At 43.6% G+C, this 72,089-nt stretch overlaps 3 protein-coding genes and 1 long non-coding RNA gene across 4 annotated transcripts; 2 read left to right on the top strand and 2 right to left on the bottom strand.

Annotated features, from left to right (window-relative positions):
- Positions 1-14,567: 14,567 nt before the first annotated feature.
- Positions 14,568-18,883, bottom strand: LOC138667523 (keratin, type I cytoskeletal 19-like). Its single transcript, XM_069755692.1, has 8 exons — positions 18,309-18,883; positions 17,906-17,988; positions 17,618-17,774; positions 17,344-17,505; positions 16,790-16,915; positions 16,062-16,282; positions 15,497-15,531; positions 14,568-14,767 (listed from the first exon to the last, which is right to left on the bottom strand). Exons 1-8 carry the CDS (start codon positions 18,873-18,875, stop codon positions 14,706-14,708), a joined length of 1,413 nt encoding a protein of 470 aa, XP_069611793.1. The 5' UTR covers positions 18,876-18,883; the 3' UTR covers positions 14,568-14,705.
- Positions 18,884-20,360: 1,477 nt separating this feature from the next.
- LOC138667524 (keratin, type I cytoskeletal 19-like) lies at positions 20,361-25,106 on the bottom strand. The gene is made up of 8 exons (XM_069755693.1): positions 24,560-25,106; positions 24,248-24,330; positions 24,005-24,161; positions 23,176-23,337; positions 22,965-23,090; positions 22,329-22,549; positions 21,997-22,037; positions 20,361-21,232 (listed from the first exon to the last, which is right to left on the bottom strand). The coding sequence occupies exons 1-8, from the start codon at positions 25,067-25,069 to the stop codon at positions 21,138-21,140; spliced, it is 1,395 nt and encodes a 464-aa protein (XP_069611794.1). The 5' UTR covers positions 25,070-25,106; the 3' UTR covers positions 20,361-21,137.
- An 11,191-nt stretch (positions 25,107-36,297) lies between these two features.
- Positions 36,298-38,554, top strand: LOC138667525 (keratin, type I cytoskeletal 14-like). The gene is made up of 6 exons (XM_069755694.1): positions 36,298-36,619; positions 36,710-36,792; positions 36,870-37,026; positions 37,460-37,621; positions 37,941-38,066; positions 38,330-38,554. The coding sequence occupies exons 1-6, from the start codon at positions 36,449-36,451 to the stop codon at positions 38,552-38,554; spliced, it is 924 nt and encodes a 307-aa protein (XP_069611795.1). The 5' UTR covers positions 36,298-36,448.
- Positions 38,555-38,699: 145 nt separating this feature from the next.
- Positions 38,700-41,566, top strand: LOC138667526 (uncharacterized). The gene is made up of 2 exons (XR_011318804.1): positions 38,700-38,734; positions 40,339-41,566. It is a non-coding gene; the product is annotated as an uncharacterized lncRNA (long non-coding RNA).
- The last annotated feature ends 30,523 nt before the right edge of the window (positions 41,567-72,089 follow it).

Genomic DNA, 72,089 nt, shown 5'->3' on the forward strand with positions numbered 1-72,089 from the left:
TGAATTCTGGAACATTTAGCTTACAAAACTTTCTGTTACATTTCTTTACACCACATCTCAAACATCATTACAAATGAAAGTCCTCTAACCAGTTATGATCAAGGGTTATTTATATTTATCAATATATTACTCCAACATTGGCCTCAGCAGAGAAAATGTAGCATAGCATGGGAGTCTTTTTAATGAATTGGCATCCAAGAAGGCAAAAATATCGCAGGCCTATGCCATAAGGACTGTGCGTCGTAGCCTGGCAGATCTTAAAGGAGCTTCCCTTTAATGGTGTGAAGCTACTTCAATTCCATGAGATCCAAAACAGGACCAGAAACATCATGCAAAAGGATTGTCAAAATATAAGCCAGGGTCGATAACAGGAAAAACACTAGAAAAACTGGAACTAACATAAAATATGTGAACCAGGTCAAGCAAAGCTTACGATTTGCAATTAATTGTAAAAAGCTTGGGAATTTAATTGTGTGAGCCCCAGTCAGGGCTCACAGAAGGGTGTAAATAACATCACAATTATCAGTTTACCCCAAAACTCCCTGTCTGAATAGCACTATTAGTCCCAAAATAAAAACGCAATCTGCTGCACTATTGCCCAGCAATGCCTTTAAACAAGGAACGGCCTTCCGACAGGAGCAGAAACAGATAGAAAAGGCAAATAAATGGATGCAACCGCCTTTTCAGAGTGAGACCACACTTTTAAATCATTCTGGTAATATAATAATTGAAAATATTGAATACATGAAATACATTATTGCTAAACACGTAAAAATATAAGGTGAGTGCATATTGATCGCATGTGTGAACTCATCTGCCTGCAACAAGGTGACCACTTTTCAGATTTGGCCCCATACAAAACAGACTCGCCACTCGAACGTGAACCTATAAATTCAGTTGCCACTATTGTAGGTACTCGGCACTTTAGGTTTGCAAAGATATTCACTACCAATAATTAATATTTTCATTAAAGACAAGTTACATGCAGTTAAGTCCTGGGATGCAGCTTCGTTGATCTATATCAAACTCAAATAGGAAAAGCTACAGTATGGTCCTTTACACTTCTGCAATGTGTTCTCAAAAATATAAAAATGAATTAATAAATAAATAACTTTACATAAGAAATTGATTCACAACTACCTATATTTAACAACAGATCTTTATTATAGCTTGGGGGTGCTAATCACTGAAGGTATAAAAATTACCACTCTTCTGGTCTCCTAGAAAAGCCACCATCCCAAAATGCTAAACTGTAAATAGCATGGATTGTGTCCCACCCGACCCAGAATGGGGATGTGATGAAGAGGTGCAGGGCAATACTGGACATGAAATCTTTCAGGCTGACAAGCAGCAAATCTGAGCACTAGTGTTGGGATCATAGATCCTGACAGGTTTTTGCACCAGTGGTCATTACCTTCAAAATCCTAATAGGCGTCTGAAGCATAATGCTCCGGTTCAGGGCCAGCATGAATACCTGGCACTCCCGGGCAAATTCCAGGACCCTGGATAAATGGGGGGCCCACTCGTCGTCGGGGACACCGGTATGCTATGAGGCTTATAAGTTGGAGGGACCGGGTGACAGCCCTCAAACCGCTTACATTGTACTTTTATCTGTTTCAAATCCTCACCTCTCCCCGTTCCCCCGCTGATCTGGTCACCTCAGCGTCTTCTGACTCTCTGTGACGTCTCAGCACAGAAAACCATGAAATATCAGGTGCACCACTATGATGAGAGTCTCTAAGATATATTGATCAATCACTCAGGGTGCTACAAAGATGCATAGAATTGGCACAACAAAAAGAAGAAAGGGGGAAAGCCTATGCACAGAAATGTGGACACCTGTTATATGCCAAAAATGCAAACTTTATTGTAGCAAAGACACACCAACCAATTTAAAATCAATTAAAAACATGATATACACACCCTTCCCCATGTAACGACATACGACCAAAATAAGGTCCAGTACAATGCTAATAGTTCACAGAAAAATTATACCACCTAGATGATTGACATGCAGATGACATTAACAAACAACTATGGCATGCAGATATACATAAACACAATATAAATTCTCATAATAATAGAGGCAAAAATTGGGCGTCCCCAAAACTGTCTTAAATGATTAAACCAAAAGAAAATGTGAAGCTCCAAGAAATAGAAAGAGAAAATATATATATAAATATATGTATACCAGCCCCTATTGAAGAGTAGAAATTGCAGTCCGAAGCTGCACCATAGTAACAAAAGTAAGGTTAAACCAGCAGAGGAAAGAAAGAGGGAGTCCAATATATACCATATCAAAAACCAATAATAGACCCCAGGAACCCTAAATCTGTCTCATGGATTAGCCTGGTCAAATCTGAGTAGACCAGGAGCAGGTAAAGCCTCAAAGCATGCCCTGATAAGGGTCAAAGTGCCAAAAGCCTCCAGGGTGTCAGGAAGCCAAGATTCCAGGGGAAGGGGGTAGGGAAGGTCCCACACGTATCGCTGCCGCTGTGCAGCTTCGTCAGGGAAGATCTCAGCACAGAAGGCGCAATGACATCACTACAGCATGCTTCGATTATACCGAACAGCGGAGACAAGGGGAGAGGTGAGTATTTGTTGATTTATTTTTGTAAGCATGAAGCATTAAATGTGCCCATTATACTGTATGGAGCATTAGATGGGGCTCATTATACTGTATGGAACATTATATGGGGTCCATTATTCTATATGGAGCAATATATAGGGCCTATAATAATATATAGAGCAATACATGGGGCCCATTATACTGTATGGAGCACAACATCATGCCCATAATGCAGTATGGGGCAATATGTGGTGTCCATAATACTGTATGGAGGACTATGTGGTGCCCATAATATTATATGGAGGACTATGTGGTGCCCATAATACTATATGGAGGACTATGTAGTGCCCATAATACTGTATGAAGGAATTTAGCCCGTAAAAAATATTTTTTAAAGAGAGGACCAGCAGTAGCCAATCAAAATCCTAATGATGTACCCAAATTTGTACATACTTCCCTAACTAACCCATCAGCGTTCAACCCAATTCAAGAATATTCAAATGCATTTTGCATGTTTGACTCACTGGTTGTACGGGATATTAGGAAACTAGACCAGAAGAATAAGTACAAGTATACGCCACACAATCTAACTCCGCAAGAGCAAAAAGCTATTAAGGATCTACAATTCAATAATAGTATCGTTGTGCGACCCGCAGATAAAGGCGGGGGTATTGTAGTTCTCAGCCATACCATGTATCACCAGGAATCTATGCGACTGCTGAGGGACCGTGTAACTTATAGGGCACTAAGTCACGACCCCACCAACCGCTTTATTACCAAACTAAACATCTTGGCCCAAAAAGGTAAAGCTAGAGGAATTTTAGATAAAAAAGAATATTCATACATTATGAACAAGAATCCAAGTAGAGCAATTTTCTATCATATACCCAAATTACACAAAAACACAACTAATCCCCCAGGTCGTCCGATCATATCTGGCATTAACAGTTTGACAGCCAATTTATCCAGATATGTCGACATGCACTTGCAAAAGTGCATGAAATTAATACCGGCGTATTTGAAAGACATGGGACACACACTGGAATGTTTGGGAAAAATCGAGTGGAAACAGAATTATATAATGGGTACACTAGACATCAAGTCATTATACACAGTTATTAATCATGAGAAGGGCTGCCAAGCGGCAGAGTATTGTCTTCGGGGTTTGGGGATATACATGAACACACAAATTCAATTTACATTAGAATGTGTCCAATTTATTCTGAATCACAACTACTTTCTATACGAGGGGCAATACTACATCCAAACGTGGGGTACCGCAATGGGTACGAGATTCGCGCCAAGTTACGCAAATACCTATGTTGGCAAGTGGGAATCCTTGCATATTTATAAGGATGGGCTATTACATCCAGGCCTGGTGGTCTGGCGTCGCTTTATAGACGACGTATTTTTTATATGGGAGGGGTCCTACGTAGACCTTAATATATTCATTTTGGGGCTAAACAATAATCAGTATGGTCTAGAATTTACCGCCAATACCAGTACTTATGATGTTAACTTTATGGACTTGAATATTTACGTTGAAAAAGACCAACTGTATACCAAATGCTATCACAAAAAGGTTGATTCAAACAGTTTTATTAATATTAGCAGCTGCCATTTGCCAGTATGGCTGACGAATATTCCAAAAAGTCAGTTTACAAGAATCCGCCGCAATTGCTCCAACCTGGCTGATTTTAACGAGGAAGCCGAGTACCTAACAGAACAATTCCTGGAAAAAGGGTATTCCGAACCACTGTTGAGGAAAGCCAGAGATGAAATAACAGTAACATCTAGAGAATCTATGTTACAAAACAATAAGCAACTTGTTGAGACAGGGGTAGGCTCCATAGAAGAACAAATCCAGAATCTGGCGTTTATCACACAATTTCATACTGGGCATCAAAGATTTGTTAACATCATACGTAAACACTGGTCAGTCCTACAAAGCGACAAGGTGGTGGGCGAATTACTCCCTAGCAATCCCAGATTCATTTATAGGAAAGCCCAGTCTTTGGGTCATTTAATAGCCCCTACAACAAAAATGACCCTTACAGATGGAGCAATAGGGAATTCCACTACAAACACATCTAAAGGGGGTTTTTCACTATGTGGTGGGTGCTATGGATGCATGCAGACTACTTTTAAGAAGACTAGAAAACTAACATTCCAAGATGTGGATGGAATGAAAGGATTTTCCATCAAGGATAATATATCCTGCCATACAGCTGGGGTGATATATGTAGTACAATGCCCATGTAATAAGCTGTATGTGGGACGAACCAAAAGGCAGTTAAAGATACGAATTAAAGAACACTTTAAGAATATTAAAAATGGATTCCTGGAACACCCTTTATCACGTCACTTCAAAGACAAACATGGACAATCAGTCAAAGGGACTGCCTTTTACGGTATCCAGGTTGTACGCCCTAACAAAAGGGGAGGTGACTTTATCAAACAAATGTCAAGAATTGAATCGCAGTGGATCTTCACCCTCGATAGTTTAAAACCAAAGGGCCTCAATTGCGAACTGGAACTATACGCTTTTTAATCCTAACTACACTACACAGTATGTAGGTAGTGGGGGTTTATAGATATCATCTAATTCTGTTTTTGGTACCGTATAAGGAATGGGCCAGTTCACAAATATAGGAGCAGATATATGCTCCCAGCGAAGTGCAAACATTGCTAAGTTCGTACCTGCTGCCCATTTCCAGCATACGCACCTCAGTTACTATAGTGGTGGAATAAGATGTTTTATAAGTATGCATAAAGACATATTCTTACTAATTTTAATTTTTATTGAGTCCCTCGCCCCACATTTTCAGGTTCAGCATATAGGCACCTTAGCTGATAGATGGGACGAGTAGGCCATTTTACAAATACGTGGATATATACAGTTAGGGCCAGAAATATTTGGACAGTGACACAATTTTCGCGATTTGGGCTCTGCATGCCACCACATTGGATTTGAAATGAAACCTCTACAACAGAATTCAAGTGCAGATTGTAACGTTTAATTTGAAGGGTTGAACAAAAATATCTGATAGAAAATGTAGGAATTGTACACATTTATTTACAAACACTCCACATTTTAGGAGGTCAAAAGTAATTGGACAAATAAACATAACCCTAACAAAAAATATTTATTTTCAATATTTTGTTGCAAATCCTTTGGAGGCAATCACTGCCTTAAGTCTGGAACCCATGGACATCACCAAACGCTGGGTTTCCTCCTTCTTAATGCTTTGCCAGGCCTTTACAGCCGCAGCCTTCAGGTCTTGCTTGCTTGTGGGTCTTTCCGTCTTAAGTCTGGATTTGAGCAAGTGAAATGCATGCTCAATTGGGTTTAGATCTGGAGATTGACTTGGCCATTGCAGAATGTTCCACTTTTTGGCACTCATGAACTCCTGGGTAGCTTTGGCTGTATGCTTGGGGTCATTGTCCATCTGTACTATGAAGCGCCGTCCAATCAACTTTGCAGCATTTGGCTGAATCTGGGCTGAAAGTATATCCCGGTACACTTCAGAATTCATCCGGCTACTCTTGTCTGCTCTTATGTCATCAATAAACACAAGTGACCCAGTGCCATTGAAAGCCATGCATGCCCATGCCATCACGTTGCCTCCACCATGTTTTACAGAGGATGTGGTGTGCCTTGGATCATGTGCCGTTCCCTTTCTTCTCCAAACTTTTTTCTTCCCATCATTCTGGTACAGGTTGATCTTTGTCTCATCTGTCCATAGAATACTTTTCCAGAACTGAGCTGGCTTCTTGAGGTGTTTTTCTGCAAATTTAACTCTGGCCTGTCTATTTTTGGTATTGATGAATGGTTTGCATCTAGATGTGAACCCTTTGTATTTACTGTCATGGAGTCTTCTCTTTACTGTTGACTTAGAGACAGATACACCTACTTCACTGAGAGTGTTCTGGACTTCAGTTGATGTTGTGAACGGGTTCTTCTTCACCAAATTAAGTATGCGGCGATCATCCACCACTGTTGTCATCCGTGGACGCCCAGGCCTTTTTGAGTTCCCAAGCTCACCAGTCAATTCCTTTTTTCTCAGAATGTACCCAACTGTTGATTTTGCTACTCCAAGCATGTCTGCTATCTCTCTGATGGATTTTTTCTTTTTTTTCAGCCTCAGGATGTTCTGCTTCACCTCAATTGAGAGTTCCTTTGACCGCATGTTGTCTGCTCACAGCAACAGCTTCCAAATGCAAAACCACACACCTGTAATCCACCCCTGACCTTTTAACTACCGTACTTCATTGATTACAGGTTAACGAGGGAGACGCCTTCAGAGTTAATTGCAGCCCTTAGAGTCCATTGTCCAATTACTTTTGGTCCCTTGAAAAAGAGGACGCTATGCATTACAGAGCTATGATTCCTAAACCCTTTCTCCGATTTGGATGTGGAAACTATCATATTGCAGCTGGGAGTGTGCACTTTCAGCCCATATTATATATATAATTGTATTTCTGAACATGTTTTTGTAAACAGCTAAAATAACAAAACTTGTGTCACTGTCCAAATATTTCTGGCCCTAACTGTATATATATTTTTATTAATTTCATTATTTTTATCTAGCCCTTTTGCCATATATATTCATGTCCACCAAATATTTATAGATTTTTTATATATTTATATTCTTAATAAAAGTGAAGTTTTAACACGTAATATGTTAGGTTTTTTTTCCCTTTTTTTCCCTTTTTTAAATGTTTCGCACTATCCATTTGTAGTTACTAATTAAGCACATGGCCAGATGGTTTCCTAATTTTAAACATGCAGCATACATGTAAATAAGTTAAATCTATTATACAGAAGGAGATAAGTAATAATAATATGCCATATACATACAGTATATCACACACAGCGGGTGAGCGTATTCCTGCCCTCACTCAATGAGTGGGTAAATAACAATGTAAGGTCGTGATTAGGGGATGGGGGAGTATGAATGGACAGAAGTATGCAGTCTCATGTTAACATTGGTGCACAGCGGGGTGCGGGCAGGGCGCGTATATATATGGGGCTGAAGTCAGTGGGCGGTAACCCTGATGAAGGAGTGCGTGTCACTTTGAAACGCGTAGGTTAGGTTTGACCCCATTGAGGCTCCATAGGCCAGTGACGTCACTCACTGCTTCGCAGTGTCGGCCATTTCTGCACGTGTATCCAGGGACGCCTCCGGCCGGGACGTCTCTGGTGCTACACGTAGCTACCACAGTCCTCACCTGCAGTACCCAAAGCCGCCGATAACGATCGAGGCAGGCACCCGCATACCTATCTTCCAAGTAGACGGAATCAGCCCTCCGACAGAGCGGACCTCTAGATGCACTGACCAGCCAGCTGAATCCGACGCAAGTAGCCGAGCAGCGCCGGGATCCCCATACGGCGGCACATAGTAGGTAACGGCAATATTACTAGTTACCATCTACTAATGCGGTGTACCAGTATAGTATTTCAAGCTTAGCAGGAAAGCCACAATTAGTTACACTACGCACACAGAAGGTCAGCGCACCTCTCTCTTCCAAGTATATGCAAATTGACATATTGGTCAGTTAGTAATTGTTGCCATTTGCGGTCATAGGGAGTTTTGAGTCGTTACGCTGGAACCACTGACGGCATCCAGCCCTAGAAACCACTTGTAGCGTGGTACTCTTTATTTGTTTACTGGTCTTTTATCCCTGTTTGTCAGATTGGGCACATCATCTGACAGGAGTACCAGCGACACTTGTGTAGCCCACATCTACAGTTATAGCGCCAGTGTATATTCTTTTATTTACTGTATGAAGGTCTATATTGTCTGATCTAAAATCATAAGTCTGCAGTCACTGTTAGGCGTCGGGATTCTCCCCCTGTATGGGATAGATCCCAAACCTTATCTGCCTCTGCAGTCTCTCATTCGGACTAGGCTGCTGTGGGTGCTGCTTAGCATAGATGTCGGTCCCCGTGTCTTCCTCAGGCTCACAGTGTTCGTTTGGTTACTGCTCGATCTCCAGCTATATCTATGGCAATCAGTGATAGGCAGCTGAATTTTGATGCTCTGAAGTCTAAGTCCAGAAATTGCCTTACTGATAATGTCCGTGATGTGGCGTATTCCTATTGGTGGTCGGACATCTCCTGCTCTGGTGATGTGGCAGCTCCAGATTGGCCCACGGGCGATGTCTCAGCCGACTGGGCATGAGTGTTTGGGGTGGAGCCTTTTGTATAAAAGACTCCCAATTGTGCCCGTGGGCGCGCTAGTATCATTTTAGTATTGCTTTGTGAGTGGAGACTCTACCACTGTCTGCATGTGTTGCGTGTCCGTCTAGTTTCGGGACTCTACACATAAACAGGCAGCTAGCGTCAGTGGGGCAATTAGCCGTTGGCTTAGCATGTGGTTCCTGCATGTGTGCGATTAGCACAGTAGAGTCTCAGAGCAAGTCCAACCCTAGTCAGGGTATTATACGCAGCATCTGTTTCGTTCCCATGTGCAATTGTTGCAGTGCTAGTTCTATCCATATACTTTAGTCCTATGATGTTTAAAAGGGCACTGCACTTAGTAATCTTCTGTTCAGTACCACTCTGTTAATTAACTGAGCAGGGTACTCTGCATTCCGTTCACACTGTGTGGCCTTAACTCTGTGTGCACGAGGAATCGCTCGCTGTTGAGCTTCCGCCATTGTTCACTAGCAGCAGTTTTCCATCTCTGCACAGTGGACCCGGTGTAACAGGCCAGATTAACCCCCCCGCCCAGAATATACCCCAGGTTAAAGTGGCCTAGGCCAGTTTATACCCCTCTGGGCCAGAATATGCCCCAGCTGCTGTAGGTCAGATTTTCCACACATTTGAGAACCATTGAGTGATATACTTAATAACGGGGCCCCAGTCAGTGCACAGGGGCCCCAGGCAGCACACAGCGCCCAAGACAGCGCACAGGGGGGCAGAGACAGCACATGGCACAGGGGTCCCAGACATCGCACAGGGGCCCCAGACATCACACAGGATTGAGTGATATACTCAAGAATGGGGCCCCAGGCAGCATACAGGGGCCCCAGACATTACACAGTGGCCCCAGACATCACACAGGGCCCCAGACATTGCACAGGGGCCTAAGACATCACACAGGGGCTCCAGACATCAGGATTCAGTGATATATTCAAGAACAGGGCCCCAGACATTACACAGATGGTCCCAAACAGTGCACAGGGGGTCACAGACAGCCCACAGGGGGGCAGAGACAGCACAAGGGGCACTGCATGCTGCCTCTTCCCCCCCTTGCGTGCTGTCTCTTCTCCCCCTTGGGTGCTGTCTGGGACCCCCTGTGCAATGTCTGGGGCCTGTTCTTGAGTATATCACTCAATCCTGTGTGATGTCTGGAGCCCCTGTGAGATGTCTGGGGCCCTTGTTCAATATGCAGTATCTTGGGCCCCTGTGTGATGTCTGGGGCCTCTGTGCGATGTGCGCTTTCTCTGCCCCTGTGTGCTTCCAGGGGCTCCTGTATGCCTGGGGCCCCCATGTGCATTCTCAAAAGCCTGAAAAATCTGATATACAGCAACTGGGGTATATACTGGCCTAGGCCACTTTAACCTCGGTTATATTCTGGGCGGGGGGTAAATCTGGCCTTTTACACCGGGTTGCAATTGCACTGTATTACTTACCGTATATACTCGAGTATCAGCGGACCCGAGTATAAGCTGACCTCCCTAATTTTGCCTCAAAAAACTGGGAAAACTTAATGACTCGAGTATAAGCCTAGGGTGGAAAATGCAGCAGCTACCGGTAAATTTCAAAAATAAAAATAGGTACCAATAAAAGTAAAATTAATTGAGATATCAGTAGGTTAAGTGTTTTTGAATATCCATATTGAATCAGGAACACCATATAATGCTCCATACTGTGAAAAGCTAAACCAGAAAGAACACAACCCTAAAAATTTCTTTATTTATAAATATTTTAAAAGACCAAAAGATCAACACTAAGCAAATACATAAATTACCATCACCAAACTGAAGCTGGTTATTGGTACAGGGGTACTGATCTGAAAAATATCAGATAAAAAAAATGGTACATAAACCTAGTATGGCCCTATTGGAGTCCTATAAAAGCTGTACCTTCCTGACAGTGGAGGTTGGCACCCTAAATTCGACACAGCGCTCCCACTCCGCGACGACTGTCAAATCTTTCCCTGAAGGCCCTGTCAGCTACCCACACCCAACACCCACCACCATGCACTCAAATAGGTAATTCCTTTGGCTGTAGAAATGAGAACATAGGGGACTACAGATTGCCCTCATATTTTAAACTCATTCTGTAGCTGTCATTGGCATGACTGAGGGAAAATCCCCCCCCCCCCAAAAAAAAGCAATATATATTGTCATTAGGTTTCAGTCTTGCATTCAGTATCCAGATCTACTCTTTAGTCAATTAGAAGCCAAAAAGGAATATAATAGTTTCATAGCAAGCTCTGGTGAAGCCCAATAAATATATACATTCACCGAATTCTCCTGATTAATATGCCATGTACGACCATGCCGCACATAATATCAAATGTACTGCCATAGATGTGGCCAGCAGGCTATCAAAACTAAAACAAGTTACTTATCTGAGTCACGTAAATTGTTTCATAGTCCACATCCCATAATAATAATAATAATTTTTATTTATATAGCGCCAACATATTCAGCAGCACTTTACAATTAAGCGGGACATGTACAGACAATAAATTCAATACAAGTTAAGACAATTTAAACAGTGAAATTAGGGGTGAGGTCCCTGCTCGCAAGCTTACAATCTACAAGGAAATGGGGGGGGACACAATAGGTGAAAAGTGCTTGTTATTTCAGGTCTGGCAATTATAATAAATAGGGATTTTCATATAAAGCTGCATGATCCGGTCATCAGCCCGTGTGTTTAAGTGCAATAGTCAAGTATCAAGTGCAGTTATCATGTGTATGGAGGGTGTGGAGACAGATGAATAGGAGGGTGCAGATTCAGAGTAATATTTGGAAGGAGGGAACAGGGCAAAGTTAGTTTACTGAGTAGTTGATGTGGTAGGCTTGTTTGAAGAGAAGGGTTTTTAAAGTGCTCTTGAATAGGTCGGGGCTAGGTATCAGTCTGATCGTCTGGGGAAGTGCATTCCAGAGAGCTGGCGCAGCATGAGAGAAGTCTTGGAGACGGAGGTGCGAGGTTCGGATTATGAGGGATGTTAGTTTTAGGTCATTTGTAGAACGGAGGGCACGCGTAGGGCGAAAGACAGAGATGAGAGAGGAGATATAAGGCGGTGCAGAACTGTGGAGAGCTTTGTGGGTGAGAGATGAGTTTATACTGGACCCTGTAGCGAATGGGTAGCCAGTGTAATGACTGGCACAAGATGGAGGCATCGGTGAAGCGGCTGGACAGAAATATGACCCTGGCTCAAGATGGATTGGAGAGGAGAAAGTTTGGTAAGAGGGAGACTGATCAGAAGAGAGTTGCAGTAGTCCAGACGAGAATGAACACAAGCGACAGTAAGAGTCTTAGCAGTTTCAAAGGTGAGAAAAGATCAGATACTGGAGATGTTTTTAATGCCCCATAATGCTCCATACAGTTCATGATGGGCCCCATAAGATAATCCATACAAAATACGGCCCATATAATGCTCCATACAGTTTATGATGGGCCCCATAAGATGCTCCATACAGTTCATGATGGGCCCCATAAGATGCTCCATATTAAAATATGCCCCATATAATGCTGCACAAAGGTTAATAATGGCCCCATAAGATGTTCCATAGACACATTTTCCCCATACAGTACTGCATTAAGGGTAATAAGGGCCCCATAAGATGCTCAATAGACACATTTGCCTTGTATAATTCTCCACAAATGCTGATTATGGCCCCATAAGATGCTCCATAGAGATATTTGCCCCATATAATGCTGCACATGGCCCCATAGAATGCTGCACATGGCCCCATAAGATGCTCCATACAGATATTTGCCCCATATAATGATGCACATGGCCTCATACAGATATTTGCCCCATATAATGCTGCACATGGCCCCATACAGATATTTGCCCCATATAATGCTGCACATGGCCCCATACAGATATTTGCCCCATATAATGCTGTACATGGCCCCATACAGATATTTGCCCCATATAATGCTGGACATGGCCCCATACAAATTTTTGCCCCATATAATGCTGCAAAAGGGCCCCATACAGATATTTGCCCCATATAATGCTGCACAAGCACATCCCCATATGATGCTCCATACAGATATTTGCCCCCATATAATGCTGCACATGGCCCCATAAGATGCTCCATCCAGACATTTGCTCCATATGTTGTTGCTCCAATTTAAAAAAAATCACATACTCCCCTCTCGTCGCTCAGGCCCCCGGCACTTGCTATTTTCACCGGTCTGCATTCCACTGACGGCCGCCGCTATGTCTTTCCCATCCTCCACACTGACGTTCAGGCAGAGGGAGGCGCGCACACTAATTGCATCACCGCGCCCTCTGACCTGAGCGTCAATGCAGAGGACGGGGAAGACACATCGGCGGCCGTCGGTGAATATCGCTCACTGCGTTATACTCATCTGCTCCTGGCGCGGTGCAGTCCCTGGTTCTTCGGCGCCAGCAGCTTCTTCCTGTATTGAGCGGTCATATGGTACCGCTCATTAGAGTAATGAATATTCGGCTCCACTCCTATGGGAGTCTATATTCATTACTGTAATGAGCAGTACCATGTGACCGCTCACTACAGGAAGAAGCTGTCAGCGCCCGGAGAACCAGGGACATGCAGGGACCGCGCCAGGAGCAGGTGAGTATTATTAGACAGCTGCTGCTCCCCCTCCCCTGCCGACCCCTGGGTATGACTCGAGTATAAGCTGAGAGGGGCAATTTCAGCCTAAAAAAAATGGGCTGAAATTCTCGGCTTATACTCGAGTATATGCGGTATATTTATTTAGTGCAATCCGCCAACCCTAACACACTCTGTGTGATTCGCTAGTTTCTGAGCTATTATAGAATTTATAATAGATATAACTCATGTGATGTAAGAAGTAAGTGAAATCTTTGGCATTGTACTATACCTTTATTTCTCTGCCGTATCTGTGCATCATGAATTGTGGTATGTGTTAAAGGTGACCACCGAGACTCTTTAGTGGCTGTCACTATTGCTTTACAGCTCTAGGGGTCTATTAGACCCTATGTATCAATTTTGTCTAGATTTAGGTTTTGCTCAAACTCAAAAATCAGTCCCAGTCTCATCCAAGATTTTGATCTCACTTGTCATCCATGTCCTGTCCATGTGCAATATGAGTTTTTACTCAGCAGCTGTTAGTCATTTACAGGACCTTTTATCGTTTGCTATATTACAGAACTGCAATGTATCCATAAAAATCAGACGCCATATTGATGCTCCGTTTGGCATGCAATTTTTTTCTCAAACTTAACCGATTGCAGCTGAGAAAAAATACCCAGATCTGCACTGCAGATTTTTTATTGACTTGCACTCGTCAAATTTCTATTCCAGTGAGAGTAAACCCTTAAGGTGTTTTAAAAACCAATAGTAGTTCCAAAGCCACAAGTCTTGATTGGAGAGTTGGAGAGTTTCTACTGTGAAAACTCAGCAAAACATCTTGCACCATTTATCCTCTTTTAGGCCTCATTCAGATATCGGTGATTTTTTATCTACGCAGAAAATGGTCAATGTGTTCTCATCTGATTTTCACCAGTGTTTGGTCAGGGGGTCTGTTTTTATCATCCCTGATTTTCACAAATGAAAATATGAATAAATAAATTGCCAATCTTATCCTATTCATTACGATGTAGACAATGACACTGTCCTTGTGCAATCCATAATTCATCATTTTCATGGACCCATAGACTAGTATAAACAGCTCCATATAGTATAATGTGTACGTGTAAAACATATATGAAGATACTCATTTTTTCCTGCATATACAGTAAATGTGTGATAATGCCATTTTAATAACTGACAACAGCATTTAATTTTGCACAAGAAAGATCTTTATTAAAGAACCCAAAACAATGCTTAGAAGAAAAAGCAAAGAATTCCGCAATCAGTATATCAATGTCACACCACCCGTTTTTGCTATGTAGGAAATCTACGTCATAATGATGGCTTTCTGACAATAGAGCTGCTAACATTTGGTGTGGTGGACATGCTCAGGAGTGTGGACGATCTTCACAGAATGGTGAGACACTGTGGAAGAAGGAAACAAGAAGACAGAAATTAACTCTTCATTATTATATATGTTAAGACACGTCTGTTGCACCTCTGCCACATAAGTAGACCCTATTTTTATATTTGGGGACACAGGAGCTTCATGTTACACCTCTGGCCCAGGGTTAAGCTGCATCTTCATACCCTAAGCAACCAGTAAGATTTCAGTTCTCACTTTTTCTAGCCCTTTAAATGCATACAATCTTCCACCTGATTGGCTACTATGAGCAAATTCTTTATTCTTAACTGGCACATTGTTTTGTTAAATTTCCCAAAGGGCTGCTAGTCACTCTAAGTATTATTATTGGGTGGGAATAGAACTACAGAGAAATAGTTTGGGTGTCCCAGTATTTTTGCCAATATTTCTGAAAGAGTCCAACACAGTTTTCACAGTGAACACCATTAATTTTAGACCTTTGCCCGCATACTTAATGGCCAGTAACTACTGGTTTGTGTGCCTCAGACAAAGTCATGTCATTCTCTCTAGAAACATTACAATGCCACCTTGGAGAAGAGGTGGACGGGCCTTACAGTGGGAGGGGATGAAGAACGAATGATATCAGTTAACATTAGTATTTATGGGAAATATATAGTTACATTTAGGTTCGGGGGCAAAAGTTGCTTCAAATTAAAAAATGCCTTTAAGAGGAAAATATCCAATCTTTGTCCTCAGATGGCACCATATAATTCAGTTCTTTTTAAACTTACCGTCTTTGGTGCTTGAATGGTGGTGCCCAGTAACACTGGAAAGGGTAAAATAGAAATTAGTCAAAATCTTATACAAGAAGGACAGTCAATTCATTAGTTCTATAAGTCATATAAGATAATATCAGCCTTTAATGTTTAGAATTCAAATACATTTTTTGAATGGACAGACACATCAAATTATTCCTTCATATGAAGAGCTTCCAAAGTTAAACGGATCTGTCACTAGATTTCACAAGACATTGTTAAGTAATATAAACCTCTTTGACCTGCCAAGGCTGGTGTACATATTTTGAGAATTCCTATTGGAATGGCTATTAAATTCTGATATTGGGATCATTATATTATGATTCTAGCTAGAGCTGGGCTAAAATTTTCATTTTAAAACAGGCAGAAAAATTTTCCAAAAGGATTATATGTTGCTAATCTGACATGGAATTTTAAAGAAAGTACACCAACCTTTCCAGGGCTTTGAGATGTAATTAATATAGTTTGCTTTGTGAATTCTAACAACATCTCCTATTTAATTATGAAAAATTGTTATAAAAATAAAATTGCTACTACGTACTGGATATCATGACCCTCCAGAAGGCGCTTGTATGTGGCAATCTCCATTTCCAGATGTGTTTTCTGATCCATTAAGATCTTGTATTCATGGTTCTGACGCTCTAGGTCTGCACGGATCTGTGACAACTCGGACTCAACATTGTTGATCAGGCATTGTAACTGAGAAAGCTGGGAACCGAAAGTGGCCTCTGTCTCAGCCAATGTACCTTCCAAAGCTGATTTCTGTGGAATGAAATGAAGACATAAATGAGGTGCGGATTGTCTTCTGCAGAATCTTTTGGGTCTACGATTGTGTCAGACCTGGGCCTATCAATGATTTCCCCAGTACTCTGATAAACCATCCTACCTTCAAGTGCTCACATACATGGTTTATCGGATAGCACTCTTCCCAATGTTATACTATGGAGAAGTCCAGATCTGCGATTATTTTCTTATGCAGATTCAAATACTGTATATGGGTGAGTATGAAACATCGAATTGCATATACGCTCACAGAGACAATCGAGAAGATGGAGAAATTAAGTTCTCTGTCTTCTCTCCATCTGTGATACAATTCACTCATGTGAGAGAATCAGATCACACTGAAATGACACTTGGATCAAACTCCGACATAGTGTCATTAGCATAATCAGCCCTATTCTCTTGCATGAGAGAATCTGCAGTAGTGTGAGCGAGCCCTAAATCTGGTATAACCAAATGTTTACTAATACCTTGTGGTGCTACACTTACCATGCTTTGTTGGCTTTGTAGTTCAATCTCAAGGGTCTGGACATTGCGTCTTAATTCAATGACCTCAGTTTGGACAGATTGCAGTTGTTCAGAACCGGATGCCATCTGACGATTCAGTTCTTCACTCTAGTACATGGGATGCATAAAATTCTAAATGAAGACTCATATAAATATTTATTTATATAATGTATGGTCTGATATCTTTATGGCATAGTAATGTGTTGTACAATGCTTAGCGTTCAAGAAACATTTGCAATGTGTGTTTTGCAGACCAGTCAATTTAAATAATTTTGGTAAATATTTATTCTGCATAATGGCACTGCCAATAAAGGAATGTGCTATGATCTTACAGAGAGATGTTTTGAATTATCAGCAAACCAAGTGGTTAGGCACAGTATTACAAGAAAACCTGCAAAGGTTTTATTGTGAACAATTTCATTTTCCTGATATCTCAAAGCAACTGACACGTGCTGTATTCATATTGCTATGTTTAGCCATGTTTCTTCAGTATGAATGAAATATCTTTAGCCCTGCAGTAAAATAAAAGTACATACCCTTTGAAGGAACATGCTCTCAACTTCCCTCATGTTTCTTTCCATCATGTTTTCATATTGCTCACGGATCTCAGATAATACTCTGTTCATATCCATTGATGGAGCAGCATCCACCTCCACATTGACTCTAGCACCCAACTGTGCACGCAGAGAGTTTACTTCCTACAAAAACAAACAAAACAGATATTGATACGCAAAACAGTAAGACCCCTTGTGTTTATTGCCAGATGAATTTTATTTACTATAGAAGGTATCATTATATGACAAACATCACCTCCTCATGGTTCCTCTTCATATGTTGCAGCTCCTCTTGTAGGCTCTGAACTTGACCCTCCAAGTCACATACTTCCCGGGTCAGCTCATCTAGCACACGACGCAATCCATTAACATCAGACTCAACATTGTTTCTAAGTCTTAGTTCCATCTCATACCTACATAAAAGGACAATACAACCACCAGAATTAAGATTAGGACAGCTTTAACGGTTACCAGTAACTGTGTCTACATATTTTGACTAACATATTTAACAATTCTGATTTAGACTACTGTGTTAGTAACATACTTATTCTTGAAATCATCTGCAGCCAGCCTGGCATTGTCGATTTGAAGGACAATTCTGGCATTTTCAATAGTCGCAGAAGATATCTAAACAAAATAAAAAAAATGATAGTAGATTAGAAGGGGTCTTCCATAGGTTTCTCACTCCTAATGTCATAGATCTATAAATGAGTACAGTCAGTCAATTGTTGACAATTATATATTCTCCCAATATTCAATGCCTCCTTAAGCAAGTTCCAGGTCTGAATATATATAGATGGTACATACTGTACAAAGCTTCACAGTGGTGTATTTCATGCACATTTAGAATATATTATTTAGAATTTAAATATATCGTATATTATAATAATTGTCATTACAATGCATGTGTGTTTATTTATAAATGCCAAATATTATATAATCCTCACCTGTCCTTGAAGATCCTGAATGGTCCTAAAGTAGCAGCTAAAATCAGGAATAGAGCTGGGTTGGTTCTTTTCATACCATTCTCTTATATTCCTCTCCAGCTGGGCATTTTCTTGTTCTAATGATCTAACTTTTTCAAGATATGAAGCAAGTCGATCATTTAGATGTTGCATGGTTTCTTTCTCATTGACATTGAAGAGACCATCACTCTTCCAGCCACTGTGGCCTCCAAAGCTGCCAAAGTGAATGCTGTGACCATGCGCACTTCCAAATCCACATCCATGACCTATAGAACTATGCTTGGAAATAGAGATTCCTTTCCCTCCAGATCCTCCATGGACACTTGGGGTCCTGTAGTGACCTCCATGATGGGAAAGACTTGAGCTCCCATGATGTAACTTATGGAATCCTCCATGAAGAGACCCATGAGATGGTCCATGATGGGAAATTTTATGTGAATCCCCATGATGAAGCTTATGGTGGAGAGTTGAGATATGACTGGTGATCTTATGGCTGGTTCCCTTGATGGACCCAGCTGTAGAATGACCTGACTTAATACAGTGGCTCATGTTGAGAGACTTGCAAGAATCAGCTTACAAAACAGCTTCTTTGAAAACCCAAGTGAAGGAGCTCATTTTATAAAAAGCACAGGGGGTGTTGCAGAACGTTAAATGCTTTACAAGCATCATAGTTTGTTTCATTTGCCGGTTGATGTGATTTATATAGAAGTCATTTCTATGATTGCTTAAGAAAGATCATAGGGAAGGTGGAATCTGTGACAAGTTTATTATAGAGCTGTTCAACAGCGTTATATTCACCACACCTATAGAGCTAGAACAAAAGGTTTGAAAGTCAGCATTATGGACACATGAAAGACTGCTTGTGGCTATTAATATATATTGAAAATATGATTTCTTGGTAACTGAAAATTGATAAAATTACTTTGGACAAAAAGTCACATAAAGTCATTTCAAATATATAGATAATTCCTTTTTTTCACTTTAGACTACATTTAGATAGACCAACTGGCCATTAAATGACCGTCGATCGGGTATATGCAAGCCGATCCGCAATCATTTAATGGCATGTTTAGAAAGTCTGATCACACTCTGATTTGCACAGAACGATCATTAGTAGATTGTTCTGTGAGCACAGAACATCATGTTCTTGGCAGCACATTTCCTGTTTCATAGGAAGGTGTGCAGCCAAGAACGATGATTTTTAAGCTTGCTTAGACAATCTGATAGTCGGGAAATGAGCGGTCCTAGTATTACCTCTTCCCGATTATCAGCCGGATTAAATGGGACAATATTTCCCAGTGAAAAGTCAAATAGAGAGTTTTCAATTTGCCTGTGTAATGCAATTTAATTCAAATAACATAGATTTTTGTTATTAAAGGGAATCTGTCAACACAGAATGACTGTTCAAATCAAGCACAGGCGATCGGTGCTTCATGGCGGGGTCATTCATTTATATACACCATCCCACCTACTTGGTTTCCGTCTATCTCCACCCTTCTCTGGCTCTATGAAGCCAGAGCTGACAATCAAATAAGAAGGGTGGAGATTGAGAGAAAAAAAGCAGGTGGGAAGGTGCATATAAATGATTAGTCCCACAATGAAGCACCGAGTTTCGGGAACAGTCAGTGCTGAAAGAGTTCCGCCAGGACAAAATGGAGGTACTGAGTCAACAGATTGAATGTTCTAAATCAGGGCATGAGGAATATACAATTTCCACAATCCCTCATTGTAAAGGATTAATTTCTTCTTGACAATGCTAAGGGAACTGCAAAGGTAGACCTTGATTTTACTAAGGAATGGGATTAAACACCTTGCTTTTTATGAATTTAAGGGGGTCAAAATCTTCATGTGTAAGTCTAGAAGATCCCTTAAGAATCATCAATATGGGGAACAGAAGATTTTCGTAGAGAATTAACACTTTGATGTATTCTACTTTTTTCTAATCTCATGTAACATATTTAATTGTACCCTGTTATGATATGTTATGTTTTGAGAAATTATAGAAATAAAGTACAAATAGACAATACAACAATATGCAATAGGCAGAAGAAACCTTTTATTTATGAAGTATTAAAAGGGCAAATGGCAGCAATATACAATATTACATAACACAAATACTAGGTAAGTATAACACAAGCAATGGTTAGACTTTAGGGCATGGAGCCAAACAATAGGCCATAGTTCCCATTATTGATGATGCACTAGGATGCTTTTCCAGTATTGGGTACTATTATTATCACGTTGAATATTTAAGTGAAGGAGCTAATGTATTTTTTTTTTCTTTTCGAAACAGCAATACTCTTGTTTATGGTTATGTATAGTAGAATAGTTCAATCCCATTCATTTGAACTGGGATGAGCTGCAATACCAAAAACTACCTTTAAATAAGAGTGGCACAGTTTTTCAACCCTAAACAACTTCTTTAAGAATGCTAATGAATATAATTTAATGGTATACAGTAGGGTGACTGTTGTCAGTCTTGTGCAATAAATTCATTGTAAATTTTTCCATTTGTACCATATTCCAAATACTAAAAGCCTATTATCTAAATAAGTAAGAAGATATAATGAAGGATATTGTTAGATGAGAGGATGGCAAAATTATTTTTTTGACAATTTTGATATTAGCCCCAAGACCCTAAACACGTAAAACTCACTGGACAGTCATACTAACATAAATAGTTGTAGATATGCATTATACATGGACATCAAAAGCTCATAGAATAAAGCCCATCCCATCTTCAGTCTACACTGGACCAGATTTTCAACTGGTGTTCACATTGTTCTGTGATGCATCCTCACGATTGGATGACTACTTGGACTGGTGACCATGATCCTTGCTTTGGTGACTTTTTGCATGGTCAGATTCATTAGAACTGACATGTTTTTTTGAGAGGCTGAGTGATACTGCAATGAGAATGAATAAGGTTTAGTCAAAGTTAAGTCATGATGACCATCAGTGGTGTAGCTATAGGGATTGAAAGGATAACAGTTGCAGGTAGAAGAAGGAGGGCAAAGCTTATCTACCTCATAAAAAATACCAGTATGATTAATGACAAATGTTAAGTAAGGACACTTATCGATTTTACATTGGGGTCCTGAGGTTTCAAGTTACTCTGTTGATGGACATAACATGTTCAGTGGTACACACGAGTGTTATGTTTTTCAGGACGATTTCTTGTACATTTTTTAGTAGTTCCATTCAAGTATAATGTTTGGTGGCTAGTATGTAAAAAAGGGTGAAGCTTAAAAAAGCTATCTTATACAATATAACATAACAGTGTTATTGGGGGCCATATTAAGCGAATCAATATGACAATGAGAAAGAAGATATTGTGTAAACTATAGTTAATATAGGGAATCTATGGGAATGATGAATATTAGTCTAGACTCTGTTAAATATTATAGTGTACTGATCTAAAAGGAGACCTTAAATATCACTATAACTTTTCATGACAATTATTAATTTTTCAATGACAGAACTTATTGATTATTATTCTGTAATGTTTTTTCCTATCTTTAGGAGTTATCACCCATCTTGCGAAAGGTGATGATAACCCAACTTCTAAAGATGGAAATAACTAAAAAAATATTAAATTGTTCATTCTTTGAATAAGTAGAATGCTTAAATTGACATGTTCATTTTTATATTACGTCATTGTGATACTTACGCTCTTTGCTGATCTTATCATGATGGCGATGTTCAGGCATACTGCAACAAATAATAGTTCATATTTGAAATGTGCAATGTAAAAAATCATCAAGATCATTGTAAAAAAAAATTAACTGTTCATCAGTATTTAGCTAACCAGTGTGTTTTAAAGTACTTTCAATTTTTTCTACATGTGAGATGTATCAAATAATGATCTGTTGAAGGAAATTACTTAAAAGTGTCTACAACCTTATTGCTACAACCTTTGGTACACCTTTGCAAGTTAATTCTTTGATAGTTTCATATTTGAAGCAGTATGATATGATAAGTCATTATTAAAATTTCACATACTGGATGTCCTGTTCTTCAAGCAGTCTTTTGTATGTGGTGATCTCCATCTCTAGATAGGTGGTTTGGTCCATAAGAATTTTGTACTCATGGATCTGACGCTCTAGTTCTGAGCGAATCTTCAAGAGCTGGTCTTCTAGATTGTCAATCAGGGTTTGTAGATGGGAAAGCTGGGAACTAAATGTTGCTTCAGTCTCTGCCAATGTACACTCAAGTGCTGATTTCTGCAAACAGATGAATATATTTCAATTAAAATGTCCATTCTTGTTTTAACTAAGCGGGATTCTTTGATGAGTCCATCAGAATTTACGCGCAATAAAAGTCCAATATTTATAAAATATAAGAGGATTAATAATTTGTAACATCAAAATCCTACTAGAAGTGTAGTCCTCTAAAAGAAGTGATCTTTAGAGAGGTTTAATGATATAAAGTGTACCCACCATGGAATTCCTAGGACACACCCAAACAGTAATACTGGGTAGATATATCTGAACCCACAAATCAACCATAATAAGAAAATCAACTAGTGGTATCACAGACATGTATTTTAGTAGAGTAAAAAGATATACATCTATTATCAATAAATATACCTTAGATTTACAAATTAATTTATGTATTTTCTTGAAGAATTATTTGTACCATGCTCAGTTGACTTTGCAGTTCAATCTCCAGGGTTTGCAAGCATCGCTTCAAGTCAATAACTTCAGTTTGGACTGACTGCAGTTGTTCGGACCCAGAAGCCACCTGACGATTTAATTCCTCACTCTTAAAAAGAATTGATATACAGTCACAAATGAACAGTATGAGAGTAAAGTATTTCTACAAAATTAAGTAAAATTGGTTATTTTACCCTGGCAAGGAACATGCTCTCAACCTCCTTGAGGTTCCTATCCATCAAGTTTTCATATTGTTCTCGAATTTCAGACAAGACTCTGTTAAGGTCAACAGATGGAGCAGCATCCACTTGCACATTGATCCTGGCACCCAGTTGGTTGCGTAGAGCAGTAATGTCCTTTCAAGACACAAGATAAAGAAATCTTATTTCTTAAAAGCCTTGGAACATGGACAAAAAGTCACATTTAGGCTACTTTCTCACTTCCGTCTTTATAAAGACGTTGCATTGCGTCATTCTGTGCAAAAAACGCATCCTGCAAAGTTGCTCGCAGGATGCGTTTTTTGCACATAGACTTGTATTACCGATGCATCGCGTCTGAAAACAGCATCCGCTGCCCACGTTGTGCTCTATTTTGCAAAACGTCTGTCGGTACGTCGGGCCGACGGATTGTGACGGCCCTGTACCGATGGAAGTGTGAAAGTAGCCTTACTCAGCGGCTTTTATTTACATTAGGTTAGCATATACTAGGGGTGGGTGACATTTGAGAAATCCACTTATGTCTTCTAGCAGTTAGTATGTGAAGTTTTTGCTTCCCATGATTTGACAAACAAGCAAAGATGTCGTAAACCAGCCTACAGTTTTCACAGAAAATTCTACAACTGCTTCCTCGGGTTAATTTCCAAGTTCCAGGCATTGCTGTTGTCATATAGCCATGGTCATCACAGGCTTCAACATGGTGTAGAAAAGGAACTGAGGGCATCACAAGAATCTAATTTTCCATTTTAAGGGTAAACACCTGTTAAATGTGCCACTGCGGCTATATTCAGTAATCTGTTAAACATACCTCTTCTTGGTGCTTCTTCATCTGAAGCAATTCATCCTGCAAACTTTGCAGTTGCATCTCCAGATCTGCTCTCTCTATATTTAGGCCTTCAAGAACTTTGCGCAATCCATTCAAGTCAGTCTCAACAAAGTTTCTCAGTCTAACCTCCATCTCATATCTTGGGGAAAACACAGATAGCAATTGAAAATTAATGTCTAAAAATGTTTTACTATCTCATTTTGATAACTATCTAGTTCCACTTACTTGTTCTTGAAATCATCAGCAGCTAGTCTAGCATTATCAATCTGAAGGACAATCTTGGCATTTTCAACAGATGCAGCCGAGATCTGTTATGAAGAAAGCTTGATCAAAGTTTCATGTAGTATATTTTATATCAACTACATGGTATACTACAGACAGCAAATCTTTAATTTCCCATTCCCCGTAGCATATAAGAGATGCATATCTAGTTAATTTACATCAACTAAAATTTTGAGAACTAATTCTATGGTATATTCATCTTTAGTAGACTTAAAACTCCCCAAAGAAATAGTTTCAAATGCTGATATCACTTACTTTATTTTGAAATTCTTCGATGGTTTTATGGTAATGCTGAGAATCAGGTAGCGATGCATGAGCATTTTTATCATACCACTCACAGATTTTCTTCTCAAGTTGAGTATTTTCTGTTTCCAGAGAACGGACCTTCTCAAGATAGGTAGCAAGACGGTCATTCAAAAGTTGCATTGTTTCCTTCTCATTGACATTAAAAAATCCCTCATTCTTCCAACCACCATGACTTCCCGTGTTGTTAAAGTGACTGTCAAGATTATGGCTACTGTGTCCACCTCCATAGCTGCTTCCATGACTGAAGGAAGAGTGCTTGGAAAAGACAATTGGTTTAATCGGTCCACTATGAGCACTATGAGATACATGGTGAACTTTATGGTATCCTCCGTAATGGGCACCACCATGATGAATTGAGGACATATGGCTGGGAATCTTAGGAGAGTGGCTGCTAAGATGAACACTTGATTTGAAGTGTCCAGAAAGAGAATGGGTTTGCTTGTGCTGGCTGTGGCTCATGTTGATGAAGTTGTATTGTTGATTTGTCGTCAGTGTATCTTCCTTGGAAAGAAGTTGATGTTTTGCTGTGTACAGGGCTCACTTTTATATGCTGTGGTAACTATGAGGTTTTTAAGAGGATGTGCAATTTCCATACAATTATTAAGTTTTTCAGTCATTTCTTGATGTCAGCACATTACTTAAAAGTATTTAAATTGGGGCTAGTAAGCAATTTTTAGAACATCAGAGAGTAAAGGCATGGCCAGCAATGACTGTCATCTGTTGTAATTGTCTTTTAAGCTTAATTATATAAAATAGCAAAAAAGTAAACTTTTGACCCACCCTATTGATTTCAGTATTTAGTGCATCAAAGATTTCATTCACATATTGCTTATAACTGTTGATTACAAACATCCCTTTTTACTATTTGAGCAATGATGGTTATAGAACAATAATGACAATAGCAAATGTCACGTATATAAGTACCAATAGGCTATGTATGTAGAATCTCTTTTACCAGCTAAATAGATATACATTATGTTATTTAATTCTGTATGTGAATACACTATCCATATTGGTGTAACATGAGGCTGCATATGATGACCAATAAAGTCCAACTTCTTACAAAAAAAAAACTGTGTATTGGGGCCTTCTAACCAAAGATGGATTAGGGACTGGAGAAAAGAGTAATAAAACATATTTGGTCTTTTTCTGTCATTATGGGAGTTGAGCCTATGTCATAGGTTTTACCAGGAACTTACAATATTGCCATCTTAGTATTGAAATAAATATCTACCCTTGACAAAGTTTTTAGTGAAATAAGAAAACAGCTACAGTGGCTTGAGAAAGTATTCACCCTGTTTGGCATTTTTCATGTTTTGCTACCCCAGAACCTGGAATTTCACTGTTTTTTTAAGGTTTGCATCAGTACATGTAAAGGACATGCCTATATCTGTGAACACTGGGTTTTGTTTATAATGGGAAGCAAATATTAAATAGGACAAAATAACTCAAAACATCTTTCTACATCTTGTCACTGGAATATTTGTCCATTCATTAAGGCAAAACTGCTCCAGCTCCTTCATGTTAGATGGTTTCCTCTGGTGAACAGCAATCTTCAAGTCTGAACACAGATTGTCAATGGGATTAAGGTCTGGACTTTAACTAGGCCACTCCAAAACATAAACATCTTTCATCTTAAACCACTTGAGTGTTGTTTTAGTAGTATGTTTTAGGCCATTGTCTTGTTGGAAGGTAAACCTCAATCCCAGTCTCAAATCACTGACAAACTGAAAAAGGTTTTGCTCAAGAATATCCTTGTATTTCACACCATCAAATCTTCCCCTCAACTTGGACCACTTTCCCCCTCCATGCTGCCAAAAAACATCCTCATAGCATCATGACACCCCTATGGGGATTGTGTTCTAGGGTTGATGAGCTGAGTTGGTTTGGTGTCAGACATACCATTTACCTTGCTGAGCACAGCACCTTCCTCTATATCTTTGAGGAGTCTCCCACATGTCTTTTGGCAATGTAACAAAATAGATAAAAAGTTAAGAGGGTGAATACTTTAGCAAGTCACTGTAGCTGTCATCATTTACAGTGATTCTGATTAATTCCATATACAGTACAGACCAAAAGTTTGGACACACCTTCTCATTTAAAGATTTTTTTGTATTTTCATGACTATGAAAATTGTACTTTCACACTGAAGGCATCAAAACTATGAATTAACGCAGGTGGAATTATATACTTAACAAAAAAGTGTGAAACCACTGAAAATATGTCTTATATTCTAGGTTCTTAAAAGTAGCCACCTTTTGCTTTGATGACTGCTTTGCACACTCTTGGCATTCTCTTGATGAGCTTCAAGAGGTAGTCACCGGGAATGGTTTTCACTTCACAGGTGTGCCCTGTCAGGTTTAATAAGTGGGATTTCTTGCCTTATAAATTGGGTTGGGACCAACAGTTGTGTTGTGCAGAAGTCTGGTGGATACACAGGTGATAGTCCTAGTGAAGAGACTGTTAGAATTTGTATTATGGCCAGAAAAAAGCAGCTAAGTAAAGAAAAATGAGTGGCCATCATTACTTTAAAAAATGAAGGTCAGTCAGTCCAAAAAATTGGGAAAACTTTGAAAGTGTCCCCAAGTGCAGTGGCAAAAACCATCAAGTGCTACAAAGAAATTGGCTCACATTAGGATCGCCCCAGGAAAGGAAGACCAAGAGTCACCTCTGCTTCTGAGGATAAGTTTATCCGAGTCACCAGCCTCAGAAATCGCAGGGTAGCAGCAGATCAGATTAGAGATCAGGTCAATGCCACACAGAGATCTAGCAGCAGACACATCTCTACAACAACTGTTAAGAGGAGACTTTGTGCAGCAGGCCTTCATGGTAAAATAGCTGCTAGGAAACCACTGCTAAGGACAGGCAACAAGCAGAAGAGACTTGTTTGGGCTAAAGAACGCAAGGAATGGACAATAGACCAGCGGAGATCTGTGCTTTAGTCTGATGAGTCCAAATTTGAGATCTTTGGTTCCAACCATAGTGTCTTTGTGCGACGCAGAAAAGGTGAACGGATGGACTCTACATGCCTGGTTCACACCGTGAAACATGAAGGAGGAGGTGTAATGGTGTGGGGGTGCATTGCTGGTGACACTGTTGGGGATTTATTCAAAATTGAAGGCATACTGAACCAGCATGGCTACCACAGCATCTTGCAGCGGCATGCTATTCCATCCAGTTTGCGCTTAGTTGGACCATCATTTATTTTTCAACAGGACAATGACCCCAAACACACCTCTAGGCTGTGTAAGGGCTATTTGACCAAGACGGAGAGTGATGGGCTGCTACGCCAGATGACCTGGCCTCCAGAGTCACCAGACCTGAACCCAATCAAGATGGTTTGGGGTGAGCTGGACCACAGAGTGAAGGCAAAAAGGCCAACAAGTGCTAAGCATCTCTGGGAACTCTTTCAAGATTGTTGGAAGACCATTCCCGGTGACTTCTTCTTGAAGCAGTCTGGGCCTCACAGAGCGACGCTCCCGGGAGATCGCGGTGTGCGTTCACACTGAACACACACCGCGATCTCCACCGCAGAAGCAGGGACCGCCAGGAGGGTGAGTATCGACCTATATTCACCTGTCCCCGTTCCATCGCTGAGCGGCGCCATCTTCCCGGTCTTCGGTCTGTGGCCTTCAGTTCAGAGGGCGCGATGACGCGCTTAATGCGCGCCGGCGCCGCCCTCTGACTGAACAGTCACGGCCAGGAGACCGGGAAGATGGCGGCGCTCAGCGATGGAACGCCGGACAGGTGAGTATAGTAAGTGCTGGGGGGGCCTGAGCTGGCGGCGATACCGGCACCTGACCCCCACAGCGCGCCGGTGTCCCCGCCTGCTCAGGCCCCCCAGCACTCGGCGCCGAGCGGGTCAGAGGCAGTATGGGGACGCAGGATGGAGCAGCACATAAGGATGGGGACGCAGGATGGAGCAGCACATAAGGATGGGGACGCAGGATGCAGCAGTACATAAGGATGGGGACGCAGGATGGAGCAGCACATAAGGATGGGGACGCAGGATGGAGCAGCACATAAGGATGGGGACGCAGGATGGAGCAGCACATAAGGATGGGGACGCAGGATGGAGCAGCACATAAGGATGGGGACGCAGGATGGAGCAGCACATGACAGGATGGGGACGCAGGATGGAGCAGCACATAAGGTTTGGGACGCAGGATGGAGCAGCACATAAGGATGGGGACGCAGGATGGAGCAGCACATAAGGATGGGGACGCAGGATGGAGCAGCACATGACAGGATGGGGACGCAGGATGGGAGCAGCACATAAGGATGGGGACGCAGGATGGAGCAGCACATAAGGATGGGGAAGCAGGATGGAGCAGCACATAAGGATGGGGACGCAGGATGGAGCAGCGCATGACAGGATGGGGATGCAGGATGGAGCAGCACATGGCAGGATGGGGACGCAGGATGGAGCTGCACATAAGGATGGGGACGCAGGATGGAGCAGCACATAAGGATGGGGACGCAGGATGGGAGCAGCACATAAGGATGGGGACGCAGGATGGAGCAGCACATAAGGATGGGGAAGCAGGATGGAGCAGCACATAAGGATGGGGACGCAGGATGGAGCAGCGCATGACAGGATGGGGATGCAGGATGGAGCAGCACATGGCAGGATGGGGACGCAGGATGGAGCTGCACATAAGGATGGGGACGCAGGATGGAGCAGCACATAAGGATGGGGACGCAGGATGGAGCAGCACATAAGGATGGGGACGCAGGATGGAGCAGCACATAAGGATGGGGACGCAGGATGGAGCAGCACATGACAGGATGGGGACGCAGGATGGAGCAGCACATAAGGTTTGGGACGCAGGATGGAGCAGCACATAAGGATGGGGACGCAGGATGGAGCAGCACATAAGGATGGGGACGCAGGATGGAGCAGCACATGACAGGATGGGGACGCAGGATGGGAGCAGCACATAAGGATGGGGACGCAGGATGGAGCAGCACATAAGGATGGGGAAGCAGGATGGAGCAGCACATAAGGATGGGGACGCAGGATGGAGCAGCGCATGACAGGATGGGGATGCAGGATGGAGCAGCACATGGCAGGATGGGGACGCAGGATGGAGCTGCACATAAGGATGGGGACGCAGGATGGAGCAGCACATAAGGATAGGGACGCAGGATGGAGCAGCACATAACAGGATGGGGACGCAGGATGGAGCAGCACATAAGGATGGGGACGCAGGATGGAGCAGCACATAAGGATGGGGACGCAGGATGCAGCATGAACATAACGATGGGGACGCAGGATGCAGCATGAACATAAGGATGGGGACGCAGGATGGGAGCAGCACATAAGGATGGGGACGCAGGATGGAGCAGCACATAAGGATGGGGACGCAGGATGGAGCAGCACATAAGGATGGGGACGCAGGATGCAGCATGAACATAAGGATGGGGACGCAGGATGCAGCATGAACATAAGGATGGGGACTCAGGATGCAGCATGAACATAAGGATGGGGACGCAGGATGCAGCAGCACATAAGGATGGGGACGCAGGATGCAGCATGAACATAAGGATGGGGACGCAGGATGGGAGCAGCACATAAGGATGGGGACGCAGGATGCAGCAGCACATAAGGATGGGGACGCAGGATGCAGCATGAACATAAGGATGGGGACGCAGGATGGGAGCAGCACATAAGGATGGGGACGCAGGATGCAGCAGCACATAAGGATGGGGACGCAGGATGGAGCAGCACATAAGGATGGGGACGCAGGATGGAGCAGCACATAAGGATGGGGACGCAGGATGCAGCATGAACATAAGGATGGGGACGCAGGATGCAGCAGCACATAAGGATGGGGACGCAGGATGCAGCAGTACATAAGGATGGGGACGCAGGATGCAGCAGCACATAAGGATGGGGACGCAGGATGGAGCAGCACATAAGGATGGGGACGCAGGATGCAGCAGCACATAAGGATGGGGACGCAGGATGCAGCAGCACATAAGGATGGGGACGCAGGATGCAGCATGAACATAAGGATGGGGACGCAGGATGCAGCAGCACATAAGGATGGGGACGCAGGATGCAGCAGTACATAAGGATGGGGACGCAGGATGGAGCAGCACATAAGAATGGGGACGCAGGATGCAGCAGCACATAAGGATGGGGACGCAGGATGCAGCAGCACATAAGGATGGGGACGCAGGATGCAGCAGCACATAAGGATGGGGACGCAGGATGCAGCAGCACATAAGGATGGGGACGCAGAATGGAGCAGCACATAAGGATGGGGACGCAGGATGGTAGCAGCACATAAGGATGGGGACGCAGGATGGAGCAGCACATAAGGATGGGGACGCAGGATGCAGCAGCACATAAGGATGGGGACGCAGGATGCAGCAGCACATAAGGATGGGGACGCAGGATGCAGCAGCACATAAGGATGGGGACGCAGGATGGAGCAGCGCATGACAGGATGGGGACGCATGATGGAGCAGCGCATGACAGGATGGGGACGCAGGATGGAGCAGCACATGACAGGATGGGGACGCAGGATGGGAGCAGCGCATCACAGGATGGGAGCAGCGCATCACAGGATGGGGACGCAGGATGGGAGCAGCGCATGACAGGATGGGGACGCAGGATGGGAGCAGCGCATGACAGGAAAGGGAACGCAGGATGGAGCAGCACATGACAGGATGGGGACGCAGGATGGAGCAGCGCATGACAGGATGGGGACGCAGGATGGAGCAGCACATGACAGGATGGGGACGCAGGATGGAGCAGCGCATGACAGGATGGGGACGCAGGATGGAGCAGCACATACCATGATGGAGACAATATACCAATATAAATGCTCGCCACCCGGGCGTAGAACGGGTTCAATAGCTAGTTAATAAATAATAGTAAGAAAGAACAAAAAATGGCTGCACTCACCAGCTCTTGACAATTCTTGTTATTTAAGGTACAGTTACACAGGATCCATGAACATGCTTATGAGGGGAGGGATGAAAGACATCAGACGACAACTTCTCCTCTGTACTCTTGTTAGCACGCTGTTTGCGCTTACGTGCGGCATCGGCGGCTTTTCGCTCTGCATCATTACCATACTTTATATCAGACCTGATCTTACGTGCGCCATCAGCAGCTTTGGACTCTGTGTCATTAGTATACTTAACAGTATCCAGGCGCTTGCATCTATCCTCTGTACTCTTGTTAACACGCTGTTTGCGCTTACGTGCGGCATCGACGGCTTTTCGCTCTGCATCATTACCATACTTTATATCAGACCTGATCTTACGTGCGCCATCAGCAGCTTTGGGCTCTGTGTCATTAGTATACTTAACAGTATCCAGGCACTTGCATCTATCCTCTGTACTCTTGTTAACACGCTGTTTGCGCTTACGTGCGGCATCGGCGGCTTTTCGCTCTGCATCATTACCATACTTTATATCAGACCTGATCTTACGTGCGCCATCATAAGCTTTGGACTCTGTGTCATTAGTATACTTAACAGTGTCCATGCGCTTGCATCTATCCTCTGTACTCTTGTTAGCACGCTGTTTGCGCTTACGTGCGGCATCGGCGTCTTTTTGCTCTGCATTATTAGTATACTTTCTATCAGACCTAATCTTACGCGCGCCATCAGCAGCTTTGGGCTCTGTGTCATTAGTATCCTTACTATTAGAGCTCATGTTGGCTAAGCTAAACAGCTTTAAGCGTGGTGGTGGCAAACAACAGGTTAATAAGAGGCAGTGTCAGGTAGTAGGAAAATAGCCAGTTAATAATAGGCAATAGTTCTTTGCAGGAATGCAGATATTAATAAATAGGCAGTTTATATTGCAGAGAAATTGCTGGGCAATAATGGACAATGTCCTTATGTGGCAAATAATAGAGCAATATACCCAATGTGGCAAAGAAGAGGTTAATAAACGGCAGTCTCTCAGTATAACAGTCAGTGAATAATAGGCAGTATATGGAGAAAACACCAAACAAAAGTTCAAAATTGGTGTGAAAATGTCACTGAACCACTTCACAACTAAATATATATAGTTTTGGTAAATGGTATTATCATTTTTTTGACGAAATTCGGCAGGAGCTTGAAGAGCAACGTCACTGGGCCCGCCTCCACGCAGTAGAAACTTGCTGTGAGGTAAAAATTCAAAAATCACACCAAAATGGCGGGCGGAGTGTGTCACAGTACGGCACGTTTCTGATCTGTCGCTCGCAGCAGGCGGCAACCAATCAGACACTGGACACTGTTGACGTCACTTATCTCCGGACATTAGCTCCGGACATTATCTCCGCACATTAGCTCCGGACATTAGCTCCGCACATTAGCTCCGGACAAAGCCACGGAAGTTGGCACAAATTGCAGGAAGTAGTATTCTAGGCAATTAATCTCCGGACATTAGCTCCGGACATTAGCTCCGGACATTAGCTCCGGACAAAGCCACGGAAGTTGGCACAAATTGCAGGAAGTAGTATTCTAGGCAATTATATATTAGATGTGGCAAAGAAGAGGTTAATAAACGGCAATCTCTCAGTATAACAGTCAGTGAATAATAGGCAGTATATGGAGAAAACACCAAACAAAAGTTCAAAATTGGTGTGAAAATGTCACTGAACCACTTCACAACTAAATATATATAGTTTTGGTAAATGGTATTATCATTTTTTTGACGAAATTCGGCAGGAGCTTGAAGAGCAACGTCACTGGGCCCGCCTCCACGCAGTAGAAACTTGCTGTGAGGTAAAAATTCAAAAATCACACCAAAATGGCGGGCGGAGTGTGTCACAGTACGGCACGTTTCTGATTGGTCGCTCGCAGCAGGCGGCAACCAATCAGACACTGGACACTGTTGACGTCACTTATCTCCGGACATTAGCTCCGGACATTAGCTCCGGACAGGAAGTTGGCACAAATTGCAGGAAGTAGTATTCTAGGCAATTATATATTAGATAGAACATTTACATTTTACGGTAATTGAGCAATCAGATATCACTAGGTCTTTTGTCAAATTCTTCTTTTGTAATGCCATTATACTCTCAGGATGTCTGTATCCTAGATATCTATGCCACATGTGAATACAATTCTTGTGATCATGTGTACATAACTTCATCTGTTCCTTTAATGTGTCTAGATGATATAATTGTTCACCTGCTTTGACATTATTACCTTATCTCCCGCTAGAATTGTACAATTATCATCTTTGCATTTTACAGTAAGTTCTTTGGGTGTCAGACACTTTACAGATAACAATCCTCCTTCTAGTCCAGGAACATATAACACATCCTTTACTAGTAATTTTGAATTGTGCCCAAATCTATCAGGACAGATTAGCATTCCTTGTCAAATACCTTCTGCTGTTATTTTACTCCCATCTGCAAGATAAATTGTTTCCTTCTTATTTTCATCAAGTTCAGTAAAGAAGCTTTTATCACTAGTCATGTGACTTGTTGTTCCTCAGTCAATAAACCAGCCTGACGATGACTCTTTAGCAGTTACATTAAATGCACCATTCTAGTGATCTGCATGTGGGATAGAAATTGTGCTTTTTACTTTCTCTTTATTTTCCATTTAGTGTATTTTCTGTTGTTCTGCTTTCCATATAGTCATATAGTAGACTCTTTGTTTAAATGTCCCTCTTTCTTACATCTGAAACACTCTCTTGTCTCTGTATTTTGGGGCTTCTTGTCTGTCGCTTTAAGAGCATTTTCACTATCCCTTTAAGTGCAATCATTTATTTGCTCATTCCTTTTATGATATTCATCTATGAGTCTGGTCTTTACAAACTCTACTGTAATATCTACTTCAGGTCTTGTCTGTAATGCGTTCATCAAAGCAGTGTATGAATGTGGTAAACGGCACAATAACATTGCAGCTATATGGCTTTCCTTAATGTCTTCACCGACTGTGAAGTGGCTTAAATTTGGCACAACAGTGACATTACCTAGAACCATACATCTCTCCAAAATTGATGAAAAGGAAAGAAGACAAAAACGGTCTGGAAAGCTGCCATAGGCCTACAGCAACATTAAAGAAGCTGTGGGAATTTCTGGCAAGTACTGGTTGTGTACTAAAGGTAACAATAATCTATATTCTTCAGATGTTTGGACAATGGAGTAGATTGGTAAGACAAAAGTCTTTTCTTACAAAGAAAAACATTCAAGCCTGTCTATGTTTTGCCAAAACTTAATTCAAGCCTGTTAAAAACATGTGGAAAAATTTGCTATGGTCTGATGAGACCAAGGTTGAACTTTTTGTCATAATTCCAAAAGGTATGTTTGCAACAAAGCCAACACCGTGTATTAGTGGCTTTGGTGCTTTTTTTCAGCAGCTGATACTGGGGCATTTGCCATAGTACAGTGAATTATGAACAGTTCCAAATATCAATCTTGTGTCATAAACTTCTTGACACTGCTAACAATCAGCAAGTCTAAGATGAAGATGAATTTCACCATACAGCATGTCAATATCCCTAAGAATGCCTCCAAGTCAACAAAAGAATGGCTTCATCAGAAGAATATCAAGGTTTCAAAATGGTCCAGTTGTGAACGCAATTGAAAATTTGTGGGATTAAAGGCAAAAAGGAGCTCACCACACTTGCTGATCATACTGATAGCCGAGAACTTTGTGACTGGTGGGTGCTGGATCCAGCTGGTGAACCACAGGCAAAGCAACAAGAGCATCCAGCATCCATGTGCATCCAGTAAGTATAAACATAAACAATTATTTATTAAAAACCGTTAAAATGAACAATGTCCAAGGAAAACGTTAAAAGTGACACGTTTCTGGCAAAAACGCCCTTAGTCATATTATATCACATGAAAATTCATGAGTTGACCTGAACAGAGCAGTACACAAGAGATGACCTCGCAATTTGACAGCTCTTGCTTTTCAATTGAATTGTACAGGTTATAGGTAAGTAGGTGACATTATAGGTGGAAAACGTTCTAAACTGATTCTTCTTAGTACGGTTTATTTACATGAAAGGAACGTGACATTTTCACATAGGTGTGTAGAATTTGTATACCCACTGTATCTCTACAAATCCTGAAAGTTTAATATTCTTGCTCAGTTACCCATTATCAGAACTGAAGCCATAGACTTCCAGTGCTACTGGTAGGGTGTGGAATGTTTGGTCCTTTCATTTACCAGTCAACTATGGATTAATTGTAAGAAGTTTTATAACTGTCTGATGCTTTTCATACCGCTCGCAAAATTAATGTTAAGCGCATTACCAAAGCATATAAAACACATGATTACCCAGACAGTTGTGTATTCATTTAATAAAAATTGGTTTACGTGACACTCCCCTTCTTCCCTATATAAGCGATCAAGAAAAGCCCAGAACATACCTTGAAGAGCCTACAGTAAGACTGATATTTAATTCTCTATCTTCTGTAATTCCACATATTTTGTAACCATGAGCCACAGTGCATACTCATCTGCTGGATCACATCATGGAAAGTGTCATGTTGACAGTCATTCTCCTAGGATCTCAACCCACGTCTATGGTGTCAATCATGGAAAAACCCACAAGATTCATCATGGAGGATCTCATATTTCCCTTCATGGAGGTTCCCATACTTCACACCAAGTTGGATCCAATGTTTCCCACCATGGATATTCTCACAAAGTTCACTATGGTGGAGGGTCCCATCTCTCACATTGTGGAAGTTCACACAAAGGCCATCATGGAAACCTGTGCAGAGCTCCAAGTGTTCATGGAGGATCAGGAGGCAAAGGAATCTCTATCTCCACGCATTCTTCTCATGGAATCAGTCATAGTGGCCACCATAGTCATGGGAAATCCCACAGTTATGGCCTATTTAGTGTTAATGAGAAAGAAACCATGCAACATCTGAATGATCGTCTGGCATCTTATTTAGATAAAGTTCGTTCTTTAGAGCAACAAAATGCACAACTGGAAGGAAATATTCGTGACTGGTATGAGAGGAATCAACCCAGCACCTTACCTGACTTCAGCTGCTATTTCAGGACTATTCAAGAGTTACAGAGCCAGGTAAAATAATAAATGTGTACATTAAGGTCAACTGTGAGTAATTCAGTAAATGTGTTTTTCAATTGTTTATATTATCACAATCTTCTATAGATTTCATCAACAAGTATAGAAAATGCCCGCCTTGTACTACAAATAGATAATGCTCGTCTGGCAGCAGATGATTTCAGAAACAAGTAAGTAATGAACATTAGATTATTTAAGAAGTTGATCAATGAAAATAAAATAAATTGCGATTTAATTATGTTCTCAGGTTTGAAATGGAGCGTCAGTTAAGCAACTCAGCTGAGGCTGATGTGAATGGCTTGAGAATGCTTCTAGAAGAACTCAATCGGGAGACATGCAGCCTAGAAAGTCAGGTCCAAAACCTCCAAGAAGAACTGCAGCAGATGAAGAGAAACCATGATGAGGTAAAATACATGTAAATAGTATTTAATTGTCCAAACTAATTAGTATGTGTAGTGACTTCTAAAATGTCATCATGGGAAATATTTACTGATGCTACCTACAGTAGCAGAACTACATAAGAAAACTACTTTGTTTAATTATCAGTTTCAACATAATATATTTAAATAATTAATCCTTGTACCCTGGTATACATCAAATGAGAGTTATTGATGTAAATTGACCCAATATATTTATCAACACAGGACTTCTTGATACATGTGTCAAAAACCATAGAGAAATCAACCTGGGTGTGTTGAATCTGAACCAAAAACACACACAGGACAAACTATTCTGGCTGCAGATGTGATTTATTTGTCTTTTTTCCAATATTTCTGTAGAGCACTAACAAGTTAATTTGTAGAAGCATATACCAAACCATAGATTGTCTATTCATAGGAAGTAAACTCTCTGCGAGCCCAGCTAGGTGCCAGAATCAATGTAGAAGTTGATGCAGCTCCATCTGTAGATCTGAACAGGACCTTGGCTGAGATAAGGCAGCAATACGAGAATTTAATGGATCGCAATCTAAGAGAAGTAGAGGCCATGTTCCGGCAAAGGGTAAGTTTTTACAAGAATATTGTTTTATACACATAGAAGGATATATAGTATGGATTGTATTAAACAAAACCAGTTACCTCTAGATACATCTTTAAGCGCCATTTTAGTCAGCTATACTGTATGATGACTGCATATCGGAAGTGTTACTATTACATTTACAACATCAAAGCTCCACATTATTCTACTGAACCAAAAGATCATTAAAAAGAATTATGGAAGTCCTTCATCTGAATAGTTTTGTTCACCCATAATCTCCATTTAAAGTAAAGTGAGCAAGACCATTTTTCTAATGCAAAGTTATCCTATTTTACACATGTAGACAGAAGATCTTAACCGAGAGGTTGCATCTGGCTCTGAGCAACTGCAGTCTGTCCAAACTGAAGTCATTGACCTGAAACGAAAAATACAAACCTTGGAGATTGAACTACAAAGTCAGTTGAGCATGGTAAGTTGATCTCCAATTCAGCTGAATTTATGAATATATGAATACATGATGGAACACTAGGTATGTGAGGTCCAGAAGTGTCAGCAGATGTTCTTGGGCTACAATGCAAAATCTCTAACAGGATGGCCCAGCTACTTTGTTCCATTTATTGTATGTGTGTTCTAATATGGATGACAACACATTCAAGAACTTAGCCAATAAACTGTGTTTGAACATGTTTTTTATCCATCTTTTTTACTAATAATTTCTTATCGTTAATCCAGAAATCTGCCCTGGAAGGCACTTTAGCAGAAACCGAAGCTACATTTGGATCCCAGCTTTCACAGCTACAAAGTCTCATCAATAAAGTGGAGGCTCAGCTGTCTCAGATCAGATCTGATCTAGAACGCCAAAACCATGAGTACAAAATCCTCATGGACCAAAAGACCCACCTGGAAATGGAGATCGCCACTTACAAACGTCTGCTGGAAGGTCATGATATTCAGTAGGTATCTCGTCAAGCATTTGATGTTCAACATTAGCTCAGCATTCTCTAGTTAAGTTGAGAATGGTGAAACTAGAAAAATTTTCATATTCTAAAACAATAAAGTGTATTTTTAGAGTTACAGTAACATTATTGTCATTCTTTTACAGTGGATCAGATCATTATGCTTCAGCATTCAAACATGGTATGTAGCCTGTGTTTTCATAGTCCTACCGTTTAAAAGTACAATGCATCAAAAACAGAGAGTCACATAAGAAAGGTTAAAAAATGACCCTACTTTAGAGTGCAGGATTTTGACACTCAACACAGAAAGTGCAGTTTGTTCCCTATACTCAGGGCTTTAGTGACCCTTGGGTGGAAGCATAACTTTAAACTCCTGTGCGCAAGTCAAAACATATAATCTGGTTCTCACCTACCATGTGACATTCATAAGACTAATGTCTTGTTACGTGAAACCGAAGTATTATCTCCTACCTCTCTGCACCACCTTTAGCTATGCCCCTACTGGTGGAAGTTGTTTGCTACAGGGAAGATTAAACCAACTAAGGCTGGGTTAACTTAAACCAATGGCCCTATAGCAGCGAGATGTCTGTTTTCCCGTGGCCTACTGTACTAATATGCTCCGTATAGAATCTACATCCCATGAAAGAATAGAGATGTAATGAAAACAATAAGCAAGGAGTGCAAAACGTGTGAAACCTGGTGATTATGTGGATTATCAAACAGGGGCCAAGTGGCCACTAACCTGCACAACCCCAGTTTGCGCTTGAAGGGATGATACCTGAGAATCATTGGACACTGCCTTGAACCACGGCTGCTGGCCAGCACTTCCGGGTTCTGGTCACGTGATCAGGGAACAGGATACGCGTCACTGCAGGTCCTTAAGCTGGGAAGCGCGAATCTAGCATTGCCCGGACACCGCAGGTCCTTAAGCTTCTCAATGGAATTTACTATGCTCTTAGCTGCTCCTGCCGCAAACCCTCAGGAAGAGGGATACAGAATGATGTAGGAGAAAAAGGTGCAGCTGTCTGTGGAGCGCTATGGCTAAAATCTGAATGCATGGGTGAATAACTTTTCACCCATGCATTCAGATTTTAGCCATAGCGCTCCACATGCCACTACAACTTTTTCTCCTTCATCATGAAAGAATAGAGGACACTTTGAGTGTTCCTGCCTTTAGAAACTCACTTCAAACTACATACTTCATCCTACTATTTAAATACAATTAGGAAACTCTCAGGATTTACAGGTTCTCCGCTATATTTCCTTAAAGGGAATCTGTCAGCAGGTTTTTGCTATGTTATCTGAGGTACGGGTTAAAACACATATTTCAACGATGTGTCACATGTCAGGCTGTGTGCTGTTCTTTACTTACAATAAAGGTTTTATCACTTGATGATTATCATTGCTGGGACTACAGCACATAAAGCAGTAAATGCATGCTAGTCCAACTCCACCCCCTCCTGTGATAAGCAGCTCACTGTTAATAGACAATGTACACAGAGAGCCTGATGTGGGTGGGGGTAGCTTTCTCAGCTCTGCTGAATTGCTAAATCTAAAAACTCTGATTGTGTCACAACTGCTGCACCCAGTAAACTAAGTGATACATATTTGGCTTCAGGGTGCCTACATCATGCTGCTCTCAGATGAGGTAGCAAAAACCTTTAATGTTTGGTCCTCTTTTTCAATAGTTTGATTCTATATATCTTGAGTTTGTTATGTTCTCTGCTGTAATGTCCAGCATCATTAATGTAAACCAAAAGTCGTTAATTCTCTTCTTATTTTCAGAATCTCATCACTCAATGAAGACACATCATGTTGCAAGCCATGTACACAGTAAATGCTAATTAACCTTTGAAGAGAAGCGGTAGTGGATTAAACGTGTCACTTCTCATTCTTGATATATTTCTATCCATTTTCTTAATTTCTTCCTTAATTAACTTTAAAGTGGACATGAATAAGGTACAATGACCTTCCTTCTCAGTAGACACCAGTAACATTGAGAGTAGATGTATTAAATTGGCAGGGGGATTTCATTCCTTACGTTAGAATTATAGAGGACCTAATGTCAACGGTCTCATGGCTGTTTCAAGGTCATGGAGGCCTTAAAACAAAATATTTAGTGAGGGACCCTTTATTACCTAAGCCCCTCATACACTTTAGAGGAAAGGTGGCCAAAGATGTTGATTTTGACCGGATCAGTTATATTTTCGGGGGTAAAAGAATATTAACAACAATTTGTCCCAGGTTTTATCTTCCCCATCTGAGAGTAACTTAAGGAAGGCTTAGAAATTCCAATTCTAATCCTCGGTCATTTCTTACTGTATTTTTGATAAAAACTTCTTTATCTACTGCTGCTAGTCAGTGATGAGCTTTCGCTATTTGGTCTTCAAAGCATTAAATTGGTAAGAGAAACTATTTAACAACCCATACACATTAAACAATAGTCAGCTAAACCCACCACTTTTGGTGTGACTGGCCATCTATCTGTTTTGTATGGGGACCCCCCAAATCCCTTCAACATTCGATGCAATGGGAGGGAAGGATAAGGTATGCTGAATTTCATGACCTGTTCCTTTTTTGCTTTCAGGAGATAAGTAAGTGGCAGACATCTCTGGCAGCGGCTTTCTCTACTCCCAAAACATATGCATGCTTAGCTGAACTGAATGTGTCTGTGTGGGGGGAGTTGGAGAGATAAGATAGCAGACATCTTGGTGTATTGCCATCTAGATATCCAGACTTTATTAGAGTTTTCAGCATGAGAGCAAATAATATGTTAAGTAAATTATTCTAATAGTACATAAATGCTGTAGTTTACGCACATGAAGGTTAATATGTTCTTTTAGATTTCTCGGTCATTGTACCTAATTCTTCATTTATGAATATACTGTTGAGTATAAAGCACATTCAATTCGTGTTGTAATGGTTGATGATCCACTGTAAAGATTGTACATTGTGTGCTGAAGTCATGTTTCTCATGTCATATTTTCATTAAACTCTTCCTCTTTCATGCAAATGGCTATCATGTGTTTTAATAACCGATACTGTATTAGGGAGAATAATATAGGGCCACGAAAACCAGACCCTTGTGACCCTAGTGGGTACTCATTCATTACCACTGTCTTACAGTGAAATGGTTTTTATAACAACTAATCAGAACTCAGCTTTCATTTTAACAGAGCAGTGTAAGGAATGAATGAAGCCATTCTCATTCTTCTCTGCCAGTCGTGTGGTACTCTTTGCCATAATGAAGGCCTATGGATATGGGGGGTTATGTACACTTAAGAAAAGGACCATTTTATTGGTCAATTTCCAAGCTTTCACATTCCAGCAAAAAGCAGTATACATGGTTTAGTGTAAAAAAAAAATAGAAAATGGCATGTACCTATCATTGTTGAAGACATCTAGTAGAGGATTATGAGAAGCCTGAGGAAATTGGAAGAGAAAAATTATCCCAGCTCATGTCTGCAGATGAAGATTTTCACTTGTACTGTATTCACTTCACGTGAAGTCTACGAGTGTCAGTCAAATAGGAATCAAGGGGAACCAAATTAGTTTGTTAGTAGCATGTTGGCATATTGGATTTGGTTATAGACATGATTCTTGACAGCTATTTGGACCTGATCCAATATATTGTGCTTTATTAAGAACTAGCTGAAGAGCCCGGCGTTGCCTGGGCATAGTAAATATCTGTGGTTAGTTATAGCACCTCACTTCTCTTATTTTCCCATCACGCCTCTCATTTTCCCAATCACATTTTTCATTTTCCCCCTCATATCTCTCATTTTCTCCCTTACACCTCTCATTTTCTCCCTCACTCCTCTCATTCCCCCCTAACACTTGTCATTTCGACCTCACATCTGTCATTTTCCGATCACTCCACTATTTTCCCTCACTCCTCTTTCGACCCCACATCTGTCATTTTCCGATCACTCCACTATTTTCCCTCACTCCTCTCATTTTGCACTCACACCGTTTCATTTTCACCTCAGTATATACATGTTTGTCATCTCCCTTATATATAGTATACACCTGTATGTCATCTCCTGTATATAGTATATACCTGTATGTCATCTCCCCTGTATATATAATATACCTGCTGTGTGTCATCTCCCCTGTATATAGTATATACCTGTATGTCATCTCCTCCTATATATAGTATATACCTGTATGTTATCTCCTTCTATATATAGTATATACCTGTATGTCATCTCCTCCTGTATATAGTATATACCTGTGTGTCATCTCCCCTGTATATAGTATATATCTGTGTGTCATCTCCTCCTGTATATAGTATATACCTGTATGTCATCTTCTATATATAGCATATACCTGTATGTCATCTCCTCCTGTACATAGTATATACCTGTAGGTCATCTGCTCCTGTATATAGTATGTACCTGTATGTCACCTCCTCTATATAGTATATACCTGTGTGTCATCTCTCCTGTATATAGTAGATATCTGTGTGTCATCTCCCCTGTATATAGTATATACCTGTGTGTCATCTCCTCCTGTATTAGACCTCGTTCACACATTATTTGGTCAGTATTTTTACCTCAGTATTTGTAAGCTAAATTGGCAGCCTGATAAATCCCCAGCCAACAGGAAGCCCTCCCCCTGGCAGTATATATTAGCTCACACATACACATAATAGACAGGTCATGTGACTGACAGCTGCCGTATTTCCTATATGGTACATTTGTTGCTCTTGTAGTTTGTCTGCTTATTAATCTAATTTTTATTTTTGAAGGATAATACCAGACTTGTGTGTGTTTTAGGGCGAGTTTCGTTTGTCAAGTTGTGCGTGTTGAGTTGCGTGTGGCGACATGCATGTAGCGACTTTTGTGAGATGAGTTTTGTGTGGCAACATGCATGTAGCAACTTTTTGTGTGTCGAGTTGCATGTGACAGGTTAGTGTAGCAAGTTGTGTGCAGCAAGTTTTGCGCATGGCGAGTTTTGCGCATGGCGAGTTTTATGTGTGGTGCCTTTTGAGTATGTGCAAGTTGTGTGTGTTAGGAGTCGAGTTTCCTCTGCTGCACAGGGGGAATCTCGATCCGTCTCCGCTGCGGTCTCCCGTTCTCCTCCAGCCGCGGTGGAGTCTGCTCGGCGGGGATGTCGCTCCCAGTGTCTTGCTCGCTCTCACTCTGTACAGAGAGTTACTGCTGCTTCTTCAGCTCCTGCCATTAAAGTCAGTGCTGGTCAGCGGCGAGCGGACTTCCCTGGGACTAAGTCCTTGTTTGCACACACTGAGCATGCCCAGAGCAAGATCTCCCGTTGGAGATCGAGGGTCATGTGCTCTGGCTGTGCAGCACATTCCATTGGTCCTCTTGGCAGGCCCTGGAAGGGCAAAGTTTCTGTGGCCACTTCCTGTCCTGCAATTATATAAACTGCGCATGACCGCACAGCCATGCGCTAGTGTACAATTGAATACGTGTGTTTGTTGTGAGTGCAAGTCGTTCATTAAATACCCCTACCCTATTGTATGACTGTTCACGTATGGTGTATGGCTGCTATCTAGCGCCCGACAAATCACTCAACGTGTCACACACGTATCAGCGTCTATTGCTGTGACCGCCAGTGCGCCAGTAGTGCGCTTCCTGACCCACGTCTGGGTGCTTAGTGGTGCCTGCCAGCACGGCACAGTTCGCACTTCGGTGCTCTAATTAAGAGTTGCCTAATACACCCTGTTGCGGTGTTGTGTCAGCAAGTGGTCTAATCGGACTTCTATCCTAGTTGGGGTTAAGTTCGCTGACTGCTTGCTCGCCTTCTATGTGCGGTACCGCGATCCTGTGACGCAACAGGATCGCTTCCTTCACATTGGGTGAAGTTTAACCCACGCGAGTATACTTATGAGTACCGCCATATAGTCCGTCATTACTCAGCAGCAGGTTCCATCTCTGCACGGTGGACCCCGGGCTACGAACGCACCGTACACTATCAGTCTTATTATTTGGTGCATTCCGCTAGCCCTAACAGTGTGTGAGGCAACTTTTGCATGTGCTGCAACTTTTGTACATGTGGCAATTTTTCCGCGTGTGCAAGTTTTGCGTGTGGCGAGTTTTCCATGAGGTGAGTTTTTCACTTGTGGCGAGTTTTGCGTGAGCCTAGTTTTTGCATGTGGCGAGTTTTGCGCGTGGCGAGTTTTGAGCGGCGACTTTTGTGTTTCGACTTTTATGTGGCGAGGTTGGTGTATGTGTGGTGAAATGTGTGCTGAGGGTGGTATATGTGTTCAAGCACGTGGTAGTGTGTGGCGCATTTTGTGTGTGTGTTCATATCCCCGTGTGTGGTGAGTATCCCATGTCGGGGCCCCACCTTAGCAACTGTACGGTATATACTCTTTGGCGCCATCGCTCTCATTCTTTAAGTCCCCCTTGTTCACATCTGGCTGCTGTCAATTTGCCTCCAACACTTTTCCTTTCACTTTTTCCCCATTATGTAGATAGGGGCAAAATTGTTTGGTGAATTGGAAAGCGCGGGGTTAAAATTTCACCTCACAACATAGCCTATGACGCTCTCAGGGTCCAGACGTGTGACTGTGCAAAATTTTGTGGCTGTAGCTACGACGCCTCCAACACTTTACCTTTCCACCACGCGCCAGTAGTGCGCTTCCTGACCCACGTCTGGGTGCTTAGTGGTGCCTGCCAGCACGGCACAGTTCGCACTTCGGTGCTCTAATTAAGAGTTGCCTAATACACCCTGTTGCGGTGTTGTGTCAGCAAGTGGTCTAATCGGACTTCTATCCTAGTTGGGGTTAAGTTCGCTGACTGCTTGCTCGCCTTCTATGTGCGGTACCGCGATCCTGTGACGCAACAGGATCGCTTCCTTCACGTTGGGTGAAGTTTAACCCACGCGAGTATACTTATGAGTACCGCCATATAGTCCATCATTACTCAGCAGCAGGTTCCATCTCTGCACGGTGGACCCCGGGCTACGAACGCACCGTACACTATCAGTCTTATTATTTGGTGCGTTCCTCTAGCCCTAACATTACACTAGCGCCAGGGTCTGGCTAGTGATGACGGACAAACAGCAATCCCTGCGGTATATACAGCAGCTGGAAGGTAGGTTGGCGGCTCTCGAGAGCGCAACACCAGCTGTGGATGTTACCGCAGTTGCTGTACAGGCTGCCAGCGTGGCTGCAGTAACTTTGTCCATTGCCACCCCTGTTCCGACATTTTCTCGCCTCCCGCTGCCAGAAAAATTTTCTGGTAATAGCAAATTTTGTAGGGGATTCGTGAGTCAGTGTTCTATTCATCTCGAGCTTTTGGCTGCACGTTTCCCCACAGAGCGGGCTAAGGTGGGATTTATTGTGTCTCTATTGTCGGACAGGGCGTTGGAATGGGCTACGCCGCTGTGGGAGCGTGGCGATCATGTGGTGCAGAGTGCTCCTCTGTTTTTGAGCACTTTAAAACAGGTCTTTTTAGGACCTCAAGTCACCCATGACACTGCGCTCCAACTGCTGGCATTAACTCAGGGTGAGTCCTTGGTCAGTCATTTTGCCGTCCAATTCCGCACTTTAGCATCTGAGCTGGAATGGTCGGATATAGCTCTTATCCCCATATTTTGGACGGGCTTGGCTGACCATGTAAAGGACGCTCTGGCCACTAGGGAGATTCCTGCCACACTGGAGGAGTTAATAACAGTCTCCACTCGAATTGACCTCCGTTTTAACGAGCGGAGGTTAGAGCGAGCCCGGTGTAGGCAGATGTTTCGGCTGGCTCCTACTTTCGCCAAACCTCTGGAATCTCCGGTCCTGGTTCCTGAGTCACATGAGGCCAGGGAAGTGTCACAAGCGGGACCTAAGTCCCGGACCGCTTGTGCACTCAGGGTCTGTCATGTTTGCCAGCAGTCTGGACATTTAGCCACCAGATGTCCTCAGCGGTCGAGGAAACGTCAGCGTCTAGTGGTCGTAGGTGGAGGTACACTAGACACGGCGACGTTTGCCTCTAAATTGTCCTTTAAGGGGACAATTACTTTAGGCTCATTCTCCCACTCGGTAGAGCTCTGCGTGGATTCTGGGGCGGAGGGCAATTTTATGTCTTCTGCCTTTGCCCAACGCCACGCAATACCTCTGGTTATGCTAGCTCAACCTGTAACGGTACGAGTGGTGAATGGGTCGACTCTGCCCTCACAGATAACTCACCAGACCATCCCTTTTACTCTGTCCATGTCGCCATCTCATCAGGAGATTATTTCTCTGCTCGTCATTCCAGAGGGAATTGATGAAGTCCTGTTGGGAATACCTTGGCTACGGTACCACTCTCCTCATATCGAGTGGTCCTCAGGCAGAATTCTGGGATGGGGTGAATCTTGTGGGGGTAGGTGTCAGAGGGAGTGCGTTCAGGTAGCTACAACTGAGGTACCCGCAGATCTTTCCTCTCTCCCCAAGCAGTATTGGTCGTATGCAGACGTATTCTCCAAAAAGGCGGCGGAGACCCTTCCGCCCCATCGCCCCTATGACTGACCTATTGACCTCTTGCCTGGTGCTGAGCCTCCCCGGGGTCGAGTCTATCCGCTATCTCTCCCGGAGACGGAGGCAATGTCACAGTACATCCAGGAAAATCTGGCAAGAGGGTTCATCAGGAAGTCAGTGTCACCTGCTGGGGCAGGGTTCTTCTTCGTGCAGAAGAAGAGTGGGGAATTGCGTCCATGCATAGACTACAGGGGTCTTAACGCCATCACCGTTAAGAATAAATACCCTTTGCCTTTGATATCTGAACTGTTTGATAGGCTTCGGGGAGCAAGGGTATTTACTAAATTAGATCTGCGGGGTGCTTACAACCTGATTCGCATCCGTGAGGGGGACGAATGGAAGACGGCTTTTAACACCAGGGATGGGCATCATGAATATCTGGTGATGCCCTTTGGGCTCTGTAATGCCCCAGCCGTTTTCCAAGACTTTGTGAACGATATCTTCCGGGATATGCTTTCCACCTCGGTCGTAGTCTATCTGGATGATATTCTCATCTACTCTCCAGATATTGACTCCCACCGGAGAGATGTTTGCAAAGTCTTCGACCTCCTACGGGCAAACTCCCTCTATGCCAAGTTGGAGAAGTGTATGTTTGAGCAGGAGTTCTTACCTTTCCTAGGCTACATTATCTCAGCCCAGGGATTGGCTATGGATCCTGCCAAACTACAGGCTGTGATGGACTGGCAGGAACCCCATTCTCTTAAAGCGGTGCAGCGCTTTATGGGGTTCATCAATTATTATCGCCAGTTCATTCCGCATTTCTCAACTTTGGTAGCTCCCTTGGTTGCCCTCACCAAGAAGGGGGCGAATCCCAAATTGTGGTCTGAGGAGGTCTCCAAGGCTTTTATCTCTATAAAGTCACACTTCGCTAGCGCTCCCATTCTTCATCGCCCCGATGTTGATAAGCCATTTATCATGGAGGTGGATGCCTCTTCTGTTGGTGCTGGAGCAGTCCTCTTCCAAAAGGATGCTCAAGGTCGGAAGCATCCTTGCTTCTTTTTCTCCAAGACCTTCGCACCAGCAGAGAGGAATTATTCCATCGGGGACAGGGAGTTGCTAGCCATGAAGTTGGCTTTATCGGAGTGGAGACATCTCTTGGAGGGAGCACGTTTTCCCTTCCAAGTCTTCACAGATCACAAAAATTTGGTGTATCTGCAGACAGCTCAGCGGTTGAATTCTCGCCAGGCCAGATGGTCCTTGTTCTTCTCCCGGTTTCATTTCACCCTCCATTTCCTTTCTGGGGAGAAGAACATTCGGGCCGACGCTCTCTCTCGCTCCGTTGTGTCATCTGCGGAGGAGGAGGAGGAGCCTCGGCTTATTGTCCCCACCGAGAGTTTGAGAACCGTGGCCCCGGTTTTGCTGGAGTCTGTGCCCCCGGGCAAGGCTTTTGTTCCATCTAGTTTGTGACCGGAGGTTCTCTCTTGGGCGCACTCGTCCAGGGTGGGTGGACATTTTGGTACTAAAAGGACATCAGAGTTACTGGCGAGGACATACTGGTGGCCGCATATGGCTCGTGATGTCGCGGAGTACGTTCGGGCGTGTGTCTCTTGCGCCAGGAACAAGACTCCTCGGCAACGGCCAGCTGGTTTGCTATATCCTCTGCCCGTGGCTGACAGGCCCTGGGAGATGGTCGGGATGGACTTTGTGGTTGGCTTACCCAAGTCTCGTAATTGCACTATTATCTGGGTGATCACCGATCATTTTTCCAAAATGGTGCATTTGGTGCCTCTTCCACGGCTACCATCTGCACGGGCGTTGGCTGTCTTGTTTATCAAGCATATCTTTCGCTTACACGGTATGCCAGACAAAATTGTTAGTGACCGGGGTCCCCAGTTTGCGTCTCGATTCTGGAGGGAGCTATGTCGTCTACTCAGTATTGAGTTAAATCTCTCTTCGGCATATCATCCCGAGACGAATGGGTTGGTAGAAAGGGCCAACCAGACCTTGGTCACATATCTGCGACATTTTGTTTCTGCCAGACAGGATGACTGGGCATCCTTGCTACCGTGGGCAGAGTTTGCACTTAACAATGCCGTAGCCGACTCCACCGGTCAGACTCCATTCCTCTTAAATTACGGCCAGCATCCGCGTGTTCCTGTGCCCATGCCTGTGTCTTCCGCTGATCCCAGCTTGGCAGACTGGGCTGTGGAGGCACGGGACATTTGGGATCACACGCAGGATGCCATTCGGGCCTCCAAGGAGAGAATGAGGTCCTCCGCCGATGTTCATCGGTGCCCCGCTCCGACTTTTGCCCCTGGCGACTTGGTGTGGCTCTCCGCCCGTAACATCAGGCTGCGAGTTGAGTCCACTAAGTTTGCTCCTCGCTACTTGGGTCCCTTCAAGGTTCTCGAACAGGTTAATCCTGTGGTCTACCGCCTGGCTCTTCCTCCACGCTTGGGTATCACCGACACCTTTCATGTGTCCCTCTTGAAACCCGTATACATGTCCCGGTTTTCCGAGTCATCTGCCGGGACATCGGGTTCGTCTACGGACGATTACGAGGTGAACGCTATTTTGGGGTGCAAGGTGGTACGCGGCAAAAAGTTTTATTTGGTGGATTGGAAGGGTTATGGTCCAGAGGACAAGTCTTGGGAGCCTGCTGAAAACATTCGGGCCCCACAGCTCATTGCTGCCTTCGAGCGTAGCGAGGCCCAAGGAGGGGGGGCCCTAGGAGGGGGGGTAATGTTAGGAGTCGAGTTTCCTCTGCTGCACAGGGGGAATCTCGATCCGTCTCCGCTGCGGTCTCCCGTTCTCCTCCAGCCGCGGTGGAGTCTGCTCGGCGGGGATGTCGCTCCCAGTGTCTTGCTCGCTCTCACTCTGTACAGAGAGTTACTGCTGCTTCTTCAGCTCCTGCCATTAAAGTCAGTGCTGGTCAGCGGCGAGCGGACTTCCCTGGGACTAAGTCCTTGTTTGCACACACTGAGCATGCCCAGAGCAAGATCTCCCGTTGGAGATCGAGGGTCATGTGCTCTGGCTGTGCAGCACATTCCATTGGTCCTCTTGGCAGGCCCTGGAAGGGCAAAGTTTCTGTGGCCACTTCCTGTCCTGCAATTATATAAACTGCGCATGACCGCACGGCCATGCGCTAGTGTACAATTGAATACGTGTGTTTGTTGTGAGTGCAAATCGTTCATTAAATACCCCTACCCTATTGAATGACTGTTCGCGTATGGTGTATGGCTGCTATCTAGCGCCTGACAAATCACTCAACGTGTCACACACGTATCAGCGTCTATTGCTGTGACCGCCAGTGCGGCGCCACGCGCCAGTAGTGCGCTTCCTGACCCACGTCTGGGTGCTTAGTGGTGCCTGCCAGCACGGCACAGTTCGCACTTCGGTGCTCTAATTAAGAGTTGCCTAATACACCCTGTTGTGGTGTTGTGTCAGCAAGTGGTCTAATCGGACTTCTATCCTAGTTGGGGTTAAGTTTGCTGACTGCTTGCTCGCCTTCTATGTGCGGTACCGCGATCCTGTGACGCAACAGGATCGCTTCCTTCACATTGGGTGAAGTTTAACCCACGCGAGTATACTTATGAGTACCGCCATATAGTCCGTCATTACTCAGCAGCAGGTTCCATCTCTGCACGGTGGACCCCGGGCTACGAACGCACCGTACACTATCAGTCTTATTATTTGGTGCATTCCGCTAGCCCTAACAGTGTGTGAGGCAACTTTTGCATGTGCTGCAACTTTTGTACATGTGGCAATTTTTCCGCGTGTGCAAGTTTTGCGTGTGGCGAGTTTTCCATGAGGTGAGTTTTTCACTTGTGGCGAGTTTTGCGTGAGCCTAGTTTTTGCATGTGGCGAGTTTTGCGCGTGGCGAGTTTTGAGCGGCGACTTTTGTGTTTCGACTTTTATGTGGCGAGGTTGGTGTATGTGTGGTGAAATGTGTGCTGAGGGTGGTATATGTGTTCAAGCACGTGGTAGTGTGTGGCACATTTTGTGTGTGTGTTCATATCCCCGTGTGTGGTGAGTATCCCATGTCGGGGCCCCACCTTAGCAACTGTACGGTATATACTCTTTGGCGCCATCGCTCTCATTCTTTAAGTCCCCCTTGTTCACATCTGGCTGCTGTCAATTTGCCTCCAACACTTTTCCTTTCACTTTTTCCCCATTATGTAGATAGGGGCAAAATTGTTTGGTGAATTGGAAAGCGCGGGGTTAAAATTTCACCTCACAACATAGCCTATGACGCTCTCAGGGTCCAGACGTGTGACTGTGCAAAATTTTGTGGCTGTAGCTACGACGCCTCCAACACTTTTCCTTTCACTTTTTTCCCCATTATGTAGATAGGGGCAAGATTGTTAGGTGAATTGGAACGCGCGGGGTTAAAATTTCGCCTCACAAAATAGCCTATGACTCTCTCGGGGTCCAGACGTGTGACTGTGCAAAATTTTGTGGCTGTAGCTGCGACGGTGCAGATGCCAATCCCGGACATACATACATACATACATACATACACACACACACACACACATTCAGCTTTATATAGTAGATGTTTCCTACTATCATGATGAATATAGATTATTTGCATGTAAGTTATATAACAATATTTTAAGAAGAAGTGGAGTCTGACAAAGATATATTTTTAGACGTTATCCCAAAATTTTTTGTAAAGTTCCTAAAGCTGGATCAATTTTCTCTCTCTCGCTCTCTCTCTCTCTCTCTGGGGCTGAGGATATTGGACATATATACTAGGATGGGGGAAATATTTATTAAGATGGGGAATATATATATCAGGATATGTTATATATATATATATATACCAGAGGTGGCTCTCGATAAGAGACATATAGCAGGATGGGGGAAATATTTACTAGGATGACGGATATATATATATATATATATAGTTCAGGGTGGGGGATATGTATAGCAGAGTGGGGCCCAGGATTAGGGACATATATACAAGGATGGGGGATAAATTCCAGTATAGGGCCCAGGCAGGACAAGGGACATATATACCAGGATGGGGGATATATATACCAGGATTCGGGATATATATATTATATATATATATATATATATCATGATGGGGCTGAGGATATCGCACATATATACCAGGATGGGGGATATATTAACCAGGATAGGGGATATATACACCAGGATAGTCGATATATATATATATACCAGGATGGGGCCAAGGATAAGGTACATATACCAGGATTGGGGATACATTTACCAGGATGGGGGATATATATACCAGGTTGGGGTATATACACTGCTCAAAAAAATAAAGGGAACACTTAAACAACAGAATATAACTCCATGTAAATCAAGCTTCTGTGAACTCAAACTGTTCACTTAGGAAGCAACACTGTTTGACAATCAATTTCACATGCCGTTGTGCAAATGGAATAGACAACAGATGGAAATTATAGGCAATTATCAAGACACACCCAATAAAGGAGTGGTTCTGCAGGTGGGGACCACAGACCACATCTCCGTACCAATGCTTTCTGGCTGATGTTTTGGTCACTTTTGAATGTGAGACGGACTCTACAACCCACACAAGTGGATCAGGTAGTGCAGCTCATCCAGGATGGCACATCAATGCAAGCTGTGGCAAGAAGGTTTGCTGTGTTTGTCAGTGTAGTCTCCAGAGACTGGATGTGCTACCAGGAGACAGGCCAGTACACCAGGAGATGTGGAGGGGGACGTAGGAAAGCAACAACCCAGCAGCAGGACCGCTACCTCAGGCTTTGTGTAAGGAGGAACAGGAGGAGCACTGCCAGAGCGCTGCAAAATGACCTCCAGGAGGCCACAAATGTGCATGTGTCTGCACAAACGGTTAGAAGCCGACTCCATGAGGATGGTCTGAGTGCCCGACGTCCACAGATTGGGGTTGTGCTCACAGCCCAACACCATGCAGGATGCTTGGCATTTGCCACAGAACACCAGGATTGGCAAATTCGCCACTGGCGCCCTGTGCTCTTCACAGATGAAAGCAGGTTCATACTGAGCACATGTGACAGACGAGACAGAGTCTGGAGATGACGTGGAGAGTAATCTGCTGCCTGCAACTCCTTCAGCATCACCGGTTTGGCAGTAGGTCAGTAATGGTGTGGGGTGGCATTTCTTTGGAGGACCGCACAGCCCTCCATGTGCTTGCCAGAAGTAGCCTGACTGTCATTAGGTACCAAGATGAGATCCTCAGACCCCTTGTGAGACCATACACTGGTGCTGTTGGCCCTGGTTCCTACTAATGCAGGACAATGCCAGACCTCATGTGGCTGGAGTGTGTCAGTAGTTCCTGCAAGATGAAGGCATTGAAGCTATGGACTGTCGCGCCCATTCTCCAGACCTGAATCTGATTGAACACATCTGGGACATCATGTCTCGCACCATCCACAAACGTCACATTGCACCACAGACAGTCCAGGAGTTGGCGGATGCTTTAGTCCAAGTCTGGGAGGAGATCCCTCAGGAGACCATCCGTCGCCTCATCAGGAGCACGCCCTGGCATTGTAGGGAGGTCAAACAGACATGTGGAGGCCACATACACACAACAGAACATAATTTCCTTGTCTTGAGGTATTTCCATTTCCTACCTTTGCCTGACATTGCCATATCCATGTGTGGTTCCACCATTACTCCCAAGCAACATGCACGCTGCCTTGGGGTCATACTTGATTCCGAGCTTTCATTCACCCCCACATCCGATCACTGGCTCGCTCTTCTTATCTGCATCTCAAAAACATTTCTAGAATTCACCTTTTTCTTACTTTCGACTGTGCAAAAACTCTTACTGTTTCACTTATTCATTCTCGTCTGGACTATTTTAACTCTCTACTAATTGGCCTCATTCTCACCAAACTCTCATCTCTACAATCTGTCCTGAATGCTGCTGCCAGGAACATATTCCTCACCAATCGTTATACCGATGCCTCTACCTTGTGCCAGTCATTACACTGGTTAACCATCTACTCCAAAATCCAGTACAAAACTATTACCCTCATCTACAAAGTACTCCATGGCTCAGCACCACCCTATATCTCCTCCCTGGTCTCAGTCTACCACCCTACCCATGCTCTTTGTTCTGCAAATGACCTGATGGTAACATCCTCAATAATCAGAACCTCCCACTCCCGTCTCCAAGACTTTTCACGTGCTGCGTCAATTCTTTGGAATGCACTACCCACGTTAATATGATTAATCCCCAATCCCCACAGTTTAAAGCATGCCCTAAAAGCGCAGCCTACAGCCTCAACGCATTATCCTAACTATCCCCATGTGGCCAATTAAAAAAACTTAAACCATAATCAGGTTCCTTGTTACATGTTCTCATACACTTTAAGCAGTTAATTAGCCCTCTGTGTCTGTACTGTTACAAATTTAGGCTGTTAACTGGTTCATGCAGCTTAACATGAACACCCGAGCCTTACACTATGGCCGGTCCGAATAACTAAAGCAATTGTTACCATCCACCTCTCGTGTCTCACCTTTTCTTCATAGTTTGTAAGCTTGCGAGCAGGGCCCTCACTCCTCTTGGTGTCTGTTTTGAACTGTGACTATTGTTATGCTGTAATGTCTATTGTCTGTACAAATCCCATCTATAATTGTAAAGCGCTGCGGAATATGTTGGCGCTATATAAATAAAATTATTATAATTATAAGTTGGGCCAGCCTCTAATTTGATTTTCCACTTTGATTTTGAGTATCATTCCAAATCCAGACCTCCATGGTATATTAGTTTTGATTTACATTGATCATTTTTATGTTTTTTTGTTCTCAACACTATGTAATGAATAAAGATTTGCAACTGAAATATTTCATTCAGTGATATCTAGGATGTGGTATTTTAGCGTTCCCTTTATTTTTTTAAGCAGAGTATATATATCAGTAGTGGGCCCTGGCAGGATAAGGGACATATACACCAGTATGGGGGCTATATATATCAAGATGGAGGATATATACAGTTGAAACCAGAAGTTTCCATCCACTATATAAAAAGACACATATGCATGTTTTTTTCAACATCTGACATGAAATCAGAATAAATCTTTCCTGTTTTAGGTCAATTAGGATTACCATAATTATTAATATTCGCCAAATGCTAGAATAATGAGAGATTGTTTTAAAGCATGTTTATTGCTTACTGCAAAGTCAAAAGTTCACATACATTTCATTAGTATTTGGTAGTATTGCCCTTAAACTGAATGACTTGGGTCAAACGTTTGGGATATCCTTCCATATTCCTTCCTTTAGTCAGAATGAATGGGCCCAAATTCCAACCAACTATTGTGAGAAGCATGTGGAAGGATATCGTAAACTGGTGTTGTACAGTGAAGGAAATAAATATTTGATCCCTTGCTGATTTTGTAAGTTTGCCCACTGACAAACACATGAACAGTCTTTAATTTTAAGAGTAGGTTAACTTTAACATTGAGAGATAGAATATCAAAAATAAAATCCAGAAAATGACATTGTATTAATTATATAAATCTCACTGGTGCTCGGACGCTGACTGCCCTGGTGATGTGGCAGCTCCAGATTGACCCACGGGCGACACCCCGTCTGACAGGGTGTGAGTGTTTGGGGTGGAGCCTAATGCATAAAGGGCTTCCAGTGACGCATGCGTGCTAGTGTCAATTGTATTTTGGTGTGTGTGGGTGGATACGCTACCACTCTGTTTGCTCATGTGTGTGAGTCGTTCTTTTACTAGTGTCTTTGTGTCTGGGCAGGTAGTGTAGGGTGGGAAACCCCGCTTAGCTTAGCATCTGTTTCCATCGTGTGTTCGGTTAGCACAAGCTGAGTTACAGAGCAAGTTCAACCTTAGCCTAGACTTCCCTGGGAGAGCAATAGGGTTCCACACCTAGCGTCATATTTGCTTCTTATACTGTGACATTTAACAGAGTTTTGTACTTCACTTACTGTTTGCATATCCGCTCTGTATGCTTTTGTGTGTGTTCAGCATAGGTCAGTTGCACGGCAAGCTCAACCCACGTGCTTTTCCCTGCGGGTTTAACAGGAATAACACATGTCATTTTTCTGTGCCTCTCGGTGGTTAGCTGAGCTTGGTACTTATATTTTCTGAGCTTGTTACTCTGCGTCCCGTTCGCTCTATGTGGCTTTAATGCAGTGTATTCGCTAGTTTTTATCGGTCATTATTTACACTAGCGCCAGTTTTACATCTCTGCCCAGTGGACCCCGGGTTGCGATTGCACTTTATAATTTATTTTAATTTAGTGCAATACGCCAACCCTAACACTGGGTTCCGCTGCAGCTCATTCAAGGGAACATGTCACCTGAATTTGGTGGGACCGGTTTTCGGTCATATGGGCGGAGTTTTCAGGTGTTTGATTCACTCTTTCCTTACCCGCTGGCTGCATGCTGGCCGCAATATTGGATTGAAGTTCATTATCTGTCCTCCATAGTACACGCCTGCGCAAAGCAAGACAAATTCAGGTCACAGGTTCCCTTTCAGTAAGCGCTATAGCTGGCCAAATAAGAGGAAACTTGAACAAATTCACTCAACTCTAGTAAAGAAGTCATAGAGTAGAGAGAAATAGCATTTCTACTTTAGCTTGAATCCCACCTTCCACAGAGAGCTAATTTTTCCTTCTCTTCTTCCTATATGTTCATCAGTAATCTGAGTATTTGGTAAAATAAAAATTCACTATAACCAAACGTAGTATCATATGTGGATTGCATTCAAGAGTTAAAGCAAAGTGCTAAGGTCTTGTTACATAGATTGAAGTGGTAGCACGCTACTTGTGGCCCAAAAGGAGTGCAAAGTTCCACATACAGATGTCACAATAACATCAATGAATAGCATCAGCTGTGCCGAGACACTGAAGTCACAGGTCAGACATTGCCTCAACTGCTCAACTTTTCTGCAATCAGGGTAAAGTTTTATATTAGTTTTATCATTTGATAAGCTTTACTACTTGTTGGGTGCAGTAAATGCATCTTGACTGCATGATAGTGTTCTGGCTTTCCAATAGAATGTTGTCTTCTTTGTTGTCTGTATGAAATATGCACGTATCTTGGATTATCTCTTCAAATTATACATAAGAGCCATACATAATATTTAGAAGAAAAGTGGTGGATGAGGAGGTGCCAACAAGCCTCTCTGCTCAAGTAGTTAATGTATATATATATTTATACTGGACTAAGGCAGCAAACTGAATTTATGCTCCTCTGGAATAAAAGTCTAGCTAGAATGGTGAATCTTAGCACTGCAATCCACCAAAATGTACATTTAGCAATGTTTAATGAATAGTAGATCTTTTTTTTTTAGTTTGCAACACTACATTCCGGAACATGAAGCTCTGGATCTTATATACGGTAAATGCTAATTTCCAGTTGACCTTAGACCTAAATGACTTCCATCCAGAAATGCAGCTATTTAAAACTAAAATCAATAATAAAAGGAAATCCATGTAAAAAGATGTCACGTTCTTACTTTGGAGTGACATGGTCATTTCTTAGCTGTCGCTGAGGACATCTAGTGGATTCACAATGTACAGGATTTGTGTTGCAGTGTCGGCATGACCCTACATGTCCTAATATTTGGCACGAGAAGCAAATAAAAGTAATCTAAAAGGCACTTAACATTAGACATCACACATAGGCCCATCATTAGACAATTTTTCATCTTATAATTGTAACTTGTATTTTAGGGTGGTAGTTGCATAAACAGCTAATAGCCTTGTTCACTTACTCTGAACATACACTAGATGTCATACACATGCTAAAGTAGATGAATAGAACTATTCATGTATAATTGGTTCAATGCATTAGAAGAAATGGGAGGGATAGTTCTAGATGTCTCTGGATACGGAGGATCAACTAAAAATCGATATGTTTAATGTGTTATTATGTAGTTGTAGTTTTGCCAGGCCCCTTTTAAATATATAGGTGACAGTCACCCTCTGTAATAAAGTGATTCCCCACTCAAGGATGGTGAAAGGATTGCAAAAACGTACATAGGGGACAGTTCAATATCAGCTTTAGTCATGAGGCAGAAATGAGCTTGATGTTACCAATACTTTTACAAGAGGCAATGGCTTTGTGCAAGGGCATACATAGATATATACCTTGCAGCCCTGGGTTCAAATCCCTCTAAGGAGAGCATCTGCAAGGAGTTTGTATGTTCCCCCTGTGCTTGCTTGGGTTTCCTCCGGGTTCTTCGGTTTCCTTCCACACTCCAAAGACATACTGATAGGGAATTTCGATTGTGAGCCCTAAAGGGGACATCAATGATATAATGTATGTAAAGCACAGTGGAATAAGATATCTCTATATAAGCAATGCATAATAAATAAATAAATAATGAAATCATGGGGCCCCACAACAGAAGTACGGTACTGCTTGAGCCACCCCCCAAAAAAATATATATATTAGGCAGGGTCATAGAAGAGCAAATCTCACAACTCTGCAGCTCTTGAAAAGTAATTTTAATCCTACTGCAAGCCTAGCTTCCCATCTCATTGCACTAAAAGAATAATGCAAATAAAAGTGCCCCACAAACACTGTATGATACCCTTAGGCTATGTGCACATGTTGAAGATTTCCTGCGGATCCGCAGCATTTTGTTCCACGAAGAAACGCTGCAGATCCGCAAGTGTTTTACAGTACAATGTAAATCAATGGAAAAAAAATGCTGTGCTAATGGTGCGGAAAATTCCACACAGAAATTGCAGCAGATTAAAAGAAGGAGCATGTCAATTCTTTGGGCGGATCTGCTGCGTTTTTGCACCCACTCCATTATAGAAATCCGCAGGGGTGAAAAAAACGCATGAAATCCGCACAGAATCCGCAGTAAATCTGCAACAAAAACGCACAAAATCCGTATAAAAAACACACAGATTTTGACCTGCATTTTCTGCCAAGAAATGCACAATCCGCACAGAAAATTCCTCAGGCAAATCCGCAACGTGTGCACATACCCTTACAGTGAATTCCTACACGGTACCCTCCACATGCATAGTATGATTACCCTAATGCACCCCCCCGGAGTGGTATGATACCCCAACTATGAACCCCACACAACCCTCCATGCAGTATAATGGGCCTTCATCTACTATATAATTGTCTAAGGGTCACATCCGTCTTTCGGTCCTTCTGTCTTTCTGTCTGTCACGGATATTCATTGGTCGCGGCCTCTGTCTGTCATGGAATCCAAGTCGCTGATTGGTCTTGCCAGCTACCTGTTATGGCTGCCGCAACCAATCAGCGATGGCCACAGTCTGATTAGTCCCTCCCTACTCCCCTACAGTCACAGTGCCTGCTCCATACTCCCCGTAGTCAGTGTCCCCAGAGCCCGCTCCATACTCCCCGCTCCATACTCCCCGCAGTCAGTGTTCCCGGCGCCCGCTCCATACTCCCCGCAGTCAGCACCCGCTCCATACTCCCCTCCGGTCACCACTCACACAGGGTTAATGCCAGCGGTAACGGACCGCGTTATGCCGTTGGTAACGCACTCTGTAACCGCTGCTATTAACCCTCTGTGACCAAGTTTTTACTATTGATGCTGCCTATGCAGCATCAATAGTAAAAAGATCTAATGTTAAAAATAATACAAAAAACAAAAAACCTGCTATTCTCACTTTCCGTCGTCGGACGATGCGCTCGCGCCGGCCGCCATCTTCCGTTCCCAGAGATGCATTGTGAACTTACCCAGAAGACTTAGCGGTCTCGCGAGACCGCTAAGTCATCTGGGTAATTTCGCAATGCATCCTGGGAACGGAAGATGGCGGCCGCATCACACAGCTTCGCTGGATCCCAGGGGTGAGTATATAACTATTTTTTATTTTAATTATTTTTTTAACAGGGATAAGGTGCACAGACTGCTAAATACTGCGTGGGCAGTGGTATATACCTATGTGTCTGGGCAATATACTACGTGACTGGCCAATATACTATGTGGCTGGGCAATATACTATGTCGCTGGGCAATATACTACGTGGCTGGGCAATATACTATGTCGCTGGGCAATATACTACGTCGCTGGGCAATATACTACGTGACTGGGCAATATACTACGTGACTGGGCAATATACTACGTGACTGGGCAATATACTACGTGGCTGGGCAATATACTACGTGGCTGGGCAATATACTATGAGGTTGGGCAATATACTACGTGGGCTGTGCAATATACTATGTGACTGGGCAATATACTACGTGGGCTGTGCAATATACTACGTGGACATGCATATTCTAGAATACCAGATGCGTTAGAATCGGGCCACCATCTAGTATAATATAAATGGCACCACACCTGTCAACATTGTATAATGGCCTCTATTAGCCCTCCAAACAGTATAATGGTCCCCACTCAGTCATCTACAGAGTATAATGGACCCTACACAAACTCACATAACCCTCCATGAAGTAAAACAGGTTACACATAGCCCTCCAAATATTATAATGGTCCACACATAGCTCTCCAAAAAGTATAATTCCCCCACATAGCCTTCCAAATATTATAACAGTCCCCACATAGCCACCCGAATAATACAATAGACCCACATTGCCATCCATATAGTATAATAAGCCACATATAGCCCTCTATATAGTATAGAGGGCCCCACCAAGTGCTCTCCAATTATAGTGGCCCCCATTTAGCCCTCCAAATATCATAATGTCCCCTGCATAGCCTTCCATATAATTTAATGAGCTCTATTTATTCATCCATATACAATAATGGATGGCACATTGCTTTCCACATATAGTGGTTTGCAAAAGTATTCACTTTTTACAAATGTTATAACATTAAAACTTGTGTTTAAGGGGAACCTGTCAGCAGGATTGTGTGTGGCGCCCCAGGGTCGTGGTCTTCACAGTAACACTGCTTTCCTCACGGGGAGAGTGATGTTACTATAGACAAAAAAAAAAAGTTTGGGCATGAAAGCCCTAGCCAGCTCACCACTCCAGCCGCAGGTGCACGGGACTTCGTCTGAACCCAACGTGTAGTAGCACTGAAGAAAAGATAATGTTGTCCCAGCTCTTTAAACGAGTTTCTTTATTGAAGACACATTTTAAAATTACAGGAGCGGCTCAATCCTCATTCTGTGACGGTGCGCTTAGCATGCCAATAGTCCAGCAACGCGTTTCGATCTGTCACGATCTTTATCACAGCTGATATAATTAAGTAAGTGCATAGGTCTTATACTTACTACACATTTTGATCACATGATTGTCTATCTCTAGGTCCTTTTACTTGAATATATAGTTTGCCACCGCACATCTTAAAACTTGCACATATATATATAAAAACACATAATTCTATACATATTTACATAATTCAATAGTAAAACATTATTTCATTTCTTTTATTTAACCCCTCGGGATATCGCGTCCCTAGGTTATATATCCAAAATGCCTCCCTATTGTGAAGACTTTTTTTATGTTTCCTCCTCTTCTGAATCCTGTTACCTGTTCTATTCCCGAAAATTTTAAAGATGTTGTATTACCATTATGCCATTGAATAAAATGCCTTGAAGCCATTGAGACGTTCATTGTATTCAAATTATTGTTTTTTATGTCTCTTATATGTTCTGACATCCTCACTTTCAATTTTCTAGTTGTGCATCCAATATATCGTTTTCTGCATATATCACATTCTATCTGATATACAACATTTTCTGTATTACAGTTTATAAACTGATTAATGCTATAAGTGGCATTCCCTTCCTGATTATTAAAGGTCTTAATATTTTGTGCATATTTGCATATTCTACATGTATTTGCTCCACACTTCACAAATCCTTTATATTTTAACCAATTTTGACTTTTTGGTTTTGATGAAAAATAACTTGGTGATAATACATTTCCTGTAGTTGTAGCACGCCTAGATATTACATTAATTCCAACATCCAATATTTTAGCCAAACTGTTATCCTCATACAAGATTGGTAAACATTTATATATGATCTTTTTTATTTCATTATATTGTGGACTATACCTCAAACATACATAAGGATTTTCATTCCTATTCACATTACTGCGTTTCTTTTGCGGTTTTATTAGTGTTTCTCTATCTTTCAAAAGTGCTATATTTTTTGCTCTTTCTATTGTCCATATTGGATATTTTCTTTTAATCATTTTCTCTGCAACTCATTGAATTCAGTACGCATATCTTCGGTATTAGAGCAGTTTCTTTTTAATCTTATATGTTCACCTACCGGAATTGATTAAATTGTATGCTTCGGGTGGCTGCTTTTTGCATGCAAAATTGTGCTTCCCTTAAGTGGTTTCTGAGTGATGTTATGCTTGAAGGCAAGAAGGGATAACTGCAACCAGGTACCTCAAACATGCAACACATTCACACTCCAGGCCACCAGGGGGAGCTTTTGATCCTACTTGCTAGTGACTCCCTATATATATATATATATATATATATATATATATATATATATATATATATATATATATATAACTGCTAGTCTGCATGGAAAGTTAGTCAGTTCCAGGAAGGTCCAGTCAGGAGACAGACTGGATCAGTCTGAGGCAGCAGAAGGTTTTATGGAGCTGTGCCGTCGCAGTGCAGCAGCTCCTGGAAAGAGACATACAGAAAGCCGAATACATTGCACAGAGCGTGCAGGAGAGCAAAGCACAGGAGAGAATACCAGGGGGAGACCAGCCCCGAGCAGGCTGCCTCCTTCTGAGGTGCAGAGACCGGTAGCCGGTCAGAGCTGAGACTCACAGTAGCTAAGCTGAACAATGAGAACTATCACTTATGGAAGGTCAAAGTGAAGATGTTCTTGTCTAAAGATGATTTATGGGAGATAATCACTACAGACAGACCCAATGATAATAATTAGACATGGGATAAGAAAAACAGACAAGCAAGAGCTACTGTCAGCTTATTAATGAAGGATGATCAGTTAATCTACATAAGGAACGAGAATACAGAAAAGGTAATGTGGGAAGCATTGCGAAAGCTACCTGAAAGATCCAGCTTAAATCACAAACTATTCCTGCGAAGAAAACTTTACAAGAGGAGATGAAGTGCAAGGAAAGACATGCAGGAGCATATAAACTCCATGATGGAGGTGGTAACACAGCTGAGATCAGTCGGTGAAGACATTAAGGAAAGCCATATGTTAGGGGTCGAGTTCCCGCTTCTGCACAGGGGGAATCTCGAGCCACTTCTGCTGCGGTCTCCCATTCTTGTCCAGCCGCAGTGGAGCCTGCTCAGCAAGGACGTCGGTCCCAGCGTCTTGCTCATTCTCACTCTGTTCGGAGAGTTAGTGCTGCTTCTCCAGTCTCTGCCATTAAAGTCAGTGCTGGTCAGCAGCGAGCGGACTTCTCTGGGACTAAGTCCTTGTCTGCATGTACTGAGCATGCCCAGCGTAAGGTCTCCCGTTGGAGATCGAGGGTCATGTGCTCAGGCTCTGCAGCACAGTCCATTGGTCCTCTTGGCAGGTCCTAGAAGGGCAAAAGTGCTGTGGCCACTTCCTGTGCTGCTGTTATATAAACTGCGCATGACCGCACGGCCATGCGCTAGTATTGTCTAACAATTGTTGATGTGTGTATGTTGTGAGTGCAAGTCGTCCTTGGAAACCCCTTCCCTATTGAATGTCTGTTCGCGGAAGGTGTATGGCTGCTACCTAGCGCCCGACTTAGCCTACAGCACTAGACACACATCTCAGCGTCCTGTAGCTGTGCCTGCCAGTACGGCGCCGTGCGCCTGCCTTGCGCTTTCCATACCCGAGTCTGGGTGGTTAGTGGCGTCCGTTAGTGCGGCATCGCTCGCACTCTTGTGCACTTATACTTCTTAAGGTTCTCTACACACCCAGTTGCGGTGTTACGCCAGCAAGGGTCTAATCGGGCTCCAATCCCTTCTGGGGTTAAGTCCGCTGACCACTTGCTCGCGCACTAGTGCGGTACTGCGGTCCTGTGGATTAACAGGATCGCTTTCTTCACGCTGGGTGAGGTTTAACCCACGCGTGTATCCTTTAGTGTACCGCCATATTGTCCGTCTTGCTAGCTGCAGGGTCTTTTACCTGCACGGTGGACCTCGGACTGCGAACGCACCTAGTTTCTTACCATCTATACATGGTGCGTTCCGCCAGTCCTTAACATAATACTAGCGCCAAGGTCTGGCTAGTATGGCGGACATTCAGCAATCTTTGCGGTATATCCAGCAGTTGGAGGGTAGGTTGAAGGTTCTCGAGAACTCAACCTCAGCTGTGGATGTTACCGCAGTTGCTGTAAAGGCTGCTGGCGTGGCGGCAGCAACCTTGTCCACTGCCACCCCTGTTCCGACATTATCCCGCCTCCCGTTGCCAGAAAAATTTTCTGGAGATTGCAAAACTTGTAGGGGATTCGTGAGTCAGTGCTCTATCCACCTCGAGCTCCTGGCTGCACGTTTTCCTACAGAGCGGGCTAAGGTGGGATTTATTGTCTCGCTGTTGTCGGACAGGGCGTTGGAGTGGGCTACGCCGCTGTGGGAGCGTGATGATCATGTGGTGCAGAGTGCTCCATTGTTTCTGGGCACGCTGAAAAAGGTCTTTCTAGGACCTCAACTCACCCATGATACAGCGCTCCAACTACTGGCATTAACTCAGGGTGAGTCCTTGGTCAGCCATTTTTCCGTCCGATTCCGTACTTTAGCTTCCGAGCTGGAGTGGTCGGACAAAGCCCTTATCCCCATATTCTGGAGGGGCCTGGCTGACCATGTTAAGGATGCTCTGGCCACTAGGGAGATTCCTGCCACACTGGAGGAGTTAATATCTATTTCTACTCGTATAGACCTCCGTTTTAACGAGCGGAGGTTGGAACGAGCCCAGTGTAGGCAGAGGTTTCGGCTGGCTCCTACCTTCGCCAAACCTTTGGAATCCCCAGTCCAGGCATCTGAGTCACATGAGACCTTGGAGGTGACACGAGCGGGATCTAAGTCTCAGTCCGCTCGTGCACATAAGGTCCGTCATGTTGGCCAGCAGTCAGGACGTCTTGTCTCCAAGAGTCCTCAGCGGTCGGGGAAACGTCAGCGTCTAGTGGCAGTTGGAGGAGGTACACTAGACACGGAGACGTTTGCCTCAAAGTTGTCCTTCAAGGGGACAATTACCATAGGCCCATCCACTCTTACGGTCGAGCTTTGCTTGGATTCTGGGGCAGAGGGTAACTTTATGTCCTCCGCCTTTGCCCAGCGTCACGCAATACCCTTGGTGATGCTCGCCCAGCCAGTGACCGTTCGAGTGGTAAATGGGTCAACACTACCTTCACAGATTACCCACCAAACCATTCCTTTCACGCTGTCTGTGTCTCCATCACATCAGGAGATAATCTCCCTATTAGTCATTCCTGAGGGAATTGATGAGGTCCTGTTGGGGATGCCATGGCTTCGTTACCATTCTCCTCATATTGAGTGGTCCTCTGGGAGAATTTTGGGATGGAGTAAATCCTGTGAGGGTAGATGTCAGAGGGAGTGCGTTCAGGTTGCTACTACACTGGTACCCGCAGATCTTTCCCCTCTCCCCAAGCACTATTGGTCCCATGCAGACGTGTTCTCCAAAAGAGCTGCGGAGACTCTTCCGCCTCACCGTCCCTATGACTGTCCTATTGACCTCTTGCCTGGTGCTGAGCCTCCCCGGGGTCGAGTCTACCCGTTGTCTCTCCCGGAGACGGAGGCAATGTCCCAGTATATTCAGGAGAATCTGGCAAGAGGATTCATTAGGAAGTCAGTGTCACCGGCAGGGGCTGGGTTCTTCTTCGTACAGAAGAAGACTGGAGACTTACGTCCATGCATAGACTACAGGGGTCTTAACGCCATTACCGTTAAGAACAAGTACCCATTACCCCTGATATCTGAGCTCTTTGATAGGCTACGGGGAGCAAAGGTATTTACAAAGTTAGATCTGCGGGGTGCTTACAACCTGATTCGCATCCGTGAGGGGGATGAATGGAAGACGGCTTTTAACACCAGGGATGGGCACTATGAATATCTAGTGATGCCCTTTGGGCTCTGTAATGCCCCAGCCGTTTTCCAAGACTTTGTGAACGACATCTTTCGGGATATGCTCACCACCTCGGTCGTAGTCTATCTGGATGACATTCTCATCTACTCTCCAGATATAGACTCCCATCGGAGAGATGTTCGCAAAGTCTTCGACCTCTTACGGGCAAACTCCCTCTACGCTAAGTTGGAGAAGTGTGTGTTTGAGCAGGAGTCCTTGCCTTTCCTTGGTTATATCATTTCTGCCCAGGGTTTGGCTATGGATCCTGCCAAGCTACAGGCAGTAATGGACTGGCAGGAACCCCATTCTCTTAAAGCGGTGCAGCGCTTTATGGGGTTCATTAATTACTATCGCCAGTTCATTCCACACTTCTCAACTTTGGTAGCTCCCTTGGTCGCCCTCACCAAGAAGGGAGCAAATCCCAAGTTGTGGTCAGAGGAGGTCTCCAAGGCTTTTCTCTCGATTAAGTCACACTTCGCTAGCGCTCCCATCCTACATCGCCCCGATGTAGATAAACCATTCATCTTGGAGGTGGATGCCTCATCCGTTGGTGCTGGAGCAGTCCTTTTCCAAAAGGATGCTCAAGGTCGGAAGCATCCTTGCTTCTTCTTCTCCAAAACTTTCACACCAGCGGAGAGGAATTATTCCATCGGGGACAGGGAGTTGCTAGCCATGAAGTTGGCTTTTTCAGAGTGGAGACACCTCTTGGAGGGAGCTCGCTTTCCCTTCCAAGTCTTCACTGATCACAAGAACTTGGTGTATATACAGACGGCCCAGCGGCTAAATTCTCGCCAGGCTAGATGGTCCCTGTTTTTCTCCCGGTTCCATTTTACCCTCCATTTTCTCTCCGGGGAGAAGAACGTTCGTGCCGACGCTCTCTCCCGCTCCGTAGTGTCATCTGAGGAGGAGGAGGAGGAGCCTCGGCTTATTGTCCCGCCTGAGAGCTTGAGAACTGTAGCTCCGGTTTCGCTGGAGTCTGTGCCCCCGGGCAAGACTTTCGTGCCAGCTAACTTGCGACCGGAGGTTCTCTCTTGGGCTCACTCCTCCAGAGTGGGTGGGCATTTTGGGACCAAGAGGACATCTGAGCTTTTGGCGAGAACATATTGGTGGCCGCATATGGTCCGAGATGTCAAGGACTATATTCAGGCGTGCGTTTCTTGCGCCCAGAATCGGTCTCCTCGGCAACGGCCTGCTGGGTTGCTTTACCCTCTACCGGTGGCAGACAGGCCCTGGGAGATGGTCGGAATGGACTTTGTGGTGGGCTTACCCAAGTCGCGTGGCTGCTCCATTATTTGGGTAGTCACCGACCATTTCTCTAAGATGGTACATTTGGTACCGCTTCCTCGGTTACCCTCAGCACGGGCCTTGGCGGTGTTGTTCATGAAGCATGTTTTTCGATTGCATGGTATGCCTGATAAGATTGTCAGCGATCGGGGTCCCCAGTTCGCGTCTCGGTTTTGGAGAGAGCTCTGCCGTTTGCTCAGCATAGAGTTAAACCTCTCCTCTGCATATCATCCCGAGACGAATGGGTTGGTGGAGAGAACCAACCAGACTCTGGTGACATATTTGCGACATTTCGTCTCCGCTAGGCAGGATGACTGGGCATCTTTGCTACCTTGGGCGGAATTTGCCTTGAACAACGCCGTAGCCGATTCCACTGGCCAAACTCCTTTTCTCCTTAATTACGGCCAGCATCCGCGTGTTCCTGTGCCCATGCCCGTGTCATCCACCGATTCTAGGGTGGCAGACTGGGCGGTGGAGGCACGGGACATCTGGGACCGCACACAGGATGCCATTCGGGCCTCCAAGGAGAGAATGAGGGTTTCGGCTGATACACACCGGCGTCCTGCTCCGGTCTTTGCTCCCGGCGACTTAGTGTGGCTCTCCGCCCGTAACATCAGGCTGCGAGTTGAGTCCACTAAGTTTGCTCCTCGCTACATTGGCCCGTTTAAAGTTCTGGAACAGGTCAACCCTGTGGTTTACCGTTTGGCCATTCCTCCACGCCTTGGTATCACCGATACCTTTCACATTTCCCTCTTAAAGCCCGTTCGTTTGTCTCGGTTTTCTGAATTATCTGCTGGGACATCGGGTTCATCCACGGATGAGTTTGAGGTGAATGCTATTGTGGGAAGCAAGGTGGTACGTGGCAAAAAATTTTATTTGGTGGATTGGAAGGGTCATGGTCCAGAGGATAGAACCTGGGAGCCTGTGGAGCACATTCGGGCTCCGCAGCTCATTGCTGCCTTCGAACGTAGCGAGGCCCAAGGAGGGGGGGGGGCCCTAGGAGGGGGGGTAATGTTAGGGGTCGAGTTCCCGCTTCTGCACAGGGGGAATCTCGAGCCACTTCCGCTGCGGTCTCCCATTCTTGTCCAGCCGCAGTGGAGCCTGCTCAGCAAGGACGTCGGTCCCAGCGTCTTGCTCATTCTCACTCTGTTCGGAGAGTTAGTCCTGCTTCTCCAGTCTCTGCCATTAAAGTCAGTGCTGGTCAGCAGCGAGCGGACTTCTCTGGGACTAAGTCCTTGTCTGCATGTACTGAGCATGCCCAGCGTAAGGTCTCCCGTTGGAGATCGAGGGTCATGTGCTCAGGCTCTGCAGCACAGTCCATTGGTCCTCTTGGCAGGTCCTAGAAGGGCAAAAGTGCTGTGGCCACTTCCTGTGCTGCTGTTATATAAACTGCGCATGACCGCACGGCCATGCGCTAGTATTGTCTAACAATTGTTGATGTGTGTATGTTGTGAGTGCAAGTCGTCCTTGGAAACCCCTTCCCTATTGAATGTCTGTTCGCGGAAGGTGTATGGCTGCTACCTAGCGCCCGACTTAGCCTACAGCACTAGACACACATCTCAGCGTCCTGTAGCTGTGCCTGCCAGTACGGCGCCGTGCGCCTGCCTTGCGCTTTCCATACCCGAGTCTGGGTGGTTAGTGGCGTCCGTTAGTGCGGCATCGCTCGCACTCTTGTGCACTTATACTTCTTAAGGTTCTCTACACACCCAGTTGCGGTGTTACGCCAGCAAGGGTCTAATCGGGCTCCAATCCCTTCTGGGGTTAAGTCTGCTGACCACTTGCTCGCGCACTAGTGCGGTACTGCGGTCCTGTGGATTAACAGGATCGCTTTCTTCACGCTGGGTGAGGTTTAACCCACGCGTGTATCCTTTAGTGTACCGCCATATTGTCCGTCTTGCTAGCTGCAGGGTCTTTTACCTGCACGGTGGACCTCGGACTGCGAACGCACCTAGTTTCTTACCATCTATACATGGTGCGTTCCGCCAGTCCTTAACACCATATAGCTGCAATGTTATTGTGCAGTTTACCACATTCATACACTGCTTTGATAAATGCACTAGAAACAAGACCTGAAGCAGATATTACACTAGAGCTTGTAAAGACCAGACTAATAGATGAATATCATAGAAGGGAAGAGCAAATAAACGATTGCACTGAAAGGGATAGTGAAAATGCTCTTAAAGCGACAGACAAGAAGCCCCAAAATACAGAGACAAGAGAATGTTTCAGATGTAAGAAAAAGGGACATTTAAAGAAAGACTGTATTATATGGAAAGCAGAACAACAGAAAATACGCCAAATGGAAAATAAACAGAAAGTAAAAAGCACAATTTCTATCCCACATGCAGATCACTAGAATGGTGCATTTAACGTAACTGCTAAAGAGTCATCGTCAAGCTGGTTTATTGACTGAGGAACAACAAGTCACATGACTAGTGATAAAAGCTTCTTTACTGAACTTGAGGAAAATAAGAAGGAAGCAATTTATCTTGCAGATGGGAGTAAAATAACAGCAGAAGGTATTGGACAAGGAATGCTTATCTGTCCTGATAGATTTGGGCACAATTCAAAATTACTAGTAAAGGATGTGTTATATGTTCCAGGACTAGAAGGAGGATTGTTATCCGTAAAGTGTCTGACAACCATAGGACTTACTGTAAAATTCAAAGATGATAATTGTACAATTTTAGCGGGAGATAAGGTAATAATTAATGTCAAAGCAGGTGAACAATTATATCATCGACAGTAGACTAGGGTTGAGCGACCTTGACTTTTTTAGAGTCGAGTCGGGTTTTGCAAAACCCGACTATCTCAAAAGTCGGGTCGAGTGAAATCGGCCGATTATGTCGTAAAGTCAGGATCGACCGAAACACAAAACCCAATGCAAGTCAATGGGGCAGCATAGTCGGCAGTGAGTGGGGGCCAGGAAAACACCTAGAGTGCCCATTTTAATGGCAAAAACATCCATTCTTCTTAATGAAGCTTGTCAATCTTAATTTCCCTTACAATAATAGTTAGGCATTGGAAATTGGGGGTCATTTGACTAAAGTTGTTGGGGGTAGGGCTGGTTCAAGTATTTTGTGGGCCCAGGAAATCTGGACCACGTCACGGCAGTGGAGCAGGGCAAGGTAAGTATTTAAACTTTGCAAGTGCTGTGATCCTGAGCAAGCAGGGGGGGCCCACTCATTGGCATTGGCATTGGCACAGGGCCCCTCAAAGTACGGCGGTGTGTTTGCACGTCAGGGGCGCCTCCCACCGGCAGCGACACTTTTGCGTACTATGAGGGGCCCTGTGCCAGTGACGTCGCCAACGTGTATTCCTCCCCCCACCTGATGAAGGAACTTGCACTTTCATCTGCACCTTCCTCTTTGTCCCCGTGTAAGGTGGTATGGTATGCGGGAAGGGGAACCTGACTTTCAGCAGGGTCACAATCTTGCTGTGTAGCGTGCACGGGGAATGTTGCGTTATGGGTCAATGTACCAGCAGACTCATCTATCACTGGCTGGGCAATGGGCAGGATGAGGAGGAAACACAGATATAGGCCCAAAGAATAAAGTGGGCTAAATGCAGTTCAAAATTGGTAACAGGACTAACCAGGGGTCATTGCTTTGTTCAGTGGAGTTCAACTGTAATGAGAGGCTGACACAGTGAGTAGGCCCAAATCAGTAAGTAGGCTAAATGGCGTTCAAAATTGGTAACAGAAGTAAACAGGCGGCACTGGTTTGTTCAGTGGAGAACAGCAAGGAGCGGCAGACACCGTTAGTAGGGCCAACAAAACAAGTAGCCCAAATGCATTGTTATATTACAAAATTTAACGAGAGCCTCAAAATTGAAGCTAAGGAAAGGCAACCTGGAGAACACCTTGGAGCGGCAGACACTGTTTCTAGAACCCAACCAAACAAGTAGGCCCACTGCAGTTTTTAAATTAAAAAACTCTTTAACGAGAGCCTGAAAATTGAAGCTCAGGAAATGCTACCAGGAGAACACCTTGGAGCGGCAGACACCGTTAGTAGGCCCTACCAAAGTAGTAGCCCCAATGCAGTTTTCAAATTCCTATAGGCTGGAAACCAGACAATTGACGCTCAGCTTTTTTCAGAGGAGGACAGCTGTATTGAGTGGCGCAGACAGACACAGGTAGTAGGCCTTAAACAAAAAATTTGGCTCAATGCAGTTTAAAAAAGGATACAGGGGTACACAGGCAGCATTGGTGTGGTCAGCGGAGGACAATTTGAATTAGGGACTGCAGACAGACTTAGTAGGCTGTCCCCTGTGGACCCTGCATCCACCACATTAACCCAGTGCGCCGTAATGGACACGTAACCTTCCGTGGACATGCCTACTGGTCCATGCGTCTGTTGTCAGGTGCACCTTTCTACTCTTAGATTGCCTGAGTGCATGGACAATCGGACTTTTACATGCTGGTGGAGGGCTGGGATGGCTTTTCTCGCAAAAGAAGTGTCGACTGGGTAGCTCGTACCGTGGTACAGCGTAGTTCATCTGGGCTTTATAAATATAAAATAAAGAAAAAAGTAGGCTCTATGCACTTTCAACTAGGTTCCAGGGGTACACGGCCAGCACTGGTCTGGTCAGTGGAGGACAATTTCAATTATGGACCGCAGACAGACTTAGTACGCCTACAATTAAAAAAAGTATGCTCTATGCAATTTAAAATAGGTTCCAGGGGTACACAGCCAGCATTGGTCTTGTCAGTGGAGGACTATTGGAAGGAGGGACCGCAGACAGGCTTAGTAGGCCTAACATAAGAAAAGTAGGCTGTAGGCACTTTAAAATAGGTTCCAGGGGTACACGGGCAGCAGTGGTGTGGTCAGTGAAGGACAATTTCTATTATGGACCGCAGACAGACTTAGTAC

Source organism: Ranitomeya imitator, chromosome 2 (genome assembly GCF_032444005.1).
Source record: "Ranitomeya imitator isolate aRanImi1 chromosome 2, aRanImi1.pri, whole genome shotgun sequence".
Classification (NCBI taxonomy): domain Eukaryota; kingdom Metazoa; phylum Chordata; class Amphibia; order Anura; family Dendrobatidae; genus Ranitomeya; species Ranitomeya imitator.

Bases quoted from the DNA above. Each gene is read 5' to 3' on its own strand.
- LOC138667524 (XM_069755693.1), bottom strand. From the start codon at position 25,069: ATGAGCCACAGCCAGCACAAGCAAACCCATTCTCTTTCTGGACACTTC. The intron at 24,331-24,559 runs GTAAGTGATATC...TCTTCATAACAG, and splicing joins TCGAAGAATTTCAAAATAAA to ATCTCGGCTGCATCTGTTGA. The intron at 22,038-22,328 runs GTATGTGAAATT...TATTTGTTGCAG, and splicing joins CTTGAAGAACAGGACATCCA to TATGCCTGAACATCGCCATC.
- LOC138667523 (XM_069755692.1), bottom strand. From the start codon at position 18,875: ATGAGCCACTGTATTAAGTCAGGTCATTCTACAGCTGGGTCCATCAAG. The intron at 17,506-17,617 runs GTGATGTTTGTC...TTGTTTTTGTAG, and splicing joins TGAAGAGGAACCATGAGGAG to GAAGTAAACTCTCTGCGTGC. The intron at 14,768-15,496 runs GTAAGTTTAAAA...CTTCTTCCACAG, and splicing joins CCATTCAAGCACCAAAGACG to TGTCTCACCATTCTGTGAAG.
- LOC138667525 (XM_069755694.1), top strand. From the start codon at position 36,449: ATGCAACATCTGAATGATCGTCTGGCATCTTATTTAGATAAAGTTCGT. The intron at 37,027-37,459 runs GTAAAATACATG...GTCTATTCATAG, and splicing joins TGAAGAGAAACCATGATGAG to GAAGTAAACTCTCTGCGAGC. The intron at 38,067-38,329 runs GTAAGTTGATCT...TCGTTAATCCAG, and splicing joins TACAAAGTCAGTTGAGCATG to AAATCTGCCCTGGAAGGCAC.